Source organism: Aegilops tauschii, chromosome 7, assembly GCF_002575655.3.
Source record: "Aegilops tauschii subsp. strangulata cultivar AL8/78 chromosome 7, Aet v6.0, whole genome shotgun sequence".
Lineage (NCBI taxonomy): Eukaryota > Viridiplantae > Streptophyta > Magnoliopsida > Poales > Poaceae > Aegilops > Aegilops tauschii.
Window position 1 is genome coordinate 90249712 of NC_053041.3, and position 70603 is coordinate 90320314.

Below are 70603 nucleotides of genomic sequence, written 5' to 3' on the forward strand. Positions count from 1 at the left end.
GAAAGCTGTTGGTTGCGGCGGTTATGTTTGGGCGCCAAGCCGGAGTATTTGAAGGTGTGCCTGACGCCGTCCCCGTCCCTGTGCTCAGCTTTCGGCACTAGGTGGGCTTGTGGGCCGTGGCCTCGGAAACGTAATATTTCTCTGTTTCTCAGTTAAGCTAAATAAATCCGCTGGTGATTCCCCTCTAGTTAGGGTTTTCTCTCCTCCCGGCGGCGCCTGGCACCGACGTGGAGACCGTGATCCCCTGCGTCTCCCAGACCATTGATCGCCGGCGGCTTCGGACGTCGGGCTCGTGTGCGCGCTGGGCGATCTATCTAGGGGTTCTCCCGCCCGCGGAAACCGACTTCTCAGGCAAGAGATCCGATGGAAGGCTCAACGTCGGCGTCAGCCGCAGCGATGAGCGACATGGAAGCTACGATGAAGGAATTGGGCCTGAAAGAAGATGATCTGGAGGATGTTGTGGTTCAGGATGGCGACATACCAGAGGAAGCGGCGCGGTGGATGGCGATCGCGCGGGTGCACATTGATAAGCCGTACAGTCAGTATTGGTTTTTTCGTAACATGCGGGTTGCATGGGATCTAGCACAAGAAGTCAAGTTCCGCCCTCTAGAAGACAACCTCTATACTCTGCAATTCTCCTGCCTGGGTGATTGGGAGAGAGTCATGGAGGACGGCCCCTGGACATACAAAGGAAAAGCTGTCGTAATCAAGCCCTATGATGGTTTCACCAGACCATCGTCTATTGTTCCTAACAAGATTGAGATGTGGATCCAGATCCATGATCTCCCTGAACTGTTCTTCCACTTGATTAAATCGCTAGCAGCTACTGTTGGTGACTTCATATTTGCTGAGCCCAAATTGCAGGACTTTGAGGGGAACTTTTTTAGGGTTCGGGTGAAAGTGGATGTCACAAAGCCGCTCAAGAATGCAGTATCGCTGGTGATCAAGAAGAGGAGAGAGATATTCAGGGTGAAATATGAGAGGCTTCCAGATTGGTGTGATGTCTGTGGTATGCTAGGCCATCAGTTCAAAGAGTGTGGCGATGGGATCCATCCCCAATCTGCGCTTGTGTTCAAAAATCTGAAAGCTGTCTGGTTCAGGAGCCCAGGCCGTGGACCAGGTGCTGCAAGAGGCTTTGAAGGTGGTCGAGGGAGAGGTAATGGTCGTGCAGGTCGTGGAGGCCGGGGCTCGGGTCGAACACAACAAGATAACTTTGACCAGGCTGTTGATCTGGATACAGACATGGAAGAAGGAGATAGGAACCGCAAGAGAGGAGCTCATGCAAACACACTCTTGCTTACTTCTTCAGAGACCAACCCATCATCTTCGATGGAACCCCAAGCCCTCGCTACAGCCCCGATGCTAACAACTGCTAACGTTCTAGGCAATTCTTGGAAATACAACTCATGCTTAGATGCAAATGGTCTTGAGATGAAACTAAGCGATGCACCAGTGTCAAAAAGAACTTTTGCAGGAAAATCATTAACTGAGAGATTACCCATTATCACATCAGTAGATTCCTCCGCTTGAGCTGCGTTCATCATGTTGACCTTTGAAAACTTGGGATTATGCTTGACCACTGCATTGCTGGAAGATCTCACAGGAGGAGGAGGCGGAAGGCGCCTTTGATTGAAGCACTTGTTAGCATAGTGACCTTTCTGCTGACACTTGTTGCAAGTCACCTCTGAGAGTGGACGATGATAAGGAGCATTCGACTTTGGAGCTTGATTCTGAGACTTGTTCTGATAGCCAGGGTTAGGTGGGTGGGAAGATCCATGGCCACCTTTGTTCTTTTGCTGGAAAGGCTGACGAAACGGAGGAGGAGGAGGCAACCAGAACTTCTGTTGCTTAGCAGCCACTAGTGAGGAAGAAGAAGACTAAACTGCGTCCCTGACTCTCTTCTTAGAAGCCTCACACTTGAGCTGAGCAGCCTCTTGCTTCAGAGCCATATTGTAGAAATCATCATACTTGATCGGCTCAAAAAGCACGAGAGGTAATTGCAGATCTTCTCTGAGGCCACCTCTGAATTGATAGATCATGCTCTTTTCATCAGGAACGTCTTGCTTAGCGAAGCGAGCGAGTTTCTGAAACTGAGTATTGTATTGATACACGGACATGCTGCCTTGCTTGAGATTGTGGAACTCCTCACGCTTGCTCTCAACAACACTTTGTGGAATGTGGTGAGCTTTGAAGTCTCGACGGAAATCATCCCAGGTAATCACACGACCTCCTCTGGAATCTTTGTATTGTTGATACCACTCGGCAGCTTGATCCTTGAGTTGAAAAGAAACGAACTTGACAAAGTCCTCAGGCCTGACATTGCTACATTCAAAATGCTTGTTGATGTCCACGAGCCAATCATCGGCGTCTGTGGCCTTGGCACAGCAGCTGAAAGACTTCAGCTGATTTGCGAGGAACTAGTTGAGGGTAGCGAAGTGAGGCTGATTGTTGCCTTGGCCTTGATTTCCTTGATTGCCTTGCCCTTGGGTGCGCTCTTGCAAGAGTTGCAAAATCATCTGAGCATTGGCGTTGGTGGCTGCCATGATAGCTTGCCATGCCTCCGGAGGCGGAGGTGGTGGCGGAGGGTTCGCCTGACTCCCTTCATTGCGTTCCGGATTCTGACGCATTGGCGGAGCCATCCTGAAGAGGGTGACATCCGTTAGCATCTTGATAGACAAATAGACAAGTTGAATCAACGGATAGAAATTGCAACATATAGTCTTCACAATAAACATTCGAACGACGATGAACGAATGAATTTCATAGTAAATCATCACACTTCCATATGGTGAGAAGCCACTTGATAAGATATTGGTGAATAAAATAACAAGGTGCAACTGGAACAAATAAGTGGTAAGGATTACCCAATCACAAACCAAATATCTGCGGGAAGAAATGCTAAGAGCTACTTGAATCCCACCTATAAACTCCCGAAACTTTCTGGTTATGCAATCTGGTGTTGGGGATACATGGGACACAAAATATATCACCCAAACTAGCAATCCCTAGATCCAGCTGTATCCATCCGTCAACACATAACCAAGAAACCTTCGGAAATCGTGTACCTCAACCTTCGAAAAGCATCCGTTATACGAGTTATGGCAATACTCCCGAACTCCCGCCCCAGTACTGGGTGGCGTCGAGGTGATCTCACCAACAACTGCATAAAAGAGATTTTCGATGTCGGCGAAACTCAGGTATTCCAGAACTGCAACGATAAAATTGTGACGACAACACCTCGGAGCTCAACTCCCCGGGACACTGCCACAACCCCTAAATGTCAGGAGGCACCAAGAACAATGTTCTCGTCACAAAACCATCGGAACGATTTCAAGATACCCGCGTGATCCTAAAAAAAATTAGTGAAATTTGAGGAGAGAAGAGTCAAAACTTCTACGTCAGGAGGCCTCACCAGAGCGACGAAGGGACTGAGGAGTAAAAAGGAATCCTACTCTCCGATATATATAATCCTAAGACTCAAAACATTTTTGTTCTAGACTCAACAACGCAAGCGATTCGATCAAGCAGGGGGCTCCTAAGTCGGGGATGGCTCTGATTACCAACTTGTAACGCCCACGATGCGGCTATAACTCCCACGTGTCGAGGCACGACTTAGAGGCATAACCGCATTGTAGGTATTGTCGCAAGAAGGGTCATCTTCACACAATCCCATGTAATGAACAATAATGGGATAACGAGAGTTGGCTTACAGTCGCCACTTCACACAATACATAAATTAATTCATACATCATCCAAAATCCACACATAGACCGACTACGGTCAAATCCAAATGAAAATAAGATAACCCCAAATGCTAGATCCCCGGTCGTCCCAACTGGGCTCCACTACTGATCATCAGGAAAAGAAACATAGTAACGACCACGTTCCTCGTCGAACTCCCACTTGAGCTCGGTTGCGTCCTCTGCACTGGTATCATCGGCACCTGCAACTGTTTTGGTAGAATCTGTGAGTCACGAGGACTCAGCAATCTCACACCCGCGAGATCAAGACTATTTAAGCTTGTAGGGAGGCAAGGAGTAATATGGTGGAGCTGCGGCAAGCACTAAGCATATATGGTGGCTAACATACGCAAATGAAAGCGAGAAGAGAAGCAAAGCATCGGTCGTCAACTAGTAATGATCAAGAAGTGATCCTGAACTCCTACTTACGTTCATTCATAACCCAAGCCGTGTTGACTTCCCGGACTCCGCCGAAAAGAGACTATCACGGCTACACACACAGCTGATGTATTTTAATTAAGTCAAGTGTCAAGTTCTCTACAACCGGACATTAACAAATTCCCATCTGCCTCATAACCGCGAACACGGCTTTCGAAAGATAATACCCTGCAGGGGTGTCCCAACTTAGCCCATTATAAGCTCTCACGGTCAACGAAGGATAAACCTTCTCCCGGGAAGACCCGATCAGTCTCGGAATCCAGGTTTACAAGACATTTCGACAATGGTAAAACAAGACCAGCAAAGCCGCCCGAATGTGCCGACAAATCCCGATAGGAGCTGCACATATCTCGTTCTCAGGGCACACCGGATTGTCCAAGCTTCCGATAGGCGAGCCCAGAGTTGCCCCTGGTGGCCACCGACGACTGACAGGTTGGACCAATACTCAGAGCACTGGCCCGGGGGTTTAAATAAAGATGACCCTCGGGCTCGCGAAAACCCGAGGGAAAAAGGCTTAGGTGGCAAATGGTAAAACCAAAGTTGGGCCTTGCTGGAGGAGTTTTATTCAAGGCGAACTGTCAAGGGGGTCCCATAAATCACCCAACCGCGTAAGGAACGCAAACTCAAGGAACATAATACCGGTATGACGGAAACTAGGGCAGCAAGAGTGGAACAAAACACCAGGCATAAGGCCGAGCCTTCCACCCTTTACCAAATATATAGATGCATTAATTAAATAAGAGATATTGTGATATTCCAAAATATCCATGTTCCAACATGGAACCAACTTCAACTTCACCTGCAACTAGCAACGCTATAAGAAGGGCTGAGCAAAAGCGGTAACTTAGCCAAACAACGGTTTGCTAGGAAAGGATGGTTAGAGGCTTGACATGGCAATATGGGAGGCATGATGTAGCAAGTGGTAGGTAGCGCAGCATGGCAATAGAACGAACAACTAGGAAAGCAAAGATAGAAGTGATTTCGAGGGTATGGTCATCTTGCCTGCAAGGTTCTCAGAGTTGTCGAAAGCTTGATCCTCGTAAGCGTACTCAACAGGTTTCCTCGTTCACGAACTCGTCTCCCGGTTCTACCCACAGCAAGAACACAAGCAATGGAACCACAATCAATCACGGGAAATGCACAAGCAACATGATGCAATACATGCATGATATGCGAGATGTGATATGCGATGCATATGCGTGCTCCGAAAGAAAAAAGGATGAACAAGGCAGCAACTTGGCAAACCAAGTATGCCACTGAAAAGATGAGATGATTTCGGTCGAAATCGATATAAAGATCACCGGAAACGGATGCACGGTTTGCGAATGGCAAGCAAAACAAGAATGAAACGAACCTGCGATTAACAGCATGATAGCACTTAGAATGCATCAAATAACTATGCTACAACACCCCAACATAGCAACAAAGCATATGGCAGTAATCTACAGGAGATGCTTGACAAAAGATGAACACTGAGCTACGGCTAGATCACACAATCACAGGTTCAAACAAGCATGGCAAAAGTGCAAAAGATATCAGTTTAACAGACCTAGAGAAAATATTGGACATGGCTGAAACAGCATCAGGTAGCAATGTTCAGAGCAAGCAAAACACATGCTACAGGAACTTATCATAGCAAAACAAGGCATGGCATGAATCTACTAAATGCATAGAACAAACGTCCCTTACTGACCATGAGCCAAAAAGGTACAAAATATATGATGGCACCCATGTAAACATAGCAAGTTTCGTTAACAGGTTCCAGACTTAGCAGAAAACAGAACATGGCATTCACAGCATTATGAAGGCATCTTTTTTAGCTCTATGCACTCATCAAAAAGCAATGCATGACAAACCAAGCATACCTACAGCACTATAGCATATTTATGAACCTAACCATGGCAAGATCAAAGTCATAGCATGTATGATCAACTACAACAACCTTGGCAAAATTGAATATCATGTTAACAATCTGCCAGAAACATTTTATAGCAAAAGTAGAGCACGATTACGACATGCTACGGCACTCCATAATTGCAAACAGGGGCATGGATGGATAGAGCATAACCATATGTTCAAAACATCCTTACTGAAGTATCTCAAAATAAGCATGAATATCACTGTAGCATCAAGTTTACATGGCATAAAAAATATCAGCAGGTAAAGACTTAGCAAAATTCTAAGTCTCTGAAAACAGAAACATCACGAAGTCTAGTTTGCATGCTTGTGCTAGTCACCATATAGATCACAAAAATACATGGAATACACCTATGTACAGATAGCATGGCATAGATCAAAACACATGTAGAGTTCCTACTCATAAGATGCACATATTAAATGCAACAAAAATAACAAAACACCAAGTTCTGTTAAGTAACAGCAGTAAACATCACATAGCACTCTTGCATCAGAGATTTGGGCATCAAGATGAGCTCAAACGAGCATGGCCCAATGGAACAAAATGAAGAGCATCTCGTGATGAACATTTCGATATATTACACGCACGAAACGGATCCGTATGCAAGGAGTTATGGTGCGTCAAAGTATGCAACATAATGCAATAATTTCAGGACTTGGAGAAATCGAGGGGAGGAAGAAGTCAACCGTTCGGTCCCGATCTGGATCAGGCCGGCTCGAGGCTCGCCGGAGACGGAGGGGAAGAGGGAGACGGTGGCCGTGGTGGAGGAGCTCGGAGGAGGGAGGCGGCGACCGGACGGGCGGCGCCGGAGTCGGGGCCGGGCGGCGGCGCACAGGGCGACGGGGCGCGGTCGCCGGCGACGGGCGCGGGCGGCCGGCGGAGTTCGGCGGGCGGCGGAGCCGAGGCGGAGGACGGCGGGCGGGCGGCGAGGCGTAGGACGGCGGCGGCAGCGGCGTCCCGGGCCGGGAGGGCCCCGCGCGGGCCACGACGGGCCGGCGTGCGGGCGCGCAGGCGAAGTGGGTGCAGCGGCTCGGCGAATCAGGAGCCGCCATGTGGCGCGGTGAGGGCGGCGGACATGTCCGGCCGGCTGAGGAAGAAACGTCCGGCGGCGCGGAGGGGAATTGATCTAGGGTTAGGGGTGGTTTTGACCCGGAATTTTCGGGGGAGGGGTGTTTATATAGGTAGAGGGAGCTAGAAGACTCCAAATGGAGTGTGGTTTTCGCCGACACGGTCGTGATCGAACGGCGGAGAGCATGGAGGGGGGTTTGCTGGGTTAGTGGGCTGTTTTGGAGGGGTGTTGGGCTGCAACACACAATAGGCCTTTGCGGTTACCCAGTTAACCGTTGGAGTATCAAACGACCTCCAAATGGAACGAAACTTGACAGGTGGTCTACCGGTGGTATACCAAGGCCACTTGACAAACCTCGGTCCACTCCAAGAACGTTTAACACCCGCTCACGAAAAGAGACAAGAGGGGTGCGCCGGTGCATGTGGGAGTGTCGGATTGCAAAACGGACAACGGGGAAAATGCTCGGATGCATGAGACGAACACGTATGCAAATGAGATGCGCATGATGACATGATATGAGATGCATGACATGAACAAAATGCAAAACGAAAGACAAAACCCAACCACGGAGGGAATATCATAACACATAGCCGAAAATGGTAATAGTTGGAGTTAACAAATATGGAAAGTTACATCTGGGGTGTTACAGGTACGTACACCAGGGTGCGCTTGGACTGGAGCGTGGCTAATCCTGCATGGGCTTTGGCCTTCCCAGATGCATCCCTTGAGCATCTCACCGCAGCTACTTCTGATCACGTCCCGTTGTTGCTTCGGCTTCAAGCAATGCATGCATGCAGAAGGGGACCACGGCCGTTTAAATACGAGTTGTGTTGGGAGCGCGACCCAACACTGGAGACAGTGGTGCATGCGGGGTGGAATCAGCATCCTGGGGATTCGGTGGACCAGGTGAAGGCTAAACTCCAAATACTGTCGGGCGACCTGTCGACGTGGGATCGGCAACATTTTGGAAGCGTGTGCAGAGAGATAGCCGAATTAAAAAAGGAACTACAGGTATTGCGAGAATTCCCAGGAAGATCTGGTCCCTCTCGACAGGAGACAAAAATCTGCGATCGCCTGATCGAGTTGTTTCATCGCAAGGAGATCTTGTGGAGGCAGCGAGCTAGGATTGATTGGCTCATGCATGGCGACAAAAATACTTATTTCTTCCACATGAGAGCGAGTAGGCGTCGGCGGAAAAACCAAATTAAATCCTTGCAGCGAGCTGATGGGGAGGTAACGGAGAATGAACCGGAGATGGAAAACATGACGACCTCCTTTTACAAGGACTTGTACACGACGGAAGGGGTTGGTGATATGGCACAGGTGCTAGAAACAGTGCCATGCAAGGTTACGCATGCAATGAACGCCTCGTTGAATGCCCCATATAGCCCGGAAGAAGTTAAGACTGCCCTTTTTCAAATGTTTCCCACCAAGGCACCGGGACCAGATGGCTTTCCTGCTCACTTCTTTCAGAGGCATTGGGAGACGTGCGGAGACAAAATCACCAAAGTCGTTCTTAAAATTGTTGAGGGCACAGAATCTGCAGCATGTATCAATGAGACAGTCTTGGTGCTAATCCCTAAGGTAAAAAACCCAACCCTCTTGAGCCAGTTCCGCCCCATCAGCTTATGTAATGTTCTTTACAAAATAGCGTCCAAAGTGATCTCTAACAGGCTGAAGGTGATACTACCTGACATTATATCTGAGGAACAATCTGCCTTTGTCCCTGGTAGACTTATAACTGACAACATCATCACTGCCTACGAGTGCCTACACTTTATGAAAAGAAATAAAGTTAAAAAGCACCAGGCATTTGCTCTGAAGCTAGACATGATGAAGGCTTATGACAGGGTGGAGTGGCCATACCTGAAAGCAATCATGGTGAAACTAGGGTTCACTGAGAGGTGGGTGGACATAGTTATGGGACTGGTTACCACTGTTAAGTTTTCTGTCATGTTTAATGGGAAAAGATTGGAGGAATTCGAACCTTCGCGAGGAATCAGACAAGGGGACCCAATATCTCCGTACTTGTTCTTGCTAGCAGCAGAGGGCCTGTCGTGCCTGTTAAAATCAAAGAGTGAGTCATCCAATCTGGGTGGTGTGCAAGTGGCTCCTACGGCGCCGCCAGTTAGCCATCTATTATTCGCTGATGACAGCCTGCTGTTCTGTAAGGCAAATTGTGCGGGAGCTAATGAGGTGAACCTAGTATTGAATACATACTGCCAAGCATCCGGTCAGCGAGTGAACTTTGCAAAATCATCAATCTTCTTTAGCAAGGGAGTGCCGGAAGCTACGAGGACAGAAATAAAAGGTTTACTCAATATTCCCAATGAAACTTTAAATGAGAAGTATCTAGGGATGCCGTCAAATATTGGGAGTTCGAAGAATGGGGCCTTCAAATACCTCAAGGATCGTTTATGGAGTAAGGTACAGGGCTGGGTGGAAAACACCATGTCATCCGCAGGCAAGGAGGTTTTGGTGAAATCAGTTGCCCAGTCCATACCTGTATTCTCAATGTCATGCTTTAAACTTCCAAGGGGATTATGTGAACACCTTAATATGCTTATTAGGAAGTTCTGGTGGGGGGGCAAAGATGGCAAAAGGAAACCTCACTGGGTATCTTGGAAAAGTATGACACAGCCGAAGGGAATGGGAGGACTAGGGTTCAAAGATTTTGAACTCTTTAATATGGCGATGCTGGCAAGACAGGCTTGGAGATTACTCCAAACACCAGAGTCCCTCAGTGCACGCTTGTTGAAGAGCATATACTTCCCTGATTCTACCATCTTGGAGGCGACCTTGGGAAACCATCCCAGTCAGATATGGCGAGCCATCATCGAAGGCAGAGATACACTCAAACAAGGTCTCATCCGTAGAATTGGCAATGGTCAATCTACTCGTATTTGGGAGGATCCGTGGCTGCCAAGAGATGAGATGTTACGGCCATATGGGAGCATTCACCCCAATCCGCCAACCTTGGTTTCGGAACTGATCGATCACACTAGCGCTTCGTGGAACAGCCAGCTAATCAACCAAGTGTTTATGCCCATGGATGCTTGTACCATTATGGGGATCCCGGTGTGCACTCGCAATCTCCATGACTTCTGGAGCTGGAACTTTGAAACGAGTGGCAACTTCACAGTCAAATCTGCTTACCGCATGCTTGTAGCGACAAGACAGCGCCGGGAGGCATGGCTTGAGGGCACTGCTGGAACATCAAACAGCACGTCGGAGGAGGGGGCTTGGAAAATGTTGTGGAAGACCCAGGTTCCTGCAAAGGTCAGAATGTTTCTATGGCGTTTATCAAAGCACTCTCTCCCAACGGAGGACGTCAGGGCTCATCGACATATGGCAGATAACGCTTCTTGCGGTTTATGTGGCTCGGCTGATTCGTGGAGACACTCTCTGGTTAACTGCACTAGCTCAAGATGTGTGTGGGCTTTAGTTGATGAGGAGCTAGCACAAAACCTAGTCTCAACCACGGAACCCAACGCCAAGCAGTGGCTCTTCACCTTCATGCACTCGCTATCACATGATCAGTTTGTATTGCTTGCGGTCACTCTCTGGGCGATCTGGACAGCGCGGCGCAAGGCTATTCATGAAGGAATATTCCAATCGCCTCAGGCAACTAACAACTTTGTCAGACGCTTCATAGCTGAACTAAACATGATTAAAGTGGAAAGGCCTATGAGGGGAGGAGCTCAATCTATGGGCCTGTCACGAGCTGCACGCCCCAAAGCTCCCCTGATCGGCTACGCCAAGATTCATGTGGACGCGGGAGTAAGAGCAAGGAAAGGTGGATCAGCAGCTGCTGTATGCCGGGACAGGCAAGGCAATTTCCTAGGCAGCTCCGCGTTGGTGATCGCCGGTCTAGAGGACCCAGCCATACTAGAGACTATCGCTTGCAGAGAGGCTTTGGCGCTGGCGGAAGACCTTAATCTGCATAATTTTGTCGTTGCATCTAGTGGCTGACATCTTAAGTGGAGGCACAGGCAAGAGTGGTACTATTATCCAGGAGATAAACACTAGAGCAACTCTTTTTCATTGTAATTTTTCTTTTGAAGGCCGTGCTGTTAATGTCGAAGCACATAGACTAGCCAAATATTCGCTTAGTCTCGGTCCGGGGCACCACCTCTGGTTAGGTCAGCCCCATGATCCGAGTCCCACCCATTGTGGTCTTTGATGAATAAAATTTGGTTGTCCCCTAAAAAAAGCTAAATAAATCCGCTAAACAGAAGTTAAGATAAATAAAGCCCGTATCTCTCTAAAAAAAGCTAAATAAATCCCGTTTCTAACAAAAAAAACCTGCCGCCGTCGACCGTGTCTCCAATTTACCGCTTAAGCAGATAGTTGGGCCGGTCCAAGTAACGTGGATCACTTTTCCGGTTTTCGAAAAGTTCTAGAACCATCTCAGACCAGGTTTGTCTAAAAAAAAGAATCTCATACCAGGTTTTTCCTTTTTTTTCTTCTCTTGTTTTTCTTTTTTTTCGTATCCGTTTTTTATTTTATGTTTCTGTTTTCTTTTCCTTTTCATTTCGTGAATATTTTTTCAAAATCGTGAATATTTTTTAGAATCGTGATTTTTTCCCATTGGAAGTACAATAAATCTTGCGAGAGGACTATTGTTCAAAGTCATGACTGATAAATGATGCCGCTCACATTTAAAGATGGTAATTTATTCTTCATTTGAAGGATGTCCATGGTAAATGTAGTCTCCAACTCTCCCAACAAGGTATGATTCTCCACACACCTCTTTGTCTTTTTTAGAAGAAAGAAAGTTGGAACCTCTGGTGAAAGATATATATAATTTATGTTCCATAATTATTGTTGAAGTCTAAGTTTAGTCCTCAACTCTACATCTAGTATTACATGCTCCTCAAGAAAGCCCATCTAATTTTGTGTGATATCTAGAACATGAATGACTTATTGAGGACAACAGGGTAACCAGAAAACTAGAGAGCTATGAGAGTAAACCATTTTTAAGCTATGCTTTTGGAACAACTCATGTCTTATTTCAACTTTTCGTGATTTAAAAAAGGCTAAATGAACATCTCAAATTTTTAAGCTTCACTACGGCTTTTCATAGCTTCTAGCCGAGCCGTTGCTAAATGACATAGCCCGCTATTTGAAACTTCGATGTTAAGAGGAGGTCAAAAGGACACCCTACTAGTGCGAGAATGTTTCCGAGTCTTCAACTACTCAAGGTGTATATGACTGTCTGAAGATAAAGTTCATGACATTTCTTCCGGTCTACTCAAAATGTATTATAAATGCGACCAATGAGGCCAGACGTATGAGGCTGGTTTGAGGCGCCCGGCTGTAGATGATCTTAGCTGCTTGGGTGTATGCAATTGAACTAAATTGGGATTAAAAGGTTGCATGGGAACAGTGGATTCTTAAAAAGGAAATAAACTTGATGATCTACCTCTCTGTACACAATGTAATCAAATTGGAATGTAAAGGTTGCTTGGAACACTGGGGGTTCAAAGGAACAAAGGCATCTGGCAAAATTTCGCTCAAATATTCAATAATTTGAACTTTCCTTTTCGTCGGCACTAATATAAGAGGTTTAGATCACTAAAGTAGCACCCAATCGCAAGAACGCCACATCGCGCAAATATTCAATAATTTGAAGTTTCCTTTTCGTCGGTAACATGTTCGCGCAAATATTCAATAATTTGAACTTTCCTTTTCGTTTGCAACATGTTCATGCAAAGCAAGTTCGCGGAAGGAAGATGGTTAACTGGCTGACTTGGTCGTGTTAAGGAGGATTTACAGAATGAAGGGCTCGTTAAGGATTTGGTATTACTGCACCAGTATCTTAACTGTTTTGGTAATATGATGTGCCATGTCACACAATATGAACATATTGTCCACAATTTTTTGTGTGCGGTTCATCTGAGACTGGGAGCTACTGGTCTGACATGTCAGCATGCATTGTGAAGGAAAAACATCCTCTCGACACATATTCAACTCATTTACTCAGTGCCCTTTTTAGCAGCTGATTCCAAGTCATTTCTGTTACAGATTCATTATATTTTGTGGCTGCGATTCCAAGAACATCCATGCAAAAATATATAAAACCCTAATGTCTATGATAATAATACAATCGCTGGCGACATCTGTGCCTCGTATATTTACCCTACAAAATTTGAAGCGCCTATATTATCCCAATACTTCCAAGGGATTCAGGGTTTATTAGGCGATTGACGCTATCCGATTTCAAACACCTTCTAAAAGTACTACAAGGATGAAACTGAACTTGCCGAGTAGGAAAACACAGTTAAACTGCCGATCAAAACTTGTGGAAACGGTATATTGTACCAAGTTGAGTCGTATATCTCTCGCACACAGTTTACATTAGCCTCGATGGGCTTATATCGAGGGAGTACACAGAGGGAGAGAGAGAGAGTACAACGGCACCCCTGGCATGCAGGGCGTGCGGGTGCACGTAGGCGCATGAAGTGCGTGGACAGTTTGGCCTAGCTAGAGACCCGGCGAAGTGGGTTAGCCACCTGGGAGCTGCTGTAGACGTGCGGTCGAACAGTACCGCGTCTTATGGTCCTTTCAGGTTTGGTGGCTCAGTGCTCTGCTGACTTGATTGATCTTCCATTGCTTCCTCGCATTCCTTCAGAAATCTCTCAACACCAGGATCATAAGCAGTAGCCGCCCGCAGGTATTTCGCAGCCTCAGATTTCCGACCTTCATTTGACAGTATACTGCAAACAAATGTCAGTGACTTCAGCTACTACATAGCAATTAGGTTTCTCTTCCAAAACCAAGGGGTGGAAAAATATAATAAGTCAATTTCATATTTTACAGGGCGCAAATATTTCTGCTCCTTTTTGTTTCAGACGGTGCGCATACTAGTCCAACTGCAAGAGATAGCATTAAGTCACCCCCTCCCGTTCTAGCCCTGTGCAGCTTTTTCTCCACTCATCGTATACACATGCATAATATGGTATCCCAGCCGATGCATACCTCCCATGCAAGGTTCGTCTAGTCTTTTTTTCCTCAATACCTCTCTTTTGACCCACCTTAAGAGCATCTCCAATAGATGATGTAAAACAACCTTAGTACAACTTTGTACTAAAGTTAGTACAAAGTCGAGACACTTATTTTGAGACGGAGGGAGTACATCGCTTCAAGTAAAATTTACATCACCAAAAAGTGGGTTTTTACATCACCAAAAACCTCCCAACTCCAACAGATGATATAAAATTTACATCACCGTGGAGGCGGCCATGGTGAGGTTTGCCGGAGCAGCGTTGGCTGCCACGAGGTCTGAAGAGGCGTCCATGGGGTCTGACGGCGGCAGGCGGGCGGCGGGTGCTCGGCGGGAAGGTGTCTCCAGTAAAAAAAATTGCATCTACATCATCTGTTAGAGCAGCTTTTTGTGCAGCTTGGTGATGCTCTAATCTTTGTGTTGGCTAACTAGTAGTGGAGTTAAACTAAGTTTCATAAGTTCACTACAAGCAGATAACCTGAATAACAGTGAACTAACTGCGTTACTAAATTGGCTACATGCAGCTGACACTACAACAAAACCTAGGTATACCAAGTGTTCAAACCAAACGCAACAGTGAACTTATGTATGCCCACACGCTCCTGCTGCTTATAAGACACAAAAAAGATGCAATACAAAATGGGGGAACTGGCAAGTGTTCCTAGCTCATTTTGCCGTGATCAATACTCGGAAGAGTGGAGACTACTCAAGTTGTAAGCTTACATTGATAAAATGATCTGAAAACGGTTTAGTTACCTTCCTAGAGCAATAAAGCCTTGGAAATAGCATGCTTTGCTCATCACTTGTTCTGGTTCCTTGAGCTCTGTTAGTCTTTGCAGGAGCTTGATTGCCGTCTCCTTATCGCCCTACAATGGGAGATGATGGAGTGCTTATGTTATTCACTGCTATTTCTAATGGCTTAAAAACAGGTGAACAGATACTCTACCTGATTTTTGCGCGAAAGACCCGCACTAAAGTATGCAAGCACAAGAAGAGGATCTTGTTCTTCAATCTACACAACAGAAAGCAGTAAATCTTACTGTGTGTTATATTACATCAATCCATAACCAACAAAGTACCAAAGAACATATGAGATTACACCATACCTTTGGTATAGCATGTTCAAAACACACTGAGGCTTCAGGAAACAACTTATTTGAGAACAAGGTTTGTCCCATTCCAATCAAAGCTATATGTAGATCTGGGTTTTTCTCTATTGCTGTTCTGTAGTAAAAGATTGTTCATCAACTTGTACTGTTTGCAGATGAACCAAAAAGGCAACCAGATACAAATTATACCTGATAAGTGGAACAGCTTGATCTTGGCAGCCAGTTCCCAAATATTGTAACGCTTGCTATCAGAGAAAATACAGATATATGCTTCAGAATTAATGATAAAATAATATTCCATGGCAAAGATTCTATAGATTGCAGTCATCCATACTTGAAGAAGCTCCTCAGGTGAACTGGACTCAGCAGATACATTTTCATCCATCATTTTACTATCCTCAAACATAAACTTTGGAGCTGTAGACGATTCCAATTTCGATTGCATGCGAGAATCTCCAAGGGGCCACCGCTGCAAGTTATATTATAAGAGAATAAACCAAACTGCAGCAGCAAAACAGGTATATACTAAAAATAATTGCAATAATTTGTTCTAGCTGAGATGGAACAGGATGGAAAATTACCAAATCAATAGTTAGATTAGCATGACGGCAACTGCACATGATGCATACAAATATAATAAGAACAGTGAATGGCTACAACATTTAAACCTTCAGATGGTTTTACCTGCATTATCTTCTGACCCTCGTGAAGAGATTTTGGCGATGTATTACCAGCGAGAGCTCCAGTATCAGGCAATCCCAACATCTTGCGGACAATATCATTTCTGAGGGACAATTGCTGCATTTTAATCATTTAAAAAATTAGATTGCAATGCAAACAGCAAAATACATACTTTCAACTGCACAGTTAAGTTTGTTTAAGTAAAGCATACGAGAAGCTACCTGGCCATTTTATTGACTATTGGAACAGCAATATAAAAAATCTACATCATAACTATGTACACATGCCAAAATCACTGATAGTAGAACATATGCTGGACTAACGGCAAGCTGGCAAAAACGAAAGAGAGAACTGGTGGGCCTTAAAAGCATTCCTTGCATTACTCTACCAGATCTGTTATGACCCATGTTCTTCCTTTTCTACATAATATTTAAAATTAGTCCATGCCACATAATTATATTTCCAACTCTAGAAAAAAATAACGTAAAAGAACTGGTGGGCCTTAAAATGCATTCCTTGCATACATCAAATATATACATATATGTAAGCATGGAGTTCTTAGAAAAACTGGTGCAGCAATATCTTAACAAAGAAATGGCTTCCATTGCAAGAATGAAAAACTTCAGCTGACCTGAGCTACGTGAAATAAACCATTGGTAGTCCAGTAGACCAGGCTCCCCTGCCAATCAAAGAGAATAGGAGTAAATAAAATGCATCACTATCATCTGAACGTGACCTGAATGAAACAAAATTTGCGCTAAATAATGATTCTTCTTCCAGTCTGTTGGATGATGATGCATGATTACGTTTAAGATAATAAAAATCACCTTCTATTGAACTCTTAGTACAACATCATTCCTAACATTAGCTTAAAGCTCTGCCCCAAGAACTTTGATTACTTCAAACAACTCAGAGCCGTTAACATTTCAATATGATATGCTTCCCCCCTCCAATTGCAGTATCTTTAATTTATCCAATGCAACGCAGTTTGCTAGGATAGCGCAAACAGGGATAAGTGGAGGTACTTTTCAGTACTGTGCACTGAAAAGATCGTAATGTGGGGCAGAAATTGTCCTCGAAATAGAGCAGAAAGATATAACTATCTAATTTGCAGAATTAATATGTCTAAGCAAATTGGAAGGAACTGACCTGAGGGACCACATATGCAATAAGAAACAAAGGAATAGCCAGAATATCAAGGTAAATCTTGTAGTACTGCAAGCAAGATAGAAATATTTTCACAACATAAGAGTGAAGATACACATAAGATCATTCCGGAATAAAAGTCATGGGCATTCAAATGTTATTGAGCAAGTTTTCTTAAATAAAAAAATGAATGTCATATTGCAGATAAGTAAGGCCAACACTGGAGCTTTCACCAAACAAAGTCCATGCCTACGCAAGGTTTTATTCATCTTACCGCAGGACCATAACTTCTACTCCCTCCGATCCATATTAATCGTCGCTGCTTTAGTACAACTTTGTACTAAAGTTATACTAAAGCAGCGACGATTAATATGGATCAGAGAGAGTACTATATTAAACCAGAAAGTCAGCATAGCAGCTCAGCAACAGCAACATTAGCATGCCCATAACAGTACAACATTTTTTTAAGTGAATAACAGTATTCATCATACAGTTAAAAAATATATGCCATTTGAAAGAGGAGGATCAAATATTCAACCTTGTGCAATCTAGTTACACGCAGAAAACATGTGGATTGTACTTTTGGTAGTACTGACCAACTAAACCCCATAAGTGCACAAACCCATCCAGTGTTACTTACTGAAACAATTCTAGTGAAAATATGTACTTTGCCAAGTGAACTGCCAACCATTCATGCTCTTTACACACTCTTTACACAAGATGTTAGCAATATGCCAATTATGCGAGTAATTTACAAGTAACTTGCGACAGCTAGCAAACTGTATCAAATATGCCATTGGTTTGAGAAACATGCCTTTGCTAATAAACCTAAAACTCCAGGGTAGTGCTTTGCCTGGCTTTTCTGGAAGGAAATCTGAGGAAGGCAAGAAAACAAAGTCAAAGATAGTTTACTGCAAACTGGAGCAAGTCCTAGCTTCATTGAATATATAAAGTAGTGTTATCATCCAGTTAGCGATGAAAAGAACAGATAACTTTTCAACTCTCATCAGAAGAGATCTCGCATATAAACTCTTATCAGAAGATATTTTGTGATTAAATCAAGAGAAGTGATTTATCAGGAAACAGAAAAGAAAGATTGCTACTCTAGTGTTAGGTTAATTCACAGATGGACTGATAGCTCAAACTTTGATATCATGGACCCTCCACTAACAGACAGATGGTCATTAGCAACCAACAAAAAAAACACCAACTTCTAATCGGCTCGAAACTAGTTAAAGCCCTAATTGCAATATCTTAATTCACATTCACGTGATGAGTTCCAGCCTACAACTCCCAGTATAGCAGTTGGACTTGTAAACCTGAATGTCCAATATTCCAAGACATGCCAATCTCTTTTCAAGAGAAAATTACTATCAGATGTGTCCAGACATTGAAATTAATGATCACACGATGTAAGACAACACATGGTCCCTCCGTTTCAAATTGTTGGACACATTTCGACTCCCCAATTTAAAATTTTGACTCCAATTTTCCAGTATAATACTGTTCATATTTCATAAAACCGATATCATAAAGGTATTGTTGATTACTAATCCAATGATATCAATTTTGTGTAACATAACCCATATTTGGCATTTGCCTTTTACAACTGTGTGTTGTCCAGGCAATAACAGGTAACTAACTAAAAAACTAAAAAAGGAGGAAATGGCAAGCGAAATCTTACACACAAAAAAACTCGATACGAAACAGTAGAGTACCTGGACATTTAAATAATGGAGCCCAGCAACTAAGACAGGAAAAACAGGACCTAAAGCACCATGTGGAAACTCGGTCAAGTTATTAAACCAGAGAATACCGCCCTGTAATTGTCAAGAAATACCAACAGAATGTAAGAAATTGAACATTTTCCACAGACAAAAGAACCAGAAACCTTGAACATTTTCCACTACACAATGTATCTTATTAATGAAGATGCAAGAAATTTCTCTCTTTTGCCACAAGAAACAATGCCAATGTTAAGAAAATTTCTTACAATTTCCTATATGATACAAAAAATATCAAATTGCATCACTTATCAGTTATGTGCTTTTTGAGCTCAGCTCATCAACTTTCCTTCATTTAAATGTGAATTACAGATATTAGTAGTTAAGTTGGTGTGAATACCAGACTTTGTTCTCATATAATTTACATCCGTTGGATCATGATCGAAATTATAAAAAAAATGCTGCTGCATATGAATCATCATCTCTGTAATGGAAATTTAAGCTGCAAAACTACTCAAGTGATTTGTTTCCAATGAAATGAAACGCAAGCCTTTTCCATTCTCCCGATAATAAACTACTCAAGTGAGCATAGTTCATGAATGCCTATACAACATAAAATATGCATTGGAAAACATGTATGGTTACAACACCAAACCTTCACAGACGAATACTCTTTTAAAGAAGCTTAGGAATATTAGATTGAATGTAATAAAAGATAATTGGGTACAGAGATACCTTGAACATACATTATCTAATCCAGGGTGATTACTGAGGCACATACTCCGGATGCTTGCCATCCACAGTATAAAGCAAGGGAACTGCATAAACGACCAAACAGCTGAGTGAAGAGACGATAACAAGAAAGTGCAGAATTAGTTGGTGTTGATTGCTCTTTTAATTGCTTTTGAAACAACAAATAGGAGGGAAAGGAGATTAGGAACAAGAAACATACAAGGGTTTCTTTGGATAATCAACTGCAATGTTATCTATTCTCAAACAGTGTGAATCGTAGAAGATTTTATCACAAGATTCGCATCATTACCTGAACTGAAAAGTAGGCAAAATTCCAAAGAAAGGAGGGGCAACCAAGCTCTCGCCTTTTCTTCTGGAAAAGAGAGTATTGGTCACGATAACTCCTTCCTGATAGAGGAGGGGGCAATGGAGGGGGCACTTTAAAAGGAGATATATGAGAGTAAAATCAGAGACACATAAACAGAAACAGAAACAGAAAATATAAACAATCTGAATTCAATCAGACAGGAATAGAATAGACTATGGGAGGCTCACTAAAAGGAACATTTCGATTTCAAGAATACAATAGGTCTGGAAGGGGTATTCCCCACAAATTAAGTTTACCAGTTGGTAAATGCTATATGAATCCGGAGATTTAAGAATAATTTCATGAAAGATAAAACAACAGTGGTCTGCGGAATCGGGTACTCTGTCGGCACTAGCAAGCCAATGCACACCAAACATTTGAATACAAGAAAGTAAAGTGAGAAGCTGGCGGAACATACATTTTCGAAAAAGTTGGCCGATTTTAGCAGTCTTGTGAAATTGTACTATCAGGGCGGGGAGTATGATTAGCCGCATGGCCACAGTGGAGGCGGAGATTGTTATCCACCTGCAATGAAAATAAGCGGTTACATTCACAACCAAAGTTGTTCTTAGACATAAAGGATCTGGCATATTCTGAGCGACGAGGGCTACTAGCCACAGCACACGCAAGTACTACCACAGAGGAGCCATGTAATCGCATGAGCAATGCCTAATCAAACCTACTAAGTTCAAATTCACCGGCTATGGCAGCAGCAACAGTAACGGAAAATTGACAAAATTGACGAGCCTTCCACCGCACAATGCCTACCATGGCAGACCGGTGAGGTTATGGAAGCCGTCGAGGACGCCGACCAACGAGTCCATGGCGAACCCCGACAGGCCGCCCCCATTGCCACCGGCGGCCACCCCGACGGCAGCATCCGCCGCGCCATCTGCCGCGGCGGCGAGCTCTTCACCGTAATCGACCGTACTCGCGTCATCCAAGTAAACAAACCCTTCCTTCACGGCGGTCGCGCCCTCGTCGGCCGGAAACTCCGGGGCCGCGGGGGGAGCGGGGCTGGCGGGGGAGCGGGAGTACCAGGAGAAGCCCCGCGCGGGCACGGCGAAAGGGGGGACAGGAGAGGGGAAATGGAGCGGGGGAGCAGGAGAGGGCGGCTCGTGGGTGGGGCCTCGGTGGGGCGAGGCGGCGGAGAGGTGGGCGAGGGCGGCGAGCGGCGGCGGGAGGCGGCCGCGGCGGCCGCCGCCGCCGATGCGGCCGAGGAGTCGGAGCGGGAGCGCCATGAGGTCTGCCAGTCCGTGACGTGGCCGAGGGGCCAAAAGAGGATCCGAGGCTACAAGCACGTGCAAGCGCTCCTCCCAGCCGTCCGATCTCGATCGGGCGGCCCGTATCCGCGATCGCCTGCCCTTTTTGCCAAACGGCCCTCACGTTTCTCGATATAGCGTACACGGGCCTCCGCCTCTCCCCTTCTGCTTTGCTTCCGGTAACGAACCCTAGCCCACTTACCGCGGCGCGACTCCAGGGCAGCCGATCTCGCGCTCCGGTCGGCGGCGGCGAGATGGTGGTGGTGGGGGGCGGCGGCGGGAATGCGTGGGCGAAGGAGATGACCCTCCGCCGGAGGATGGCCAGCATGTATGTGCGCGCCCCCTCCCTCCCTCCGCCCTCGACTCCCCAGGTTCCTCTGAACAAAATTTCCGCTGTCGAGGCTGCTAGGACTGATTCCTTTTTCTGTGGATGCCGGCGCAGATTCAACAAGACGCGGGAGCACTTCCCGTCGCTGAAAGACTACAACGATTACCTGGAGGAGGTCGAGGATATGAGTGAGTTGCCCATCCATCCCTGTTCGTATGAGGTTCGTTCTTGGATGCAGCAGTTGGCAGGATTTTGATCAGTGCTTCGATTTTTGTGTCTTTTGATGAAGCATTCAACCTCATCGAAGGAATCGACGTCGAGGCGATCGAGGCGAGGATTGCCAGGTATCAGCAGGAAAATGCTGAGCAGATATACCTGTCGCGAGCTAAAAGGGTATGCTGTTCTTACATACATTCAGTAAAAAATTCAGTAAGATGATGTTTTTTTTGTGTACTGTACATTCTAACCCACTGATAAGGCTTGTCGACCCTGATTGAGAGTTTTCTGGCCGGTGTGCAGGCTGAAGATCTCGCCGCGGCGCTTAAAGCGAGCAGAATGGTTGCTGTAAAGGCTGGCCCCAGTGATATGGTTAGTTGATATTCGCAGTCTATGATACACTTCATATGTCCAGTTCCATCAGCTTTGTGTAATTACAAGCCTTCATGTATGGAGAATATTCAGTGTTTTTGTTCGACACTTACTTAATATTTGTCAAATATTAGAACCAATCATTTTGTTTATAAAATGGTATCAGTGTTTTTGGACAGGGGTGCGTGGAAGCTTGCTATCCATGTGCCAGAGCCATGAGTTGGTTGCGAGATCTTATGGGTTTCACCTCTAGCCTACCCCAACTTGTTTGGGACTAAAGGCTTTGTTGTTGTTGTTGTTGTTGAAATGCTAATTTTTGAAGTGCCGACTTTTTAGATCTGACAACGTAATGCCCATATCAGATATCTGTCAATCAAATACTATGAAAGTCTAAATCTGGATGAAATAAGCTAGCTGGTTTGTGATGGAATGGTCAACTTTAGCAAGCTCGATATTCCACTAGCATTTTTCAGCTTGCAGTGAATTTGCATTTCGTCACCAATTTATCGCATCCTATCTTCAAACCATTTTTGCGTAATAGAGGTATTGCAACTTTAGATATGGTTGTTTAGTTGTCTTATCATCAACAGGCTATTATCATGTTAACTTTGTGCCCTGATTTTCTAGTTGCTAATTATATTCAGTTATTTTATTTACACCACATTGACTACTTGCATATTTACCTGTAAACCATAAAGAGCTTGAGTCCTCTTCAGCTTTCTGATGATTCCTGTTCTGTACTACTGAAAGTTGAAGCATTGTGTTTCAATCTATCTGAAGTGATTCTTGTATTTTTGTTGTGCAAATGTCAATGTAACAGGCTGCTGGAACCTCCCAGGGTATTAGTGGTGGAGCAGGAGTTCAAGGCCAGTATGCACCTGCCGCCGTTCCTGGTGGGTTGAATCAGCCTCGTCCGACAGGTAACGCCCCGCAGCCAATCGGTGGTTCATCCGATCCTCTACATGGATATGACGAGGAGACCATGCGGCTACGCGCGGAGAGAGGAGCTCGGGCAGGTGGTTGGACTGCTGAGTTGGGTAGGCGAAGAGCACTGGAGGAGGCATTTAGCAGCATATTCGTATAAAGGTTAGGGCGCAGCAACTGTCCCAGAGGATGCATGGTTAACTTATTACGACCCTTATACCACAGCGCGTACTTGTCCAGCTATAACCTGTTGGTTGTGGCCTACATTTTGGACATCAAGCAGAAGGGATTGAAGTGTCTGATCAGTATCAAGCGGCCCAGTGGTCGTCCCTTTTTGCAAGTCGAGAAGTTGCATATTGATGTACCTATGATCATGCCAATGACTGAAACTTCTGTCATTGCTGCCCTGTAATGGCATGATTTTGTTGTTCATCAAACCTCGGCTCCTTTTGAATATAATATCAGTGTTATCAGATCGTGTTTACCAGTTTGTGTGATCTCTCATATCACCCTTCCACTCACTCTAGTGCGGTTATGAGTATACTTATATTTCTAGTATTGAACTATCAACTCTAGTGTGGTTACAAGTATACTTAAATTTGTACTCCCTCCGTTCCTAAATATTTGTCTTTCTAGAGATTTCAACAAGTGACTACACACGGAGCAAAATGAGTGAATCTATACTCTAAAATATGTCTATATACATCAGTATGTGGTAGTCCATTTGAAATCTCTAAAAAGACAAATATTTAGGAACGGAGGGTGTAGTTTTCTACATATTTCATCATCAGACTAAATTAATCCAGGCATTTCTCAGTTCTGAGCTTTTAGAGTTTTGTTAGAATGGCACCATATAAACAAATTGTAAGAAGGTTTTACTCCAGACAACATCAATGTAAATACCAAGAACATTGTTGCTTTTACATGTTACAGCTTTTGGTCTGTTGTTTCAATACATTTGCAGAATAGATCAATGCAAATATCAATACATTTTGTATGAAGGAAGCTTATCGCCGCTTAGAAACTAGGCTCACTTTGCAAACTTCCACATCAAACCCAAAATCCATCAGGACGAAAATCCAAGCCCGTTGCTGCTCAGAGAGCTGATCCTTTGGTCCTTTGACCTCCACAAGTTTAGCTTCAGCACCACCTCGTTCATCCAGGAAATGCCATAGCAGCAGATCGGGCATCCCGCTGGACCAGCTCCTGTAATCGAGGGCTAGATGCCGGAGAAGTAGTGCCAAGCGATGCCCACCAACGCCCGCAACGACAGCCCGTACATCGGCCATTGGATGCCGGTCCCAATTGACACCCTTGCAGGATGTCCCTTGATGTAGCTCCCAGGAGCTGATAAGCATCTCTTCGGCCATTCCATCTTGTATCCTTTTCAACTGTGCTTCTATAAGGTCCTTTCTTGACTTGTAGAAGTCGTCTGTTTCAAAATCAAGAGGGGCTGTCTGCAAGAGAACACACAAATCAAGCTGTGCAAAATCGTTGCAAGGAAAGGTGCAAGCAGTAGCAGTATCAAAAGCGTAGTCGTTGCAACATGCCGACACAATGCAGGTTATGCGACTCTAGCAAAAAAAAATGCTCCATAAGCCAAGTACCTGAAATTTAGAATGGAAAACATCGCATACTTCTGAGAATATTACATCCCACATTAGAAGGCCAAAGATTGTCATCCATATGCCACCTTCTGAATGGGTACCTTGCCAGCCACCTCCCTCATCAGCATAATACTGCAAAGCTAATTGCTCTACCCCACAACGGTCACCATCATAGCCATAAAACACATTCTTTGCTCCTATTTCACAATTTAATGGCCTTCCTTCGATGTTCACCTGGTGACAAAAAACGTGTGATGTATCCCAATGATAGATTATTTAGCATTTCCATGTTACCACCTCAATCCAGTAGACAGACACAAAAAAAACTTTCTCCTGACTGACCATCAGAGTGAGATACATATATACCTCTTTTATGTTTCTCTTAAGAGAATCAGCATAACTGGGAACTTTCCAGCGCCGTGGAGGTTTGCCTAAACGCAGAGCTCTCTTCTGCAGTGCAATCTTTGACCCAGCACGGATCCATGGGTCGGTCACTCCTCCTTCAGCTATTGAAAGGCTCTCATTAGGGCGACCCATATGCTCCAAATCAATAGATAATCTCAGTGTCCAATATCCTCGCCGTCTACCAGAAGCAACTTTACTAAGTAGTATCTTTAGAGTCCTTATTGCATCTGCATACCTGCAGAATAGAGTCAGTGTGATATCTAGTTCCCCAAAAATTAACAAGATAGGTACTGAGTGAAACAGCACACTCAGAAGCTCTTTAAAATTATAAATTTCAACAAAGAAAGGAAATAATCCCTCCTGTGAATGCATTCATATATTCCTGAGAAGATTAGGTTTCTTCATGAAAAAAACTGAGCTTCAGTTCAAAACTTTACATTAATCAACAATTTGCATACAAGATGAAACTTTACAGCCTGCCTAGTGTAAGTGTATGCAACTAAATCTCTTTTCTTTTAAATAGTGCAACTAAATATCTTTCAGCTGTAAGAGAACTAAAGCACCCAATTATGCGTACAGCAGACCAGAAGACATGTCCACACAACCAAGAAATAGTATAGTCAAGGGTTCCAGTTCAATCAAAATTGAATGAAACACATAAATTCATGCAAATATCAGTTGAGTTGATCCATAAGTTTATCACAACTTACCTGCGTTCGCGTTCGTAAACAGAGACACCTAATGTGAGTATTTTGGAATAGATCCAGGTAGATGAAAAGCATGAATAGAATGATGGAGGAGAATCAGCTAAACTGCTATCTTCTTCTTTTAACGAAGTGCATAGTCGATTCTCAGACAAATCAGTGCATCTTGACACTAATTCCATGTTATCGTTATCAAGAGATTCATCCATGAACTGTGCCACTCGAATTGCCTATTTGAAACATAAGATGTTAAATACATGCAGATTGGCAGGTTATGCTTCTGTTGTTTAGAAAGAAATGAAAAGCTCACCTCTTCATACTGAAGTAAATCATTTCTTTCTTGAAAAATACGATGAACAACGCTGCATGTGTAGTCTGGGAATTTCACCAGACCAAGATCCACTAATAGAAAGGATGAAAGATCTTGATCACCATTTAGAAAAAATAGCCTCTGCATGGTTGCTCTCCATCATCAGACTGTTGGATGGAATAATACTGTAAATAGGATAAACAGTTTAAGCAAGATCTATATTCACCTGAACAAGCCAGAGAAGTTCATCAGCCATATTGGAGACTCTTATACAGGTTCCTGTCCATTTAAAAATTCGCTTTGGTAGCACTGTGCTGCATCAGGAGGTGATTTTGCTTACAGGGCCATAATATCCAAGAATGACTGAATGAAACAAGGAAAGAGCCTTTACCAGGTTCCATTATTGTGCATAGAGAGAAGGGTGCTAAGAAGCTCATGTCGACGGGTGCAGTTTGTGTTATCCTGGGAAGCAAAATAAAGGAATGAATATTCGTTGAGAAAACCAGCTTGAGTATAGAAATCAACTGCAGGTTAGCGCAGAGAGAAAAACAACTTGCAGTAGCTGGTAGTTGATCAAAATATCAATCAGTTTTCTGATTTTTATTTTATTTTTCAATATATAGAAATGTGATGCTTGTATTCTTGCATATTAGAGAAACACTGTGTTAAGTGTTAACAATGCCTCAAGACTTGTGGTGATTGTGACAACTTCTGAAGGAAACCTAAAATTGAATAGAACACTTGAAATCAGGTATGGATGGTAGTTACAACGTAACTCTCCGATGCTAATACATATTCTCAGGCTTTTCCTCTACCAATTAGAGCAAGATTACATGTTTCTAAATATCTATCTTTCATTCGTGTACATTATGTGCTACCAAGTATCATACTCAGAAGTTGTTGGGCATTTTTAAAGGAAAAGGTGTAGTTGTATACCCACATCATTTTCTCTGAGGTTTGGTAGACAAACATTATGGATAAATGACTGATATTCTATTTATTGCCAGATCATATGCCTTAGTTGTTTTGCAGGCTATGCATTATCATGGCTGTGCCATCACTGACATGCTATTGTGTGAGTATATGTAAATCAGGATGTGTGGATGCAATGTAGATCAACAGCACTACAACCAAGTTCGCACTGATATGCTGCCATACTGGTATTAAATAAACTAGTAATCCTGTGCGTGCAATGCACGTTGGTATTAAGTAGGACATTAATTTCTCGCTTGATATTAGGTAGGATATTAAATGTGTGTTAATCAGGTGGTTAACAGTGACGTTTATATTAGGTATGACATTAATTGCATGCTAAACATGTCAGGCGCTCAACATTAGAGCCATGTAGGTCACTGGATTGACATGGTTTGATAGTTGGATCTGCCGTTTGGATCTTTTTATATTGGTATAGATATAGTGCAGGAGTAAGGTTTGCCTCATATAATCCTTCCCAGACCCCACCTGGTGTTGGAGCTTCTAGCATTGGGTCAGTCCTTTTTTATAGATATAGATGTGCTACTACCAATCCTAAAGTAGTGTATAACTTCCCTAAGTAGCAACATGATCAAATGGTGATTCTAAATGACAATAGGAAAATGATTGGGGTGGAAAAGGCAAACAACATACTTTTGCATAATAAGAAAAGAGTTGAAGATAAGATTGAAACCTTAGGGAGCTCCTTTAGGATTTCCTTCATTTCAGGAACACTTAGCACATTGAGAATCTCTTTCATATCATGTTCAAATGGAACATCGGTGCCAGAAAACATGTCTATGTAACCTGCCACTATAAAAAAGAACTTCCAGTTCAAATACCTAAAGAATGGCAACATGCTAGTAACAAAAAATGAGTAGGGCTAGGTTATTACACTTCAACTCCATGGCTGCATGCTCAACATCTGATATCTCACAATACGAAATGCTGCTCAACCTAAACCATGGCCCTGCAAGAAATTCAGTTATTCAATTGCAAAGTTATGTTTGCCTAATAAATTGCTCCGTTTTTCTTAACCTACTAAAAGTAATACATGCACTAAACTTAAGTCGTTAGCACTATACACATATGGAACATGAATGGAGCCAATTCAACATTTTACCTATCAATGGACATTATGGACATCAGGAGCTAACCTTTTCGAGTGTAAATCTTCACTAAAAGCCTTTGGCCATCATTCGATAACGACTTAAAAGATCCTATTGGATGTTACAACATATACTTCGTCATTAAGATTTCTTGATCATAAGATGGAATGGGAAGGAAATAAAATAAACAACCTAAAAATGATGTTTCCGTATCACTGAAAAGGTGTGTATGGTTGGTCATAACATCCAATAGCATCGTATTGAAATTTGCCTGGTATCTTGCACCGCTAGGTTGCTGGAAATTTCCATTTCTAACAACACCAAGAAAATTTTCCCACAAGGATTGTTGGTATCTCAGATCTTCATAATTCTGATTGTCATTTTCACATTTCTGACAAGTTAGCTGGATGGGCACATTGTCAAGCTGTTGTTCAGGCAAACCAGCCACAAATCCCTAACAAAATAGGAAAGTAAGCAATCAGGAGTTGGATGGTTATCCACTTGTTACAAAAAAAATATCTGCCAAAAAACGATGATCGAAGTTGCAGCAAAAACCTCACGACCTTCCTATAGCAAACATAATAAAATAATTACTATCAAAGCAAACTTTCAGGCTTAAAGAGAGTGTTACTTCTGATTAAGGATCTGTTTACACCAGAGTATATGTGTTATTCTACTTAACTACTTTCACAGCTAGTGTGGGCTTCCAGTGACTTGAAGGGCTGCTTGCCCTGAGTATAAATGGATATGAAGTCGGTTCAGTCCTTTCCAGGGATTTAGTTAGGCAATGTACCTCCCAATCCTACAAACCTTTATTCAAACTGAACTTTCTCTATGGGTAGAGTAGGTTTCCATACAAAAGAGTTTTAGGTGAGAGCTTGTATATGAAAAAAGAAAGGGCAGCCCGGTGCATGTAGCTCCCGCTTGCGCAGGGTCTGGGGAAGGGTCCGATCACTTTGGGTCTATAGTACGCAGCCTTTCCCTACATTTCCGTAAGAGGCTGTTTCCACGACTTGAACCCGTGACCTCATGTGTTGGAATCCTGATTAAAACAGTGGCGATGTGCCTACAGTTTGAGAGAAATACCCTAAACTGCCTGTCTGAGAAAACTCGTTGAGACCGACTACTGACAAACAGCTTAAATTACAGACACAAGACAACCACCTAAAGTCATTAACATGGTGACATAGCTCACGGCTGAATTAATGCAGAACAGGAGATGCGCTAGACCTTCCTTACAACTGCTGGGTATGAAAAGGACAGACCCAGTGCTAGAAGCTCCCACACCAGGTGGGGTCTGGGGAATATTATACGAGGCAAAGCCTTACCCCTGCCCAGTGCAATGCAGAGAGGGTGTTGACTGTCGAACCCAGGACCTCTTGGCACAAGTGGGGAGTACATCACCACTGCGCCAGGCCGTATGAAAATATTAAGGTTTATAGTCAATAAGCAGAAAATGAGGTAAAATGTTAGAGCAGAAATATACAAAGAGAGATCATATATGATGTTAAAGTTGTTCTATCCAAGTGCAGCATCCAAATTAAAACTTGTAGCCTGACTATGCGAAGTTAATTTACTGTGTCTTTTTAGCATCAGCGGGCATTCACTAAGATGACATGGAGTGAGATTTCTAAGAGAACTTACCACAGGTGTTCAAGGCTAGTTTATTCATCACTAATCACTCAGCGTAAAGTTGACGGCATATGTTTATTCAACAAGAGAGCAACCTATATAACTCTTGAGGACCTAAAAACTGTATGCCATATTACACTTCTTCTGCAATATAATAAGGAATCACCTCGCATTCCATGAAATGTGTGTCCAGTAGAGGAGCCAAGACTTTAGCCAGCTCTCGAGGCAGATATCCAAGCATCTGCCCACAGTCAGACCCTGCATAAAGCACCTGTCCATGGTATTAAGAAAAAATTCTACATGAATGGGATGTCAACAGAAATATAGTTTATTCATAAAGGATGGAAACCTTGACAGCATCAGGGTCCTTGGCATTCTGGGGGTCTCTTACAACAGTAATGCCCATGCCTTCTTGCAGTTCAAAGCTTTCACGGAACCTCCGGCCCACTATGACAGTATCAACAGCTACCGTGGTGCTAGAATCTGCGTCTGGACATGCATCGATACTGACAGAAGTTGTTCCTGCTGAAAGCAAACAGGAAGAGGCCTTCTCGACTGCATCATCATTTTCAGCATTCTTTATAATTGGCAAGCCAGCATTTGAAGGTATACATGTATTGAGCGTCTTAGAAATGCCAGGCGAACCATGCAGACAACCAGTTAATGAAGTGGTTCCGCTATCCTTGGGACTTCCAGTGACGCCATTCATGGAGGAAAATTCTCTGTCGGTAGATACGTCTCCATCCGTCAGTCCCTTGTTTTCTGCCTCGTCACTGTTGTTCAAAATGTCTGGAGTAGGCTCAGCTGTTGTTTTTTTGCTGAATCTGAAATCGAGAAGGCTGCTCTGTGTTAACTTCCGTTTCGCTCCTCTGGAGAGGCATATATCTGCACGGTTCATGTCAAAACAGAGAAGTCTTCAGAACATTATAGAACTGGTAAGTATGACATGCTTGGTATGCATTCCAGTGTAGTAAGTACTCCCTCTGTAAACTAATATAAGAGCGTTTAGATCACTAAAGTAAATTTTACGGAGGGAGTAAATTTTTACATGAACCGGTTATCCTAGATCAACCGAGACAACAGACATAGTCAAGTCGATATTTCTGAGAGCTAAATTCTTTTTACCGTGTTCATAGCTAAGCCAGTGACTGACTGTAAATGACAATGCAGCACGTGAGAGTGATAAAGTGCAACCGCACAAGCAGGGAAGCACGTCCACATGAACTTGCAATCAGGAAGTGGGCAGGTAGGTTGCTGCATCTAGCTCAGGCTGGATGTTCAGGCATTAGACGGTTTAGTCAAAGCGGAAAGCAATGAACATTTTGGACTAAACACGGCCCAGCAAAACGAGCACTCGATGAGCATTCGGCGGGTTCAGAGAAGTGTGTGGATGTGTGGAGGGGAGGGGAGGGGGGTGGCACGGACCGAGGTGGGTGTTGACGCAGTAGTCCGAGCCGGGGATGAACTCGCCGCAGACGGGGCAGGCCACCCGCTCCGCGCCGGCGCCCCCTCCCGACGAAGAAGGGCCCGCAGCGGCCGCCTCGCCCGCGCCCGCGTCGTCGGCCTGGAGAAAGAAACAGAGAGACGATAAGCGTCGGACAGATGGCATGGGCAGAAGAGAACCAAGCGGGGAGTGGTCTGGGGTTTGACCTGGTGGGGGGTGGAGTGGGAGGGGGAGAGGAGCGCGGCGGCGAGGGGGGCGGGGAGAGGGGAGCGGCGGCGGCGGCCGATGAGGCGGGCCAGGCTCTCCCTGCCGGTCAGCATAGCCCCCGCCAGCGCCGTCGGCGGCCGGGACGGGGCCATGGAGGAGGCGACGGGCCGGGAGCGGCAAGGCGGCGCGCGGCGGGGCGGGAAGGAATGGGAATGGGGCGCCGCGCGGGGGGCTCAGTGGCGGGCTCGCGGCTTCCAGTTCCACTCCGGTTGTTTTTCTTTTCGCGGCTAGTGACGTGGGCGTGGTCGGCTGGGTCAGGATGGGCCGGACGGCGGGTGTTGGGTTTGGGTTGGCGGCTGCGTGCGCCGCACCGTGCCTGCCTGGAGCCTGCCTATTATTTCTCAAAAAAGGAAAATGCCTGCAGGTTTCTTTCTTCGTTGCACGACGTACGCTTCTGACTTTTGGGGTTTGGGGAATGGGGCGCAAGCCACACGTGCTCACACTAGGGTGGACCATGTCACGGTCTTAACCTTGTTAAAAGAAACCTTGTTAGGCACAGAAGACGTCTGCGGGCATGTGTTTTTATAAGGAGAGTAGATCGATCCGTTGGTTGGTTCATCGTGTACAATGTATACGCGACGAATTGGAGCCGTGGAGCTTGACATTTGACGAAATCGATCGATTAATCATCTTGTCACCGATGGAGACATCATTTTCTCAAAGAAAAATCACGTCGGAGGGAGTATTCATTGACGAGACGCGCATATCCATCAAATCTAAGGTTTAAAAACATCTTTTTTCTCTTTTCATATAGCCTGTGAGCTTAATTTGAAGCATGAATACCTAAATTACTGGCATATATGCCTCAACATCGACTGTATACAGCATACTGTTTTATTTTTATTTTTTGAACATAGTGCAAACGCATATGCCCACATATACGCGCATACCCTCACCTCTATACAACATACTATGAAATAAATCATTCAGGTACCTATAAAGATAAGCTTGCATTACGTTAGACTTGAATATTTAAAGACATTATAACTGAGCAGTTTTCCTGCCATCTCAGGGCATTAGCAAGTTCAGCCGTTGGATCTACTGTTTTAAGCGTTCCTGGCCGTTAATTACCTCTGTCGATGCGGGATGGGCCGCGCTGCAGATCATCTAAGGCTAGGCTGACATTGATGGGCCGCTATTCCCGTAGCAAAATCGTGTACTATGAAATAAGAGACCACATCTGCCTGATTGCTGCCTTAGCTTCGAGTAGATTGATTCGTTGTATTGTTGTGAGCAGCCCTTTAATACATGTCCAATGTCCAACTTGATGTTATGATCTAATTCTGAGATATTTGTTAAAACACTAGTAGAAAAAGGGTCATTTGTCCCGGTTGGTAAGGGCCTTTTGTCCCGGTTTTTGAACCGGGACTAAAGGGTCGTTACTAATGCCCTAGCCCTTTAGTCCCGGTTCTTACACGAACCGGGACAGATGGGCCTCCACGTGGCCGGTGCGGTGAGCCCAGGCAGGAGGGCCTTTGGTCCCGGTTGGTGGCACTAACCGGGACCAATAGGCATCCACTTGTCAGCATTTCAGGGGCTGGGGTTTTTGTTTTTTAAAGGGGGGGGGGGGGGGGGTTGGGGGTTTTGGGGGGTTAATTTAGGTGTTTCATATATTGTGTTAGTTAGCTAATTAATAGAGAGAAGTGTCCTCTCTTATCTCCGTGCTTGGTCGACGCTACGTACTATATACGTATAGAGAGGACTAGACACGCTAGCTAGTAAGCAAATGAAGGAAACAGAAGATCGTCATGAACATATGCATACAGAGAGAAGTGATATCGATCACCTCTCCTTCTCTGAGAGATTGGTCGAACAACAAGTTCTCGTATATCTATCCGACACTACCGGCTACATATATACAATAATTATCTCTTACAATATAATCTCCTAATTAAATTGTAAGAACACAGGGTCCACATAGTATTCTCCGTTTTCAGCGATCACGTGGTCAAGAAAGAATGCCGCCAATTCCTCTTGAATTGCTCGCATACGATCTGGTGCTAGGAGTTCATCCCGCATCCGAAAGATCTAATTTGAAGAAGGGGGTCAATACATATATATATGAATAAATGAAACTCGACACAAATGATGGTAATAAAATAAAATTGTGAATATTATTGCTTACGCACTTCATATTGTTCGTCAGAGTAGCCCCGCTCACAGGTCGTGTGGCGGATGGACTCGCAAACGTAGTATCCACAGGAATCATTCTCTTGTTCCTGCCACAACCACTTTACAAGAAATAAAGGTCAATCAAACTGATAAGCAAGCATGCTAAATGGTATTGATGAAACTAGCGCTTGAATCACTAGGAGATGCGCAGAACATGCTACTATAGTACATACTTTCGGGTGTCTAAATTGCAGCTTCTTCGGCAGTCCCGGAGCTTTTTTGGTGAATTTTCTCCAAACCCTGCCAGACAAAGAAAACAATTATTTGATATCAGGAAATGAACAAAGTTGCTGATATGGTGGATAATGATCGATTTAACTTACTTCTCGAGCATTTGAGTCATGTCCGCATAGTCCTGGGGATCGTTTCGTCTCGAGTCTAAGACGGTTACTACTCCCTGCTCAAGCTTAATCTCTAGGAGAATATAGTGGAAGCTGCGCACGCATGCATAAGTCATCAATTACATTACTATAACCTGGACTAATAAGGGAAACCGAATATGCACAAGACAGTAACACTCACTTGAAGTTGTAAGGAAAGAGTATTATATCTTTGTTTTGATTTATTACCAACGACCGTAGCAAGTTTGCCTCGGTATTTTCGGCATGATATTTAACCTCAGTTGCATCTATGAGATTTGTGTTAATGAACCCAATATCACCGATTTGTCTTTTCTTCAATTCGGCAATCTTCAATCTGCATAATATAGTGAGGATAATTATAAATACATGCAATGAAAGAGCTGGCCTATATAGAGAGACTTAATGACAGAAGTAGTACTACTTACAGACAGTAGCAAGTGACCGTTGATTTATCGAGGGCCTTTTGATTAAAAAACTGGAAGAACTCCTCAAATGGAACATTCAACAGTTCAATTCCAACGAGGTCATGCTCCTCTTTAACTCTCAGCGTCAAAGTATTCCTCCCCCCAGACTCTTTGCAGGTTTTCATGTACCAATCGTGTAATCTTCGCATCATTGTTGTTAGAGATCTTTCATCTTTGACGAGAGGCTTCCCGTAATGGTATTTGTGTTCGTCCACCTCCAAGAAATCATAATGTACATCGTCGGGCAGGTAATCTCCAAGATTGCTATAACCGGGCACCATCCTCGGATCATTAGCGACGATGTCGGTAGACACCTTGAGCGGGGGGCACGATTGGTTCACTTGTTCACCGAGCTGGGCAATTTTTTTCCGAGCTCGTCGCTCTTTTAACCTTTGATCACTGACAGTACTTCCCGACCGCTTCGCTTCGACAAATGTCTTTGCAATAATGCGCTCATAGTTGCCTCTCGGCGGAGACTTTGGTGGTTTTGTCAGGGCAGCCAGAGTGCGCTTCGCTTTCACCGGATCTACCTTCTCCTCCGGAGGTGGATGTTTCTTTGCTTTCACACCTTCAAAGAAGTTCGTCACTTCGGCTCGCACGATCTTCGTGGTTTCCTCCTCGGTCCTCTCGTATGGTAACTTCTCTGGAGTCTTCAGAGAAGAACCGAATCTGTATTGCCTCCCGCCTCTGACTGTACTGCTAGACGCCGGCAGAGCAGACGGAGTGGCTGCGGCTGTCTTCTTTCCTTGCTTACGAGGCGGAGGAGAAGGACTACGACGCACCGGAGCAACCGGAGCGGCGGCGGGTCTCTTCCGCCCTTGCTGACGAGGCGGAGAAGGAGGAGGCTGGCTGCTCGGGCGCGCCGGTGCAGGCGGAGTGCCACCACGCGCCGGAGAAGGAGGCTGAGTGCCCTGATCACTCGCCGGAGGAGGAGGCAGAGTGCCACCACGCGCCGGAGAAGGAGGCTGAGTGCCCTGATCACTCGCCGGAGGAGGAGGCGGAGTGCCCTTACTCACCGGAGGCGTCCAGTTCGGAAGGTTGATGAGCTCCTTCCGCCATAGGCATGGAGTCTTCAGAGCAGAACCCAGCCGAGTCTCCCCTTCACCGGTAGGGTGGTCAAGCTGGAGGTCCTCAAATCCCTCCGTTATTTTGTCCACCGTCACCCTAGCACATCCTTCTGGAATCGGACGACAGTGAAAAGTTGCGCCGGGTTCAGGAGGTCGAACAGAGCCGACAGCCGCCTTGACTTTGAAGTTCTGCCATTGCGTCATAAGGTGGCAATGTTGAGACTCCGTGATAGCATCCACGGGGTAGCTAGCAGGAGCCGTCAAGACATGCTCCGGCTGAAGCAGCTCGGTGGAAGCCACGCTGCTTCTCCGCTGAGATGGCGGGGTAGTTTCGGCAGGTCAATTGTCTCGTTCCTCTAGCGCTTGAAACCTTTCGTGCAGCTTCTGAATTTGGGTCTGCTCCACTTTTTTCCTGGCTTTTGTAACCGCCTACGTCCGGAAAACCAGCCTTCCACGGAACGGAGCCTGGCGTGCCTCATGTCCGTCCAGGGTGCTCAGGATTCCCGAGGGCCATTGTGAGCTCGTCGTTCTCTCTGTGTGGAACGAATGGCCCTTGCTGTGCTGCATCGATATAGTGCTGAAGCCTCTTGACTGGTATTCTCAAAAGCTCGTCCGTCCAAACGCACCTCCCTGATACAGGGTCCAATTTTCCGCCAGCCCCGAAGAACCAAGTCCGGCAACGGTCTGGCCAGTTCATTGTCTCTGGTTCGATCCCTTTATCAAGCAGATCATTCTCAGCCTTGGCCCACTTAGGCCGGGCTTTGAGGTAGCCACCTGACCCCGTGCGATGGTGAAGCTTCTTCTTCGCAGCATTTTTCTTGTTTGTCGCTGACAACTTCTTACTCTTTTCCGATGTCTTGTGGGCCACAAATGCGGGCCAGTGATCTCTAATCTTCTCATATTTGCCGATGAATTCTGGTGTCTCTTCTTTGTCGACAAACGTTTTCAGCTCATTCTTCCACCTCCTGAATAGGTCTGCCATCTTCTTAAGAGAATGAGACTTGATTAATTGCTCTTTAACTGGCTTCTCCGGATCCTCCTCTGGCGGTAGGGTGAAATTTGCCTTCAGCTCAGTCCAAAGATCATCTTTCTGCATATCATTGACATAAGACACCTCAGGGTCTTCCTTCTTAGGCTTATACCATTGGTGGATGCTGATCAGGATCTTGTCCCTAACAAGAACCCCGCACTGAGCAGCAAATGCTTCCTTTGTCCGGATGGGTTCAATCGGTTGGCCATCGCGCGCGATTGCTGTGATCTCAAACCTTTCATCCGAGCGCAACTTTCTCTTCGGGCCTCGTCTCTTTACCGAAGTTGTGCTCGATCCGGAGGGCTAGAAAAAAGAAGAAAGACGAGAGTTAATTAATATGTGTACATACCAAAACAATGAATGCATCAATTAGCTAGTCAGCACAGGCTTAACTAATATATTTACCTGCCCGGACTCTGTTCGGTCACCGGAGCCGTCACCACGGGCTCCTTCTTGCACCAGCATTGGGTCACCGGAGCCATCATAATCATGTCTTTCCTCCTCCACTCTTCGATCACCGTAGCCTGCTTCTTCACCCTGTTCTTCCAGACCATCATTGTCATTAAGATACGACAAGACATCACCTCTGGCTAAGATTATGTCCCCCAACACCTCTTCTGCTTCCTCGTCTCGTCCGTGCTCCATTGTTTCTGCAAATATTACAACATGGCAATTATTACACAAACATGACAGCAGGTGGATATATTAGTGCAAACGTAGACCTAGCTTATTCCGGGTTTGGGGTGGCCTCGGCAACGCTTCAAGGGTAGGGGCGCGACGGGAGGGGGTAGGAGACCGACATCATTTTTTTCTAGGGTTTGGGTGTCCTCAAGAGTTTTGGTCGAGCGAGAGGGCCGGGGGGGTGCTCCCGTGGTATAAGTTATCACGGTCGAGAGGGGGTGCTCACTTTTCTAAAAATCTAACTTTTGCATATATGAACATATATACACAGAGAACATACATATATACACTTTTCTAAACATGAAGCAGGTGGATATATTAGTGGCAAACGTAGACCTAGCTTCTCTCGGGTTTGGGGTGGCCTCGGCAATGCTTCACGTTTGTCTAGCTAGTGTCAAAGGATTCAACAAAACCCCTCGGCGTTCCTCGACCCTCGACCCCTCGACGACCCTCGCACCTCGAACCCTCGACGACCCTCGACCCCTCGGTGACCCTCGACCCTCCGCCCTAGTTCCCGACCCTCGACCGCTCGGCGATCCTCGACACCCTCATTCCCGATAAAAAAGAAGAAGAAAAAAAAGAAGAGAAGAAGAAGGAATAGAGGAGTGGAAGATTTCTTTTTTCTTCTTCTTCTTCCTCTTCTTATTTTTTCCGACGTCCCCCCTCATGTCATGTCCGACGCCCCTCCCCCCCGCCTCATGTAATGTCCAACGTCCCCCCTCACTTTAACAAAGAACTACCTTAAAAAAAGACTTGCTTCGCCGCGGGTGCTCGATTGGTGCGACGTGGACTCGGTGGAAACACTTTATGAAAATACGGTGGTGGCCGGGCCGGGCGGTTTTCTTTTCCTTCTTCATTTTTCCTTTGTTTTTTCTTATATGTTTGTTTTCGTTTTCACTCTACATTTTCGTACATATGAAAAAAATAAAGTTTCTATACAAAAGTGCACAATTTTTATGAACAAATTACAACATCTAAATTAACTACACATCTAAATGAATATTACTACACATCTGAAATTTTCCTAATCTTAAAACTAAACTAAACATAAACTAAAATAATCTAAAAAACATCTAAAAACATCTAAGAATAACATCTAAAAACATCTAAAAAATCTAAAAACATCTACAAAACATCCGCCCCGTGCACCGCGCAGGGGCGGAGGGGCACGGCGGAGGGGCCGGCGCCGGCGCCGGCGGGGCACGGCGCAGGGGCGTGGGACAGGGGAGGGGCGCGGGAGCAGGCTGGTGCTCACAGGGGGTGGCGGGGCACGGTGGAGCAGGGGCGACGGCGACGGCAAAGGGCGGCGCGGCGACTCGGAGGAGCAGGGGCGTCGGGGCAGAGGGCGAAAGCGGCGGCGGCGGCGACGTGGAGCAGCCTGACGGCGGCGGCGACGGCGACGTCGAGCAGCCTGACGGCGTCGGTCGCGGCGGCGACAACAACGTGAAGCAGGGGCGTTGGGCGGCGACGGCGAGGAGGAGCATGGGCTTCGGGGGTGAAGAAGTGATGGATTTGGTCGAAACTGCTAAGAGTTTGCTTATATATCCAGGGCATTGGTACCTGTTCGTGGCACGAACCGGGACCAATGACCCCTTTAGTCCCGGTTTGTGCCACCAACCGGGACCAAAGGTCTCTTTTCAGCAGCCCAAAGGGCGGGAAGCAGCGGCCTTTGGTCCCGGTTGGTGGCACCAACCGGGACTAAAGGGGGGGCATTGGTACCGGTTAGTGCCACCAACCGGTACCAATGCACACCTTTAGTCCCGGTTGGTGCCACCAACCGGTACCAATGCACACCTTTAGTCCCGGTTGGTGCCACCAACCGGGACCAAAGGCCTTGTGCTGTTGCGCCCGCGTCGAAAGTTTAGTCCCACCTCGCTAGTTGAGAGGGGCGCGCAGTGGTTTATAAGCCCCACTGCCGCTCCCCTCTCGAGCTCCTCTCCATTGCAGGCTTACAGGCCTAATTGTCACTGCTATGCCTGATGGGCCTACTGGGCCTTCTGCGGGCCTGAATCCTGGCCCATCAATGGGTTTCTAGTCGTATTCAGGCCGTGGTGGCCCAGTAGGTGGCATATTTTTATTTTTTGCCTGTTCTTTTGTTTTCTTTTTTTGCTTTATTTATTTTGTTTTGTTTCTACTTACAACAAAAAACTTATTTATTTTATTTTATTTTGTTTCTAATTACTTATTTATTTTACTTTATGATAATTCTTTTTGCTATTAAAGTTTCTAACAAAAAAGTTCTTTATGAAAATTCTTTTTTGCTTTCAATGATTTTGAACAAAAAATACTTTGATAATTTTAGTTGCATCAATTTTATATAATTTTAGTTTCAATAATACTAGAGGTTGCTTATAATGTTTTGAACATAAAATACTTTGATAATTTTAGTTTCATAAATTTTATTTATGTTATTAAAGTTTATTTTATTTTGTTTATACTTATATATTTTATTAAAGTTTATATTATTTTATTTCTAATTACTTATTATTTTATTTGTTATTTTTCATGCATCATTTTTCATGCATTTACTGATTATTTTTCAACCTTTCTGACTTCATTTGTTATTTTTCATGCATTTATTGATTATTTTGAGCTATAAGACCCTGAAATTGAAAAGCATTTTAAATGAACTCTGAAAAGGTTGAAAGTTGGCATGGTATCATCATTTCATCCACATAGAATGTGCAAGAAAGTTGAGAGGGTTACAGCAAAAACTGGATGCACTTCGTGTACAAAACGGACAATGGTATCATACTCGTCTGTTACAAAGTTGGCACGGTATCATCATAATAGTTGCGGGAGAAAGTCTTCACTTTTTCTTCGCTTGTGTCATTTGCTTATTGCACCGTAACCATGGATAATCTTCATCGTTTATCAGGATGCTTGGGTCAGCCTTGACTTTGAAGGGAGGAATTTCATGAAACTTTTCATAATCTTCAGGCATGTCTGTCTTGCCCTCCACTCCCACAATATCCCTTTTTTCTGAAAAAACTATGTGGCGCTTTGGCTCATCGCATGATGTATTCACTTCCTTATCTTTTCTTTTTCTCGGTCTGGTAGACATGTCCTTCACATAGATAACCTGTGCCACATCATTGGCTAGGACGAACGGTTCGTCAGTGTACCCAAGATTGTTCAGATCCACTGTTGTCATTCCGTACTGTGGGTCTACCTGTACCCCGCCTCCTGACAAATTGACCCATTTGCACTTAAACAAAGGGACCTTAAAATCATGTCTGTAGTCAAGTTCCCATATGTCCATTATGTAACCATAATATGTGTCATTTCCCCTCTCGGTTTCTGCATCAAAGCGGACACCGCTGTTTTGGTTGGTGCTCTTTTGAACTTGGGCGATCGTGCAAAATGTATTCCCATTTATCTCGTATCCTTTGTAAGTCAATACAGTCGAAGATGGTCCCCTGGACAACGAGTACAACTCATCACAAACAGTGGTGTCACCTCTGAGATGTGTTTCCAACCAACTGCTGAAAGTCCTGATGTGTTCACATGTAATCCAGTCGTCGCACTGCTCCGGGTGTTTGGAGCGCAGACTGTTCTTGTGTTCATCGACATACGGGGTCACCAAGGTAGAGTTCTGTAGAACTGTGTAGTGTGCTTGAGACCAAGAATGCCCGTCCCTGCATATTATTGAGTCCGCTCCTAGCGTGCCTTTTCCAGTCAGTCTCCCCTCATATCGCGATTTAGGGAGACCTATCTTCTTAAGGCCAGGAATAAAGTCAACACAAAATCCAATGACATCCTTTGTTTGATGGCCCATGGAGATGCTTCCTTCTGGCCTAGCGCGGTTACGGACATATTTCTTTAGGACTCCCATGAACCTCTCAAAGGGAACATATTGTGTAGAAATACGGGCCCTAGAATGACAATCTTGTCGACTAGATCTCGAAACTGACAAGACATTGCGCCACATCACTCCTTAGCCTTGGTATGGTTTCTGGATCGATCACCTTCTGAGAGATTGCATTGAGGAATGCACATAGCTTCACAATGGCTAATCGGACGTTTTCCGGTAGAAGCCCCCTCAATGCAACCGGAAGCAGTTGCGTCATAATCACGTGGCAGTCATGAGACTTTAGGTTCTGGAAATTTTTCTCTGGCATATTTATTATTCCCTTTATACTCGACGAGAAGCCAGTCGGGACCTTCATACTGAGCAGGCATTCAAAGAAGATTTCTTTCTCTTCTTTCGTAAGAGCGTAGCTGACAGGACCTTCATACAGCTTCGGAGGCATGCCGTCTTTTTCGTGCAAACGTTGCAGGTCCTCCCGTGCCTCAGGTGTATCTTTTGTCTTCCCATACACGCCCAAGAAGCCTATCAGGTTCACGCAAAGGTTCTTCGTCACGTGCATCACGTCGATTGAAGAGCGGACCTCTAGGTCTTTCCAGTAGGGTAGGTCCCAAAATATAGATTTCTTCTTCCACATGGGTGCGTGTCCCTCAGCGTCATTCGGAACAGCTAGTCCGCCGGGACCCTTTTCAAAGATTACGTGTAAATCATTGACCATAGCAAGTACGTGATCACCGGTACGCATGGCGGGCTTCTTCCGGTGATCTGCCTCGCCTTTGAAATGCTTGCCTTTCTTTCGACATTGATGGTTGGTCGGAAGAAATCGACGATGGCCCAGGTACACATTCTTCCTGCATTTTTCCAGGTATACTTTCAGTGTCAACAGTGCGTGCATGCGTGGTATCCCTTGTTTGTCTGTCCTGAAAGGTTACTGAGAGCGGGCCAATCATTGATGGTTACAAACAGCAACGCGTGCAGGTTAAATTCCTCCTGTTTGTGCTCATCCCACGCACGTACACCGTTTTCCATTCCACAGCTGTAAAAGTTCTTCAACTAATGGCCTTAGGTACACATCAATGTCGTTGCCGGGTTGCTTAGGGCCTTGGATGAGAACTGGCATCATAATGAACTTCCGCTTCATACACATCCAAGGAGGAAGGTTATACATACATAGAGTCACGGGCCAGGTGCTGTGATTGCTGCTCTGCTCCCCGAAAGGATTAATGCCATCCGCGCTTAAACCAAACCATACGTTCCTTGGGTCAGCTGCAAACTCAGCCCAGTACTTTCTCTCGATTTTTCTCCACTGCGACCTGTCAGCGGGTGCTCTCAACTTCCCGTCTTTCTTACGGTCCTCACTGTGCCATCGCATCAACTTGGCATGCTCTTCATTTCTGAACAGACGTTTCAACCGTGGTATTATAGGAGCATACCACATCACCTTCGCAGGAACCCTCTTCCTGGGGGGCTCGCCGTCAACATCACCAGGGTCATCTCGTCTGATCTTATACCGCAATGCACCGCATAACGGGCATGCGTTTAGATCCTTGTATGCACCGCGGTAGAGGATGCAGTCATTAGGGCATGCATGTATCTTCTGCACCTCCAATCCTAGAGGGCATACGACCTTCTTTGCTGCGTATGTACTGTCGGGCAATTCGTTATCCTTTGGAAGCTTCTTCTTCAATATTTTCAATAGCTTCTCAAATCCTTTGTCAGGCACAGCATTCTCTGCCTTCCACTGCAGCAATTCCAGTACGGTACCGAGCTTTGTGTTGCCATCTTTGCAATTGGGGTACAACCCTTTTTTGTGATCCTCTAACATGCGATCGAACTTCAGCTTCTCCTTTTGACTTTCGCATTGCGTCCTTGCATCGACAATGACCCGGCGGAGATCATCATCATCGGGCACTGGTTCCTCTTGATCTTCAGTAGCTTCCCCCGTTGCAGCATCATTGGGCACACCGTCTGGTTCCTCTTGATCTTCAGTAGCTTCCCCCGTTGCAGCATCACCATATTCAGGGGGCACATAGTTGTCATCGTCCTCTTCTTCTTCGCCGTCTTCCATCATAACCCCTATTTCTCCGTGCCTCGTCCAAACATTATAGTGTGGCATGAAACCCTTGTAAAGCAGGTGGGTGTGAAAGATTTTTCGGTCAGAGTAAGACTTCGTATTCCCACATTTAGGGCATGGACAACACATAAAACCATTCTGCTTGTTTGCCTCAGCCACTTCAAGAAAATCATGCACGCCCTTAATGTACTCGGAGGTGTGTCTGTCACCGTACATCCATTGTCGGTTCATCTGCGTGCATTATATATAATTAAGTGTGTCAAAAACCATTACAGAACATCATGAATAGATAATTAAGTGACCAAATTAATAGAAGTTCATCATCACATTAAAACCAAAGTACATACATAGTTCTCATCTAACAACATATAGATCTCCAGAGCATCTAATTAATTAAACCATACATTGAAACTATGTAAAACATTTCAGTGCAAAAACAAATGCGATCATAATCGCAACCAAGGTAACAATTAATCCAACGGCATAATGATACCAAGCCTCGGTATGAATGGCATATTTTCTAATCTTTCTAATCTTCAAGCGCATTGCATCTATCTTGATCTTGTGATCATCGACGACATCCGCAACATGCAACTCCAATATCATCTTCTCCTCCTTAATTTTTTTTATTTTTTCCTTCAAGAAATTGTTTTTTCTTCAACTAAATTTAACCTCTCGACAATAGGGTCGATTGGAATTTCCGGTTCAACCACCTCCTAGATAAATAAAATCTATGTCACGTTGGTCGGCATAATTTTCATAAACAATAAATGAACCAATAGTTATAAAGATAATATATACCACATCCGAATCATAGACAGGACGAGGGCCGATAGGGGCGGATACCAAAACCATCGCACTATATAATAACAAGCAATACAATAGTAAGAAAATTAGACAAGTATCTATCTAAAGTAAGAATTTTTTTCTTTCAGAAAGATGATAAGAACAAGAGGCTCACCACGGTGGTGCCGGCGACGAGATCGGCACGGGCGATCGACGGCGGTGAAGACGGGAATGGGACGTGACGGGCCACTAAACCTAGACAAATCTCGAGGAAAATGGAGCTTTGAGGTCGAGCTTCGAGAGGAGAAAGCTTAACTAGTGTGGCTCGGGCATTTCATCGAACACCTCATGTGCATAGGAGGTGAGCTAGAGCACCACAAAGCCCTCCCCTCACCGGCCAGAGAAAAACAGAGCACTGGGGTGCTCTGCTCGCGGGCGAGGGGTATATATAGGCACCTCATTGGTCCCGGTTCGTGGCATGAACCGGGACTAAAGGGCAGCCTGTGGTCCCGGTTCAAGCCACCAACCGGGACCAATGGTGGTGGGCCAGGAGCGAGGCCCATTGGTCCCGGTTCGTCCCACCAACCGGGACCAAAGGGGCCAGACGAACCGGGACCAATGCCCCCACGAGGCCCAGCAGACCCCTGGCCTCACGAACCGGGACCAGTGCCCCCATTGGTCCCGGTTCTGGACTGAACCGGGACTAATGGGCTGACCCGGCCTGAACCAAAGCCCTCTTTTCTACTAGTGAAATCACCTTATTTGCAAAATGTATTTCCATTCTATTAGATCATTACAATTTTGTCTATGATCTGGTTACATATGGTGAACGGCTCCCTGTTTTTCGGTGGTTCACAACTGATAACCATCAGTGTGGCCATCCTTTAAACATGTTGTATGTTCATCAAACAAAAACAATTTTTTTGAGGGAATCAAACAAAAACATTTTCATTAAGCACATACCCGTCCATTGATTAGAGAGGGTAGAACACTTTGATATTACAATGATCAGTTGATAGAAGCAGTCCTAAGAAGGTTGGTACGGAAGTGATCTGAACCTATGGCTCTATTTTCCTCCAACTTAGCAGTCGGGGCCTCATTTCATGGTATGTATTCCCATTTCTTCTGCTCTATTAAGATTATTTCATAGAGCTTTTCACATGAAGACATTGTGGGCTTAAGAGAGAATTGGTCTACTTAAGTACAGTACAAATAAAAAGAATTAAGGCAATCGATGGAGCCGGTATATTAGTCTCACGGACTTTTGATGGCATGTTTATCCTTCTGTCTCTGCATGCTTACCTTATTTGCATTGTCTGCATTAACTAACAATTTTTATTAAAAGGATTGTACAAGTACATGACAACTCATGAATGCAAGCTCTGAAGAAGTATGATATGTGCGATATTTGAGAACACAATCAAAGAAATTGTTGCTGAATACAGATCATGTGAGCAACTCCAGCAAATGCCAAAATATCTCAACTGGCTTCTTCCCTGGCATGTATAAATTATATGATGCATTATCACTTTGAGGAAGCCATACAATATTGACATTTAAAGACATTATAATTGAGCAGTTTTCCTGCCATCTCAGGGCATTAGCAAGCTCAACCGTTGGATCGCAACGGCACAATCTGTTTCCCATCAACATGCTATTATGTGATATTATTCCCCTTTATGTTTTTTCTTCTGCTTAGATACTTCAACACTTACACCTTGATGATGTGCTCAGTTTTGACTAAGCGGAATAAAAGAGCTTGCTAACTTAGAGCATCTCCAGCTGCGCCCCCAGGAAGGCCTCCCCAGGCGATTTTTTCGCGCCGGCGCTGAAAAAACGGCCCAGTCGCGCCCTCAGGAGCCCGATTTTTGCCGGCCTGGGCCGAAATCAGCGCCGGCGGACCCAGGCCGAACCCGGCGCGCTGGGGGGCGCCGGGGCGAGTGGTTTTGGCGCGAAAAAGCCGCGGGCCAGCCGCGTCAGCGACACCGCGCCTCGCCTTCCCCCAACGCCTCGGTTCCCGCGGGGAATCAATGGCAAGGCTGCCGCCGCCGGTCAGCCTTGCCATTGATTCCTCACGGGCGGCGCACCGACGCCTCCCCTCCCTCGCACGCGTACACACGGGCGCGGCGCGCCTATATAAGCCGGTGGCCTCGCTCGCCTGTGGCCACACCAGCCCAGCCCTCGCCGCCGAGCTATACCTCTCCCGAGCGCCGCCGCCGAGCCTTCCCTCTCCCTCTCCCGAGTGCCGCTGCCCAGCCCCTCCCTCTCTCCCCTCCCCGATGGCCGAGCGTTTCCCCGGAGATGAGGCGGCGGCCAACGGCTTCGGCCGCCGCACGCTCCGCGAACAGGAGTCCTGGCTCCTATTCCAGGCGAACATCCCGGCGCCGCCGAACATGCGCGCCGGGCCGACGGGCTGGAGGCTCAGCAACGGGGGAGTGCCCATTCCCCCGTTGCCCGACGCCGTAGCCAAACCCTCCTACTTCGCCGACGAGGTCGACGTCGTGCGCGCCTCCCTCACCGACGCCCAACTCTCCCTCCCCCAGTACGCCGCCGACAACCACGCGGCTTGGGCGGCGTACTTCGAGCGCCATCAGCAGCAGCGAATGGCATCCACCAACGGCGCGCCGGTGGTCGGCGGCCTGAAGAACATCGAGGGGCGCCACCTATGGTGGGGCGTCCCCGGCCGCACACTCGAGGGCGTGCTGACGCACCTCGAGGGCGGCAACGACCTGCCGTTGGCGTACCCCCCCGGCGAGGGCGGCCGCCCCGGCGCACCACCGACGCGACATGCCATGGGCGCCAAGGAGGTTCGGCTCCTCCTCTTCTTCCTCCTCCTCGCGCTCTTCCTCGCACTCCTCCGGCACTCCGGCGCTGCTCGGCGTCAAGGCCGAGCCCGCGGCGGAGACGCCGCTCGGCCGGCGCACTCGCAGCGCCGGCATCGTCATCAATGAGGGTGGCCAGCGCGCCTCCTCGTCGGCTCCTCCTCCGCGCTTCGTCAAGCCAAAGACGGAGCCGGGGCTCGCGCCGGTGAAGGCAGAGCCGGGGCTCGCCGCCGTGAAGACGGAGCACGGCGAGGTCGAGCGCCACGACGACGCGGCCCTTGAATGGGCACGCCAGGACTCCCTCAAGATGGCGAGGGAGCGTCAGTGCGCCGCCCTGCAGCGCTTCGCGGAGCACCACCGGGGCCGCGACGAAGGAGGAGTCGTCATCGACGACGACGACGACGACGCGCCGCCGCCGCCACCAGTCCGCCATGGCGACGCCGGGTCCAGCAGGGGCGCCCGCGTCAAGGAGGAGAAGGCCGACGACGGCGACTACTCGTTGTTCAGCCAGTTTCTTTTAGATTAGTTTATTATATATTTGCTATGTAATGAAAATCGGCGAACTTTGTCGAAATATATGCCCAAGTTGGCCGAAATTTGTCGTGTTTAGCCGAACTTCGCCGAATTGTGCCGAAATTTGCTATACATTTTTAATTTTTAAACACGCCTGGGGGCGGCTCTGGGGCCGGCGGCTGGGGACCAACTCGCCCCCAGGCCCATTTTTTGCGCCGGCTCACCCCCAGGCGGCGATTTTAGGCACCCCCTGGGGGGCCAACGGCTGGAGATGCTCTTATATAGGAAAAAAACTAAATTGCATGATGTACTTTTTACTGAAGAGTTGTGTTTATACAACTAAAGTGAAGAGCAAAACAAACACCGCTCCTCAGTTAAATTCTAAATAGTTGCAGAGAAAATTTACATGTTGAACTATTACTAAAAATGCTGAAATTCATGTATATATCTGGGTTCACTAAAGAAGGAGAGAAGTTTATCGAAGTTCTTATTTTGAGGTGGTTCAGTAAAGCATCATCATTATGTGTTTTGGCGTGTTTGTTCACCCATTTCAATTGATGGGTAGTCTATATTGAAATATCCAAAACATCTTATAATAATGAATGGAGGGAGCAGTGAGTAAAGAATTTGACGGCATTTACTTGTATAAACTCATCATTATTGTGCTTAAACTAGCAAAAATGTTACTATATTTTACTCAAATAGAGTTTACATGCGATACAAAGGAGCAACATTTCATCAATAGTATTATCATAAGGTATAACCTATTATTGTCAATGCACACAGGAAGATATTGTTTGATTCGACCTTGCAACAAAGGTAGGGAGGCGCAAAAGTAATATTTGATCTTACGAGGGAAATTTTAAAAAAAATTCAAATGATGCTACAAAAGCATCCCATCAAGGCCCCTAGTTAGGGCTCTGAATATGTTTGTTTTGGAGGCCCGAATATAAAAAAACACACACCTTCCACTAGAGCCCTACTCAAGCCCTCACCATAGGAGGGCCCTTACCCTTCCCTTGAACCCTGGGGAACAGCGGATGTCCGTGCATGCTCATCTTGAACTGCCAATGGGGCGCCTCATGTCGTCGTCTCTCGACCATGACATCGTGCTTCAGAATGCCTCTATCGTCGCCTCTATGCTCACTAGATGAGAAAATTGATAGATGGGATAAAAAATGTAAGAATTGAGCCAGTAATAAACGGGTCCGATGCATCAAACAAAGGACTGATAAACTGGTGCTATGGAGGCAGTTTTTTTAGGGTCGGGAAATAGGGGCAACCCCATTCAGCCTCTAGGAGTTGTAGAACGAGGGCTAGTAATGGAGATACTCCAAGCCATTACGGAACGACTATGCAAAAGTAACAACCATTTTGAATTCTTGGTTCTCACAAGACACTAGCTAATTGCCCATGCGTTGCAAAAGGGGCATGATGTTCTAGTGATCCTCTCATCCAACGCTCGATGATGCTTTTTCATAATTAACGTGATCCTTCCATCCAAATAATGGCACCTTTCATAATTAACGCGATCCTCCCATCCAGCGCTCGATGACACTTTAAATAATTAACGTGATTCTCCCATCAAAAGAATGATACTCTGCATAATTAATGTGATCCTCTCATTCAAAGAATGTTATTGTCCATAATTACATAAATCGACAAACATATATACGAAATCAAACTAAAGCACGACGTATCATCACGACCGTAGACTCCCTTTAATAGTAGATATCCGACCAAACATGGTCCCGGCTCTACGTGAACCCCTCAATGACTAATAATACATCTCCTGCTCTAGAGATGGAGCTGATATGTTTTTTTTTGCGGGAGAAATACTTGTATTACTCAAAAATCAAGTCTTTACAATCATCTTTAACAATTTCTAAAACCTCAGGAGGACCGGACTGAATCTAGGTCAGAGTTCTACCCTCCCTTCTCCCGAAGGCAGCTAGACAATCACTAGCTTTATTTTGCACTCGCGACACATGAGTAATACAAGTAGATCGAAGACTTAAGAGATACCTAATCTCATTAATAAGGGAAGCATAAACGGAACGATCCTGTCCAGCACAAGTGATCATGGCCACCGCTTCCGAAGAATCCATCTCAATGGCAATGGGAAGATTTGACCTCTGAATGGATATAGATAACCCCTCCATACACGCGCACAACTCCGCTTCCAAAGCATCTCTGCAAGAATATAGAACTCTGCGGGCTGAAAAGATATGTTAGCTGAAGTAAAACTTTTTCCTCCACATGATTAGGTTTGTAGTGAAAGATAATCTGCAATTTTATGACAATGCGTGTCTTCACTGAGCAAAAATATGTTTCCATGGGAAGAAAATCAGGATCTCACATGGACATGCGTGCAGCGTGATCAGTCGGATAAACGCTAACGTGTTACACATTGACAGAGTAAACTTGTGCTAAAACCAAACACACCAGCAGTTAACAATCTAGTACTAACAAATTACAGCCCACAAAGGGGCCGCGCTTGCGTGCTCCTCCCCTCTCCTGCCCTAGAAAAAACAGCTTTTGTTTAGTGCGCCCCCTCGCAGAAAAACACATGACGGGAAGAATAAAAAAGCACGGTACCATCAACCATACTCCGACTCGTTGTATGGCTTCTAGAGGCTCCCTCCCGTCTGTGTGTATATGTATAGCGCGGGCGGCCTGATCCCTCCCCAACATCCATCCCCCGCCGCTGTCAAATCCTGGATCGAGCCCTTGCCTGCCGTCTAGAGCCTCGCTTCGCCGCACGGCACAAAAAGGGGAGCGCCAGCCCGCCCAGCCGCGCTGCCCTCCTCCCCTCCACACGTCTCTCTGCCCCTCCCACCCCCACCCCCACCCCCACCCCCATCCTCACCCCCGCCGCCGACGCAGCTCGTCCCTCCTCCCTCGTCCCCTCTTCTCCCGCCAATCCGCGCTTCCCCGGCCCGCCCCTGCCCTACGCGCTCGGCGCCGCCCCGACCTTCCCTGCTCTGCGCAGCGCAGGTACGGCTCTGGTTGCTTCGCCCGAGGCGCGGAGTGGGTTTGTCTGTGTCCGCGTGGGTTTGATCTGAGTGGTTTGGTTCGGTGCGCGCAGGTGGTTGATTGATTCATGGCCGCCAGCGTGCGGGAAGGTGCGGCGGCGGCGGCTGCGGGGCACGTGGTGGACGATTACGATGTCTCGGACGGCGAGATGGACGTGGACGTCGAGGCCGGCAGCGAGCTCCAGCACGCCGGCGGGGCCGGCGATGGCGACCGGAGGGACGGCGAGGGCGACGACGAGTACGCGCTGGTCGGTAACCACGTTCCTTTGGGTTTGGTGTCGCGGTGGCGTTGGTGGTTCCGCTGCTTGTTTTCTCCGAATCGCGAATCTGATCCCACAACCCCTGCAGTTCCGCTTTCAGTTATCTAATTGATTGATTGATAGGTTGTCGAGGTTTCTTTCTCTTTATAGTATGATTCGAAGTCGAGCGTGATATTGTTTAGGGCGTTCAGGAGTTTATTGTCAGTGGCTCCTCGTTAGTGCAGCAGCTGGTTCTTCAGAATAAAAAAAAATCATGGGCACAATTAGGAGGTTCACCCTGAAATCCGATTGCGGAGGCAAGTTCGCAGTGCCGAGGTTTCAGCTCAGTTTTCTAGCATGTTTACCACTTGTACCCGGTGGGTGAGAGTTATCCGTTTTATAAGTTAAAAGGTCGCAGTAGTTTGCTATGCTACCACAAAGTAGAGAAACATAACTTGCCATCAACAAAAGAACCAGTATATATTCTAAAAAAGAACCACTATATTATGCGAGGGGCGCAATCACTCGTTTTAAACATGCGTGTGTCGCGAGAGGAACCTTAGTCCAGTGATTATACTCAAAAGGGTGCGGAAAGGCTACTTTTAGACCGGGGCTAGTTTACAGTGCTGATATTTCCTCTCTTAGTCTTTTGTTGCTGAATTCAATATTTATGATAAAGAGGCGACTTGATGTCAATGGTGCTTGTGGAGCAGAAGATTGGTATTGCCCAATCATCCAGCTCAAGTTTGCTACTTGTGTTTATCTCCAGCCAATAATGATCTGGCTTACCATTCCCTGTAACGTCGTTTTCACAAATCACAAGTGGCGTACACTGCATAATTTTCAATGCCCCACTTTGCCAGGCGTTGTAGATGCGATGTTTCAGTGCCTTTTGAATTGGCTAAGACCAAAGAGCATAAAACATGGCTTTCTACTAGAAAAAAAAGGACCTGTGTCTTTGGCCTTGTTGATTATTCAACTGCTGAATAAAAATTAGCGCATGGGGCCGCCATGTTTTGGCGTATGCATGAGAACTATTTATGTGGCCGTACCTGAGTCTATCTAATCATCAGGATCACGACATGGTTGAATAAATTGTGAGTGATGTAGCTCATTAAGGATAAATAATTGCTTTAAAAGTACTTTGTGTGATTTTTTTTGCCCTTTTGATATTTTAAAAGCTTGGCGAAATTATAATACTGTTCAGGCCTATTAGTTTCCGGTGCTTATATAAAAATATCTTAGTATTAAGCTAAAGCGTATTGATATTTGACTATTTTCTACAGCTCACTAGGATAACTGACACATCAGCAGCTGAAGCAAGGGCAGGAAAGGATATACAAGGTATACCATGGGAGAGGTTACAAATCACCAGGCAGGATTACAGAAAAGCTAGGTTGGAACAGTACAAGAACTATGAGAACTTCCCTCAGTCCGGAGAGCTCATGGATAAGGTCTTAATTAATATCAATTGTATCTGTCAATGTTTACTCTATTTTCTAGATGATTAAATTTCCTAAAAGGATCCTCTGAAATGTTAATAGTTGTGCAAGCAAGTGGAGAGCAGCAGCAAGTACTATGAATTTCAATACAACACTCGGATAGTGAAACCCTCAATTCTCCATTTTCAGGTGAGTTGTGATCTGTCTTCTGTTTAATGCAGGATTTGTAGTATGGCATACTTATTACATCCGTTAGCATTATGTTATATGGACTTCCATTTTCCTTCTTTCGCATTAGCATTTATTGTGCTTTCTTTGCAAAGTTCTGTGTCTTATCTGTATCCATATCAGCAAGAAGTCTGAAAAGATAACTTAGTTTCCTTTTTTATGGGATCTCTGGTTTAAGGGTTCCACTAGAATGGTTTAACTTTATAAATTGTACTGCAGCTTTGAATTAAATGCTGCAGTGGTTACACAGAGTTTCACATGGAACTGTTAAAGGAGTATAACCCTGAAAATGGGCAATGGAGGTTATTGTGGATTTATAAAGCACTGATTGATTTGGAACATAGCTGGATATCTGTATCAATTATGTTAACTCAGCTCAAGGCCGGTGATGCAAATACAAAGTTATTCCACCTCCGTGCAATGGGCGGCAGCGCAAAAATCATATTCCTTTCCTCCATTCGGGCACCTCTGTGGTATCTGATCATAGAGATAAAGCTGATTTGCTCCTCAACCACTTCTGTTTGCTTCCTGGCACGAGTGAGGGCAGACCCTTCCAACTTGATGGTGATTTTATAGGTGGCCATTAAGGATATGCCTTCTGAAAAAATCCCTGGCTCTGTCGGTTTTATAGGTTTATTCTCCAAGAAGTGCTGGAGCATTAAGTTCGACCTCCTGAGTGCTCTTAACCAGTCGTTTGCAGTTAATGTCCAACACTGGATTTGCTGAACACTGCTCACGTTGCGCTTATGCTGAAGAAATTGCTGGCCTGCTGATTATAAACCGACCAGTTTATTGCAAAGCATCACGAAGATTCTCAGAAAATTGCTTGCCCTACACCTTGCCTCTGAGCTGAATGAACTCTTCTCTCCATGTCAGAGTGCTTTCCTTAAGAGATGCATCCAGGGCAATTTCCTACATGTACAGAACCTGATTCACACCTAAATCAGACCGAATCAAAGCCTGCCCTCTTCCTCAAGCTGGATATTGCAAAAGCCTTTGATTCGGTCTGATTTAGGTGTTTTTCTAGTGAGTCCTGTAATGCTCCTAGATGGCGTATTTTTTTAAAGCCTTTGATTCTGTCGGTTTCAAGGCGCAGTTTGGATTCGGGCAGAAGTGGAGAGATCTTATTGCCGTATCTTTGGCTTCCACCTCTTCCTGCGTCCTCAACGGTGTACCTGGCATTCCTTTCCTGCATTGACTACCTCCACCAGGGTGACCCTTTGTCGCCTCTCCTATTCTTGATATTGCCATCGAGCCGTTGAAGATCCTCAAAAGGGTGACGAACGATGGAATTCTGAGTCAGCTGTCCAGCCGCCATGCAAGGTTCCGTGTTAGTATCTGTGCTGATGATGTCGCCTTGTTCATCAACCCTGTGAGAAGCGATGTGGATGCCCTGCACTCTGTTCTTGCTGCTTTTGGTGACGTTTCTGGCCTGCGCACAAGTTTCTCAGAATCAACTTCATTCCATATCCACTGCTCCAACCTGGATATCAATGACACTTTGGCATCCTTCTTGCGTGATCTGGGCTCCCTGCCCTGTTCCTATCTCGGGCTGCCTAGTACTAGGAAACCCAGTAAAATTCAGATCCAACCTGTCCTCGACATTGGCTGCTAAGCTTGTGGGATGGAAAGGAAAGCTTATGACTAAGGCAGGTTGTCTGGCTTTGATAAACTCTGTTCTCACCTCCATCACCACCTACTTTATGACCATTTTCCAGCCAAGCAAGTGGGGTTTCAAGCGTTTTGACAAAATCGGACGCAGCTTCCTCTGGTCTGGTGATGAGGAGGCAAGGGAGCTCAATTTGCTCTTGCCTAAGCAATTCGGAGGGTATTAAAAATCTGGAAAGACCGCTAAGTTCTGGACTGATAGTTGGCTTAACGGTGTGTCTCCCAAACCTTGGCCCCTGGCCTGTTCATACTGGCCCGGAGGAAAAAAACTTACTGTTGCAGAGGGGCTTTATGAGGACGCTGGATGAAGGGACTTCAAAGATCAAACTCTGAACAAGACCTTCACTCCTTTGTCCAGTAATTGTACCAGCTGCAATCTACTCCATCTGTTCCTAAATATTAAGTCTTTTTAGAGATTTCTATATGGACTACATATAGACGTATTTTAGAGTGTAGATTCACTCATTTTGCTCTGTATGTAGTCCATATTAGAATCTCTAAAAAGACTTATATTTAGGAACAGATGGAGTATCAATCTTTGCCAACAATCGGATTCAATTCTCTGGAAATGGACTGAAGATAATACCAACACCGCCTCCTCAGCTTTCTTTATCAATTGCACGGCATGATTCCAAGGCCTGAGCTCTCCAGAATCTGGCAACTCAAGATGAAGCCCAAGGTGATTTTTTTTGGCTATCTGGTATCTGCACCGAATTGGCTACTAACGGTGGATCACCTGCAAGCCCGGGGTTGGCCACATGATGATTGGTGTGCCCGGCGCGACCAAATTCTTGAACCTGCGGTGCACCTATTCTGTCTGTGCCCTTTCGCTAGGAAAGTCTGGCACCTGACCTGTCACAAGCACCCGAACCTGAGGCCTAGGATTTCTAATCTTCAGCGCTTGATGTCATCTTGGTGAAGCGCTTTAGCTTCTGGTCCTAAGAAGGCTGCAGTGACGGCGTCTTACGCTGCTTGGCATATCTGAATGAGGGCAATAAAATTATGTTCTCCAACCAAACCCTTAATCCACACCAGGTTGGTTGCCTCATGGAGGAAAGCCTCCAGTCTGTGACTTGCCCATTGCACAAAGGCAGTGTCTATCCCTTGTACATGCAGCACACTTGTTTAGCAATTGGTCTCTCCGACTCTTGTGCTCTTGCACCTGTACATACACTCTTCGCTTAATCTATAATGCAGCAGCAGAACTCCTGCCAGTTACAGTAAAAAATGATGTAAACTCAATGTGTTTGTCTGCATTGCATTATATCTGCCTCATTCTCTACTGAAGATCAGGCCAATTAGATGTATCTATTCATATGATTCTTAATGCTGCTCAGACTGACCAACCTTTTTTTTCCTTGTAGCTTCGGAATTTGTTATGGGCAACTTCAAAGCATGATGTTTATTTCATGTCGAATTCCACAGTAGGCCACTGGTCGTCATTGTCTCACAAAATGACAGATGTTCTTGATTTCTCAGGGCATGTTGCTCCAGCAAAGGTTTTCCTCTTTTAAAGTTCCTGGTGCTTCCTTCTGATCAGTTATTCTTATTTTTTCTCCCAAGTTTGACGTTCTGTTTGTTGATTTATACCGATCATGCAAGTAACCTATATTAATTTGTTGGTTACACAGAAACACCCTGGCTGTGCACTAGAAGGGTTTACTGGCGTTCAAGTTAGCACACTTGCAGTAAATGAGGGTTTATTGGTCGCTGGTGGTTTTCAAGGAGAACTAGTTTGCAAGGTAAGGTGTTAGGCAGTGTTACTATTACTGTAACCTCCACTTGAATTCTGTATCTGCTGCATTTTGTTTGCTTCCAATTTTCTTCTATTTGTGCTAAGTATTTTATATCGGAAGTTACAAAATGGTCAGAAACCATCCTTATGGCCTGTTTGAAATAAAGGTTTTAGTTATATTTTATAGGAATATAATCCTCTAGAAAGTTTTCCTATGAAGTTCTTTTTGTGATTGTTGGATTAGCTTTGAAAAAAATCCTATATGAACTCTTCCTTCAGCTTTGGAGAGTTCGAAACATCTAGTCAACCTCATGTTTTCAGTAACAAGTTCAACCTCTTCTCTCTCTAGTCAAGAAGTATTTGCCTATAAAGTTCAGGTGGAGCTTCCAGACAGATATTTTAACTCCCGTAAAAAATCCAGGAGACATGATATCCAATTCCTGTGGTTTAACTATTTTTACGTCTTCCCACTCTGCATTCTAAACTGGTCATATCTCCCTTCTGCTGTTAGGCTGACATATACTCCCTTAGTATATAGGCAGCAGAGTAGGAATGAGAAACAAAAGAGACACTGCATAAGGGAGTACTCCCTCCGTCCCACAATATAAGACGTTTTTGCAAGCTGTTTTGACTTACAAAAACGTCTTATATTATGGGACGGAGGGAGTAGTATATAGGCAGCAGACTGCCCTTAGTTTCTCTTTAATCGAAATCATGAATAGCAGGCTGACATGCTCTGCATTTCTGTGTCTTTATGCAGAGTCTAGGAGAACGTGATGTTAAGTTCTGCACAAGGACTACTTTGAGCGACAATGCTATCACAAATGCTATGGATATACACAGATCTACAAGGTAAAAAGTTCACTTGCAGACCTCGCATCTGAAGTTGTAGATATTGTTATAGAAATCTGAAGGTTTGCAAAATACTCATGCAGTGGAAGCTTGCGCATTACGGTATCGAATAATGATTCTGGTGTTCGTGAATTCGACATGGAAAGATTTCAGCTCTTGAATCACTTCCGTTTTAACTGGCCAGTGAATGTAAGTTCTATCTCTTCAAGATCACATAAAGATTTCATATTGTACCTTTCTTAACTGTTCCCCTTACCTGTTGTTCCCCCAATGACAGCACACATCCGTGAGCCCGGACAAGAAACTTTTGGCAGTAGTTGGAGATGACCGGGACGCTCTTCTTGTTGATTCACGAAATGGCAAGGTATTTGGCTAGTATATGCTTGTTATCAGCCATTGTCTTTTGTAGGTACCTCAGATTTTATTATGTTGGTTTAATAATTATATTATTGGCTCCTTGCATTACTAGTAAAGTGAGATGTAAGCACCTTAATTATATTTATGACTGCATTGAAAGGGTTTCTTGGTGTATGTTTTTCTTCTTCTTGGACTTCCATTCCTACTGTGGAGAATGATGTAAATGCATCAGTGTTGCTTGTTTCCATGCATAGGGCACTAGTCATCAGATTCTCCATTACCTTTCCCCCTGCAAGATTTTGCCAGTCGTTTGTTTTTGTAAAAAATAAATATCATGGGACATACTATTGTGGTGCCAATGCCTATTTTGAAACGCCGGGGCTTTCAATCATAAATCAACTATGCTGGTGATCCTCTTTGGAAAGATCAAAGTGGGGTCAGGGGCTTGGAAATTTGCGACAGATAAGATTTGGTGCAAATGATGTCCTAGTTTTTCTTTTGCATTTCGCCATTCAATCACTTCTATTTTTCACTTTTTTACAGGCCTCTGCCCTCCATGTTTCATCTTTATCGATAGAATAGGCAAAGCTCATGCTCTTTTGTAAAGTAAAAAAACTATTTTGAAGGCATTATCCTGACTGTGTTGTGTTATCTGGACAGAGACATCAGTATTCAATTTAACTTTCCTGTGTGCAGGTAACTTCTACCTTAGTTGGCCATCTGGACTACTCATTTGCCTCAGCGTGGCACCCGGATGGTGTCACCTTCGCAACCGGGAACCAGGACAAGACCTGCCGGGTCTGGGACATCCGGAACCCATCGACCTCCCTCGCGGTCCTGAGGGGCAACATCGGCGCGATCCGGTGCATCCGCTACTCCTCGGACGGGCGGTTCCTTCTCTTCTCCGAGCCCGCCGACTTTGTGCACGTCTACAGCGCCGCCGAGTGCTACCGTAAGCGGCAGGAGATCGACTTCTTCGGCGAGATCTCGGGGATCTCGCTCAGCCCGGATGACGAGTCCCTGTTTGTGGGGGTGTGCGACCGCGTCTACGCCAGCCTGCTGAATTACAGGATGGTACACGCCAACGGGTACCTGGACTCGTACATGTAGAGGAATAAAACCTTTGTGTTTGATGTGAAAGAAAGAGCGCCAGAACTGCTGAAAATTTGAAGATCTCGCTCGGCCCGGGCGACGAGCCCCTGTCGTTCGAGGGGGCGAGATATGTCAGCGTGCTCCATTACAGGATAGTCCAGGTGTGCCTTCGGGCACCTGGACTCTGTACATGTAGAGAAAGAAAGCTTGGTGCTAAGTTTAGTGTGTTCGTGTAAAGGAAGAGCGGAATTGCTTAAAATCTGCCGAACAGTAACTTTTAAGGAGATCAGTATGGAATTTATACCAACTTCACTTTCCGAACGCAAACTGACTCGCGTTTGAGTGAGCTGAGCTGAGGTTGGGTTAGCTCGTACTCTACATAAAGTATGTATAGTTTGAAGCGTCTTCAGTTAGAGTAAGGATGCAACTGTGCATTCCAGGAATTATTCCGTCAGTGTACGTGAATCGTTTTCTCTCTGGAGACGGGCTACTAGAAGCCCTAGCCGCCACCAGGAGAGCCGAGCCTTCCGGTGCCGTCTTCTGGCGGCTCACCTCTGCTGACGACCTCTCGGTAGTCGGTGGTCGATCCCGCGCGTGCGGATCGTTTACGTTTTAGGGCCCTAGTAGCTTAGGTTTTCGGTTGTTTCTTAGCTTCGTAGAGTTGTGTCTTCGGCATCCGCCGTTGCGACTGCATGCTCTAGCGTTGGAGTTGAGCTTGGGAGGTAGTTTAGGAGCAGATGCAGATTGTGGTTTGTATTGAGAGCATCTGGAAGATTGTGTGTTGGATTCATGGTTGATGCCTCATGGGTATGATTTTCTCTTCTGGCCTTAGTCGTGTGAGGGTTGTCATATCTGGAGCTCGATGGCGTGTATAAATTTTTGTTAAAAAGGACCACCTGTCCAATGAAATTGCCAGAAAAAACTTCCTCTAAATAGCCAACACCTGCCGCCACGTGCGGAGGCGGCAGCCCCTGCCTGCCGCCACTGGACCAGGCGGCGTGCGCCGCGTAACAGATTTTCGGCCGAGCGCAGGAGCTGGAACAGAACGGGTGACAGGAGGTGGGTCCCGCCGCCTTTGGGAGTGGCGGCATCTTCTTTTTGGCCTGACAGACGATTAGACGGCGCACGGCATCTCCTCTGTATATATAAATATTTAAAAGAAAGAGCATGCATCTATGCGACGTGGTGTACACGAACTAGAAATCTGGCTAGCTTTTATACGTGCATATCTACTATCTAGCCCTCTTTTGGTGATTATTTCTCTTAGATCAAAGTATAAAACTTCAATCTCGCCGTTACCGGCCCCTCCTCCTTTGCCCCTTCCCTCGCCGCCGCCGGTGGTCCTTGCCGGACGAAGTGCCGGCATGGCTGGGCGGCGGCGGGGCCGCCCCACCTCTCCTTCCCCTCCCTCGCTCCCCACGCTACTCCTCCTGAACCCTAGCGCCTGAGATGCGCCGCCGCCGGTTGTCCTTACCCTCCGTCGTCCAGCTCGGGTGGCCGCCGGCCTGGAGTTCGCTGCCCGCGGCGAGGTAGGACCGCAGCTGGCCACGCCCGTCGTGCGGGGCTACTATCCCTCCAGGTCGTCCCTACGCACATCCGGCTGGAGGTCGGGTCGCTGATCCAAAGAGGCTACGACTACGGGGGCTGGCCGCTACTGCCGGTCCAAGGAGGATGGGGCTGGTTGCCGGCGGGATCTCATGTCTCCCAAATACAATCGGCCAGGCGGTGGCCCTCATGGTCTTCACGTGAATACTCTGTCTTACCTGTGATCAATCCTCTTTGATCTAGCCATTGGTGAGTTCCGGACATCTCCTTTGAAGGAAGACAAGAACTAGCGTATATGACGCTCTTTAGACACCTTAATTGGATAAGGGTCGGTCGTGTACACCCGTAATATCAGCACAACCAGCTTAACCGAGGTATCGCGAAGCTTTGTTTTTGTTGACACCTAGGAACATGTCTGCTTCAAGATTTTCAAGGAATCAACACATGCGGAGAATGCCATGGTGTGATTGGAGGATATGCAAGTAGCGAAAGTGGGGTATTGAATGCGATGAAGACTTTGCTTCACATGCAGTTGTTCAGAGTTGGCTTGCCACCACTGTATTCTCCACAATGAACTCTACAAATAGAGTCTAATATTGAATATACTCTTTCTTTCATAAATTTCTAGCAATACGTGGGACCCATACATCATAGAGTAGCTCATTGCTAAACCAATGCATGTGTCAACGCGGGTGACACGCAACTGCCGAAAGCCACCGAAATCACCAGCTGGTGGTGTCCCGTCGGGCGCGCAGCAACAGCAGCACCTGCCGCCAGCGGACCTGGCGGCAGCAACACGTGGCCCGAGCTGCCGCCTCAGGCAGTGGCGGCGGGGCCCACCTCGTGTCTCCCGTTCCGTTCCAGCTCTCGCTCAGCCAAAAAATAAGTTACGCGACACCTGCCGCCTGGCGCCAGGGCTGGCTGCCTTCGCACACGGCGGCAGGTGCCACGTGTCGGCTGGCGCGCCTGCCGCCACGGCCGAGGGGGTCTTTTTTGTTAGTTTTATCTAAAGGGGGTCTTTTCTGGCAATTCCGTCGTGCAGGTGGTTCTTTTTGACAAAAAACCGGCGTGTACAAGGTGCTTGCCCGGCTAGATTCTTTCAACGACGATGGCTTCACTTTCGAGAAGCTACTTTGAAGGTCCACATAGATGCATATCAGCAATAGAGCCGCATCGAGCTCGTGTGAAGGGGTGATTCAATCCATTTTCCTTTGGTGGCTGTGGCGGTGGTGCCGGAGGCAGGTGACAGGTGTGGGAGTTATGTTCAAGGGATTCGTCGATCTTTGGTTGTAGGTTTCTTGGCCGATGATTCTTTGTGCAGATGTTAACGTTCCGAGATGGCAAATATTCGGAGATGACTATGAAAACACCTCTCTGGATCCTCGAATTGAAAGAGAGATTGAGAGGGATCAAGAATCCTAATTCTCAACTATCTTTCTAATTTTGTTAAATCGGTGTATATCTTGACCTTTGTTCTATGAATAAAACATGTATTACTATAAAAAATACCGTGCATTCCACTAAGCCCTACACTACACTAGTTGATTCTCGATATACTTGTATGCGGGTTTTCGCCGGCTCTTGCTTGCATCCCTCTGGTTTGAGCTGCTCTCCCTTGCCTGATACCTAGCGTATCTGGGGCCATTTCCATGCCAAACATTTTATTTTGAGATTTCGGGGATCCGTTTATGCCGCTACCCCCTCTATACCAAAATACTTGTAGTTGGATAAACTTGTACTAGTTTCCATCAGATACAAGTATTTCGGTACAGAGGTAGTATCTTAAAATTAAGGCACAACTAATTAATCTAATCACCTTACTTTGGCAGGATCTTAAGGGTGAGCAAGACCAAACAAGTCGAATTGAGTAGCTAGCAACAGTTGATGTGAAATCCCTACTCAATATCCATCAATTTTCTTGGTCAAACATAGACATGTTTGACTTTTAGAAAACAAAATATGCATTGCATTCTGGAACAAAGAGAGTATATGAGACAATTTCCTATAACCTTTCCAATCAGTTCCACCAGACACCTGTACGACTAGAGCTTCTCACTGCCCTATGATGGCATTCTCTTTTCTGAGATGGTTATGTGGAGCAAGCAAGGCATGCTTGAGAACTATATAAGAGGTTTCTAATCCTTATTTGTGCTCTATGAGGGGCGGGGGGTTCCAAAATTCGGTCGTCGTCCCTGCCCTCTACCGTCGCAAGGTACGAGCCTTTGCATCACCAGATCAAGGGCTCAGATTTGCCTGATGCGAGTCCCTTAGGCTGACAGGCATGGTCTAGACTCCCTCTAGTGGGGTGGAAGAGCGAGGTGTTGCACCATATGGGCTGGCTTATCATGGGTTTGGACGTGTTTCACATGTGGCCGGATTATGAAGCTCACAAGTTAGCTAGGCATGCTTTATAGCTGGCTCGGGGACCTCACATTTGGTTAGGCCAACCCTATTGTATCCCCAAGGTGATTGATCAATAAAAGCTTGGATGATTATGCTAGAAAAACTGAGATCGGATGCGTCGGGGTTGTCGTTCTCTCCTTCCTACCCGAAATACCACATGGGAAACCCTATAGTTGCGTCTTTCCGGATCAGACGATAGCAGTGCTGTAAGCTATGCTTGGCCACGTGTTCCCTATTGGCAACATCGTCTTGGAGATGGTTCTCACCTAAGGGACCTTCGTGGCAGTTGTTGCCTGTTGGATGCAGTTTGTGTGACAATGATGATGGTAATGAGTGAGTTCGGGGTTGCAACAAGGTTGTGGTACTCTCTTCGACATTTGGCAGGATCGTGGTGGTATGTTTGTAGCCAAGGAGTCGGAACTGCAGTGGCGGGGTTCGGATGGTGACTGTTGACAAGTGAGGTGGTCTAGCTCGGCGACCCTTCAAGGCACCAAACTTGCATATTTATCTCTCATGGCTTGGTATTCAGACTTAGGGCTAGTTCTTTTGAGGCTTATAATTGGCTGTTGAAATAAGTTGCCTCCCCCCTAGCTTATTCTAGAAGCCATTAAGGGTTAACTAGTAGGCTTTTAAAATAAAACTTTAGTTTAGACTTCTATAGAATAAGTTGCGGAGGTGCCAGCTTATTTCCCATAGCCAGCTATAAGCCCCCCAACAAGACTGGCCCTTTGTTGTCGTTGACGCATGTGGTTGACTGTTTGGAATTGATCCATGTGTGACGTACACGGTGAGAGCTTTATCGATGATCATTAAAAGTGAAGTCAGAGTTACAGACGAGTGATGATGATGACACTTGTTGGCAACCTCGGCCGTGGTGTTTCTTCTCGACGGTGTGCGCGAGGTCTTTATTCATAGCCAGTTCATAATGGTGGTGCCCCTATTGGCTGTCACCGTGACGGCCGGTGTGTTCTTAACACTCCACCGTAATTAACCCGTATGCTAACTAACCTTCGTAAATTTTTATAAGATGTTTTAGATCATTATTTTAGTGATTAAAATGTCTTGTAGAAGTTTATAGAGGAGTACATCGACCGATGCTTTTGCCTCTGAGTTCGAAAAAGAACTCGTAGGGACCAGAGAGAAAGAAAGAAAAAGGTTGTGTTTTCAACTCGCCTAGGGGAAGCATATATAGTATAATCGAAACAAAGAAACCAACATTTTCTAGTAGACCACGCTAACAAAACTAGAAAAGGCCCTAGAGAGCAGTCGCGATGCGCCGGCGAACCATGGGCGGCAACAGCTACCGTGCCGATGCGGCGGCGCTCTGGTTGAGGATGGATTTGATGCGCTCCAGCTTGAGCTCCTCCCGGAACTGCCGGATGAACCGCTCGGCCCGCGCGTTCACCTCCGCCTTCTCTTCTACCTTCGCGTACGCGTGCCGCTCGACGATCTTCGCCTCCTTCGCCGGCTCCCGCTTCCTCGGCCTCTCCGTCGTAGCACCCTTGGCGGCGGCCGTGGCTGGCGTTGGCTCCAGCTCCGGCGCGTGTCGCTGCCGGGCCACTACTGCAGTGCATGCGTCTCCCAAGCATCTGGACATCTCCGTCCGTGTCTCCGCTTCCGCTGCTGCGGCATCAGGAGCAGCCAGTGTCGACGGGGCCATGGTCGCCGGCAGGGCTGGCTCCGGCTTCAGCACCTGCCCGACCTCCTCTCCTCCCTGTTCTTGTGACGACGTCGACGTGTAATATTCTTGCACGTGGTGGAGCTGCGACTGCGACGCCGGCGGCGTGAGGCCGCTGCTGTAGTCGTGCTCGGGCACGGAGTGGAAGGCGGCGAAGACGGACATGGAGCGGAGGCGCTCCATGACCATGGACGACGCGCTCCGGGTGAGCCTCCTCCGCCTAGACACCTGCGCGTCGCCGCCCTGCCGCCAGGACAAGACGGCCACGGCGCCGACGACGACGTTGAAGAAGAGGAACCACGCCGCACCGGAGCTGAGCCACGGCCAGCACCAGGAAGACTCGGCCGCCATTCTAATGAATCTTCTACTGTTCTACACTTCTACAGGTACGCGACGCCTCCTTCCCGGTCTGGTCCTGCCCACCTTGTTGAAGGCTTTCTTTCCAGCGAGATAGAGATGCTGGCTACTGAGTGAGGAGTGAGGAGTGACTCAGTAGATGGCGACGAGTGAGGAGTGAGGAGTCAGAAGCACACTAGCATGGCGTATATGTAGTACACTAGCTAGGCGTGTACAGCGACAGCTACACTTTAAGCTTTGTTTATGCTGTCCATAAACCATAAACTGTAGCGATCACAAAGAAAGAATACGCGTACAAAAGCTGGCTCTGTGGTTTTTAAAATGCTAAGCACGTGTACTTCATGAAGTTGGGGCGATTATTCAACTCCAATTGGTTCGGTTGCTTCATCAACCAGCAGCCTGCGAGAACATTCCCCGCGGATTTAACTACGGTAATTGTTCCTCGAAACAACAACAACAAAAACTACTGTTAATTGTTCCTTTCTACACATGGCCCGACATTGGTTGGTTCTAGTCTTAATAATTTACTACAGTATCTAGCATGGTTTGGCTCCACTAGATAGACTTTAGTAATTTGTTACTCCAACTGGTACGTACCGGTTTGACGCGTCAGATGATCCTATCGTTTCCTTCACATTGCTTTCTCCGTCTCCATATACGTACCTTGTTCGATTTCTCTCTTCCTGTCTGAAAAGAGCCAATTATGTATTTTCTAGTGTGCTCGTGCTGTTTTGACCGTTTCACTCGCCGGTTTAGAGCATCTCCAAAAGACGCGCTAGATTAGCCGCGCGTTGGGAGAAACGATTATATTGTGCGCACGCGATCGAAACTGGCCCTCCAGCAGACGTGCTAAAATCCCGCGCGCGACAAAGTAGGTTCAGCGCGCTGGAAAAAACGGCATCGCGCGCTGCTTATTTGGTGCGTCCGCTCGCGCGCGGTGCAAAATCTAAGCTGCTGCAGGTGGGGCCGCCGGATTGGGCGTTGTGTTTTCGCTAAAGCAAAACACCAGCTCAGCGCACTAAAACGCTATTTCGACGCTACAAAAAAATATAACGCGCCGCGCAACCTCGCGTCTGTTGGAGATTCTCTTACAACATGTAATTTTCGGTGAGAACGGGAGCCTAGCTCACTTGGGGAGATGCAATAGGAAATGGTATGCATTGTTACGTTGGAGATGGCCTGACACGTCTTCATATACTGTTCACGCATAGTACATGTAGCACGGGTTTTAATTTGCATATATACAACTTCCTCCGTTCCTAAATATAAGTTTTTTTAAAGATTTTAATAAGGGGCTACATAAAGAGCATAATAAGTGAATCTACACTTTAAAATATGTTTATATACATATGTATGTAGTTTGTATTAAAATCTCTAAATATACTTATATTTAGGAACGGAGTGATACAACAGCGAGATTACACAGAAGGTAAGAAAACCTTGATACCGTAATAACACTAATGTTGCTTCTTCATATGTTGCTGAAATCTCAAGTGTACAAAACAACACAAAATCAAGTTATGGAAACTGAAGCGTCAAGTCTACTACAGTGTTTCGATTAAAAACATAATAATATATGGTGAGTGAATCAAGTAAATGATTTTTTTATTAAAGATCATGTCTCTATGAGTCGGCAACTGCCAATGGATCTACAATGACTTTATTATGATAGCAGATAAGTGGATTCGGATTTATTTTCTATATATGTTTATGCCTTTTGAAAAAATATTTTTGCATTGATTGATGCTGTCTATATATTTGATTTCAAGCAAAGACACGTGTCAACCAAGCAAAGCAGTTCCATCGATCATGGGGTACATCCATACATATGACTTACATAGTACACTAGCAAAATTCCAATGACCGCCAACAAAGTGCACTAGGCAAATTCTAATATCTGCCACTTTGTCGTCACAGAACCAGATAAGCCCATGCCATTCAACTGAAAGCTCAATTTCTTCAAGTTTACGGTAGCATGGACAAAGTTTTGTTGTATACTATATAATTTTTTCAAAAATAAAAGAAAATAAATCTCAAGCTTAATTTCAGGCCGTCATCCATCATGTTGATCTAAATTTTCCACTCGGTAAAAAGGACGCAGTTAATAGTACTCCCTCCGTAAACTAATATAAGAGCATTTAGAACACTACTTTAGTAATCTAAATGCTTTTATATTAGTTTACAGAGGGAGTACAAACTAAAAGAGATTCTTCAGAACATATAAACTAACATAGCAACAACAACAAAACTGATGTAAATATGAGTGCGGATTTATGGCGGCCGGGCATCAGGGAGGCCGGTATCGTGCGTGTTCATAGTTGTTTCGGGATCTGGAATCAGTCAGGCGGTTGTTAGGCTAGGGAATCGAATATGCCTGGAATACAAGCTAGGGAGAGGTAGGCGTACATGTTTGGCCCATGTCCATGTCAGTGACCTTATCCCTAACCCATAGAACAGGCCATCGCCGGCCACATACCTGCTCTGCCCCTCCGTCTTTGTCTCTCTTCCCCAAACCCGACGGTGGCACTGGTTTCTCTCCGGTGAGAATCTCCCTAGCCCCTTGCCCTACCCACATACCCCGTGACCGTGGGAAAGTTGTCACCACACACCGGCTCTGCCGCTAGGTCTCTATCTCTCTCCCCAACCTCGATGGCGCCAAGTTTCCTCTCTGGCGACATGTGCTCCTTTGGTGTTGAGTGCCACGGTTGCGTCTTCTTATGGCTCGCCGGTCATGGCCGCGTTTAGATCCGCGTGATTGTGTCCCATTCTATGGATTTGAGTTCTCTTGACTCACCACGCACTTCTCTGCAGGATCCGTGTAGGGACGCCTGAGTTGATTCCCGATGTCTTCTCCGTGGACTCTTAGGATGAGCATCGCTGATAGCCAGCTGGCCGGCGGAGGTGAGGGCACACAGCTTTGCGGGGACGCCGACTTAGGTTTGCTCAGAAGCCACCAGTGACTGGATCATGAGGTAATTATACAAAACTAAAACTCTCTCATGTACCATAATAAGTAGTTTGGTTTCCCAGATAATGCTAGACGCTCCTGTTTCTGAGACGCAAACTTCTTGGCAAGAACCAATCATCTCATCTAGTTTCAGTGTGATAAATGCTACTGTTAATGTGCATAGATTTCAGTATGGAATTCTGCGGTGAGGGTTGGAGATTGTTGTTTTGGTTGGCATTTCAGTTGTGGAATTTGTCAACACCCGAGAACATTATTATTTGTCTGATTTTTTTGTCGCTGCTGGTAATTTTGAGATCTATATTTCACTACTAGGGAAAAGCTTATAGACAGGCGCTTACTAGTAGTGCGGGTTTATACCCCTCACTACTGCTACTTACTAGTAGCGCAGTTTTTTACCCCTCGCTGCTACTAAGTTGATAGTAGTAGCGCGGGTTTTTAACCCTCGCTACTACTAAGCAGTCTCTACCGTGCCCCCCCGGGACATGCCATAGTAGTAGCGAGGGATATGAAACCGCGCTACTACTAAGTTGATAGTAGTAGCGCGGGTTTATACCCCTCGCTACTACTAAGTACAAGGTAGGTGAATTCTCCATATCCTCGGTCGAGTCCCTCCTCTCTCCCTCACTCTCCCCCCTCTCTCCATAGGCTCTCCCATTCCGCTTCTCCCTCCCATCCGCGATTCCCTTCCTCATCCACCACCACCGCCGGCCTCGCACCTCATGCCTCCCCCAAATCAGGCGACCTCCACACCCACCGCAGCCCCCTCCCCCTCCTTCCTCCTCCTTCTCTGATGTTGGAAGGAGAGGCAGATCCAGCAGAGCGCCATCCATGGCGGAGGCCAGATCCGCCATGGACACAACCACACGTGAGTTGTTCTTCCTACTCCTCTCTCTCTCTCTCTCTCTCTCTCTCTCTCTCTCTCTCTCTCTCTCTCTCTCTCTCTCTCTCTCTCTCTTCATCTTCCAGATCGAGCAGAGCGCCATCCATGGCGTCATCTAGGGTTTCGGCTCCAACTCCGGTGACCACCGGTGAGTTGCTGCACCTACTCCTCTCTATCTCTCTCTTCCTCTTCTAATCCTTGTCTCTTTTTTTGTAGCAGCAACAAAGGAGAGGTGTATCACCATGGACGACTCTATCCCCCCTAGGATCAGCATCGACCATGGATGAAGAGGATGATGATGCCTAGCTAGCAGAAGCAGCCATGGCTGGAATTTATTTTTTTAATTCCTAATTAGTTAGCAGTAGCGAGGCTACAGACCCACGCTACTACTAGTTAGTAGTAGCGCGGGTGGTATCCACACTACTACTAACGGATGTAGTAGTAGCGCGGGTGCCACCCGCGCTACTACTACCAGTTAGCTGTAGCGCCGTATCAGTAGCGCGGGCACCCGTGCTACTAATGTACCTAAAACCTGCCCTACTGCTAGGCTTTTCCCTAGTAGTGTTTAGTCTGAAAAAAATCTAGTGTTGATGTGGATAGATTGAATTCACTAAGAAAATAATATGTTGATGGGCAAAGATTGTGTTTTTGGTTGGTATTTCAATTGTGGGATTTGTACATGGCAGTGGGATTTTTACCTTTGAGTAATTTTCACTCATTTAATTTTTTTGTTTCATATGTAGCTAGCTTCATAATTTTTTAGTCCCATGATATCTGAGCTGCAACCGAGGATAAATATCCATGTGACTATCTAGCTTTGAGTAATGAATTGAACATTTGCTTGGGTGTTCATCAATTGTGTTGTATAGTTAATATCTATGATTTGGAAATGCATATGTAATTTGAGTAATTAACTGAACATTTCTAGCCTTTGATTAATTAAACCAAAAGCATCTGGTTCTTGTTTTAAATTTCTTTTGTAAAACAAAGTTTCACCCACACTTGATGTTTAAAGCTTTGTTTGCAAGTGAACCTCTGAAAACCTAAATAATGCTATGTAAGAATGGATAAGAAAATCGTGCGTGGCGCCTAATTAGTCCCAATAACTAACAACCTGGCTTGTATTGTGCATTCGGTAGGCAGATGTTGTTAAAGATAGCTATATGTTGTGTAAACAAATGGTCAGTTACAAATTGAAAATGTACAAATATCAACATGATGCGAGTACCATGTATTTTTGTCAAATTCTTAGTTCATGATGCATGTGTAGTTCTTCGCGATTTACTACAACAATGGCTCCTATACTATTTAGAAGCTGGAAATTTTCATTGTTATCAAGAGCATGCTTCCTTTTATTTTTAGTAATTCATATGCCCGAATTTGTGTCCAACAAACTTCATGCTGCTCTTTTCAATTGCTTGAGCAACTTATTCAGTTCTTGGCATTTCCAATCTAGCGACTGGGCCAAGACTTCTCCAATCATAATGATGGAGAAAATCGAGAAGTTAACCTTCTGATTGCATCAGCTATACATACAAAGTTTCTTTGTTCTAACTACTTCTGCATTATCATTCTCAGGGATTGAAAGCACAAGTGCTCCCTGGGTGATTTTGGTAATTAATGTCAACATATCTCTTGTTGGACTAATACTTTTATCTAGCATATTTCTGATGAGTTCAACAGTGGAGTGGCATGGACAAGAGGATGTGGAACCCCTTCAAGATGCTAAGGACAGAAGATTGGCAAAAGCTCAAAGCTCAAGACTCTACATTTTCTATTTTAGTGATCCAAGATCACATTGAGTCCATAGGAAAAGACAATACTATTAAAAGGGGATGAGGTGTTGCTTAATGGCTTGCTTGCTCAAAGTGCTTAGTGATATGCTCCAAAGCTCTCAACCACTTTCTCAATTCCACATATGTCCTGAACCTAAAGTCAAACTCGGCCCCACCGATATGATCTATTCGGCGCCACCGAGTTCACTTGACATAGCCACTGCCAGAAACCCTAATCAGTTCGGTCTCACCGATGGGATCTCGGTCTCATCGAGATGGGCTTGCAAACTCTCTGTTGCCTGTTGCAACTATTTCGGTCTCACTGAGATATGCAATCGGTCCCACCGAGTTTTCTTGACCAACTCTCTGTTTTGCTTATTACCAAAATCGGTCTCACCGAGTTTGTGTAATCGGTCAAACTGAGTTGAGGTTTTACCCTAACCCTAGCCCATTGGTCCCACCGAAAACTTTAACGTTCACATTTTGAATCAAATCGGTCTGACCAAGTTTGACTATTCGGTCCCACCGAGTTTGGTAAATTGTGTGTAACGGCTAGATTTTGTGTGGAGGCTATATATACCCCTCCACCCATCCTCCATTCGTGGAGAAAGCCATCAGAACGTGCCTACACTTCCAACATTCATTTTCTGAGAGAGAACCACCTACTCATGTGTTGAGACCAAGATATTCCAATCCAACCACAAGAATCTTGATCTCTAGCCTTCCCCAAGTTGCTTTCCACTCAAATCATCTTTCCACCAAATCCAAATCTGTGAGAGAGAGTTGAGTGTTGGGGAGACTATCATTTGAAGCACAAGATCAAGGAGTTCATCATCAACACACCATCTATTACCTTTTGGAGAGTGGTGTCTCCTAGATTGGTTAGGTGTCACTTGGGAGCCTCCGTCAAGATTGTGGAGTCGAACCAAGGAGTTTGTACGGGCAAGGAGATCGCCTACTTCGTGAAGATCTACCCTAGTGAGGCAAGTCCTTCGTGGGCGATGGCCATGGTGGGATAGACAAGGTTGCTTCTTCGTGGACCCTTCGTGGGTGGAGCCCTCCATGGACTCGCGCAACCGTTGTCGGTG

At 45.8% G+C, this 70603-nt stretch overlaps 4 protein-coding genes across 5 annotated transcripts; 2 read left to right on the forward strand and 2 right to left on the reverse strand.

The window, feature by feature from the left end:
* Window positions 1-13435: 13435 nt before the first annotated feature.
* On the reverse strand, window positions 13436-21192 carry LOC109771022 (ALBINO3-like protein 2, chloroplastic). Its single transcript, XM_020329738.4, has 15 exons — window positions 20699-21192; window positions 20349-20455; window positions 19874-20001; window positions 19578-19649; window positions 18826-18927; window positions 17922-17981; window positions 17111-17176; window positions 16593-16640; window positions 15965-16078; window positions 15615-15749; window positions 15470-15525; window positions 15278-15395; window positions 15118-15183; window positions 14928-15037; window positions 13436-13884 (listed from the first exon to the last, which is right to left on the reverse strand). The coding sequence occupies exons 1-15, from the start codon at window positions 21169-21171 to the stop codon at window positions 13722-13724; spliced, it is 1818 nt and encodes a 605-aa protein (XP_020185327.1). The 5' UTR covers window positions 21172-21192; the 3' UTR covers window positions 13436-13721.
* A 152-nt stretch (window positions 21193-21344) lies between these two features.
* LOC109771023 (uncharacterized) lies at window positions 21345-23516 on the forward strand. Its single transcript, XM_020329739.3, has 5 exons — window positions 21345-21520; window positions 21635-21708; window positions 21810-21913; window positions 22040-22108; window positions 22929-23516. Exons 1-5 carry the CDS (start codon window positions 21447-21449, stop codon window positions 23190-23192), a joined length of 585 nt encoding a protein of 194 aa, XP_020185328.1. The 5' UTR covers window positions 21345-21446; the 3' UTR covers window positions 23193-23516.
* Window positions 23517-23905: 389 nt separating this feature from the next.
* Window positions 23906-31706, reverse strand: LOC109771024 (fanconi-associated nuclease 1 homolog). Of its 2 annotated transcripts, XM_020329741.4 has the most exons (15): window positions 31422-31706; window positions 31197-31335; window positions 30121-30656; window positions 29938-30042; window positions 28332-28593; window positions 28188-28250; window positions 27926-28000; window positions 27725-27843; window positions 26450-26520; window positions 26285-26372; window positions 26059-26199; window positions 25755-25978; window positions 25006-25279; window positions 24640-24873; window positions 23906-24489 (listed from the first exon to the last, which is right to left on the reverse strand). In XM_020329741.4, the coding sequence occupies exons 1-15, from the start codon at window positions 31572-31574 to the stop codon at window positions 24040-24042; spliced, it is 2934 nt and encodes a 977-aa protein (XP_020185330.1). In that variant the 5' UTR covers window positions 31575-31706; the 3' UTR covers window positions 23906-24039. The 2 variants fall into 2 exon arrangements, with proteins under 2 accessions (XP_020185330.1, XP_045087684.1); XM_045231749.1 differs by lacking the exons at window positions 31197-31335; window positions 31422-31706 and adding an exon at window positions 30897-30913.
* Window positions 31707-49868: 18162 nt separating this feature from the next.
* On the forward strand, window positions 49869-58236 carry LOC109771025 (uncharacterized WD repeat-containing protein C2A9.03). Its single transcript, XM_020329743.4, has 10 exons — window positions 49869-50258; window positions 50350-50544; window positions 51822-51989; window positions 52080-52166; window positions 55238-55372; window positions 55505-55615; window positions 56369-56460; window positions 56544-56649; window positions 56738-56824; window positions 57514-58236. Exons 2-10 carry the CDS (start codon window positions 50365-50367, stop codon window positions 57925-57927), a joined length of 1380 nt encoding a protein of 459 aa, XP_020185332.1. The 5' UTR covers window positions 49869-50258; window positions 50350-50364; the 3' UTR covers window positions 57928-58236.
* Window positions 58237-70603: the final 12367 nt, after the last annotated feature.

Excerpts from the sequence above, each read along its gene's own strand:
- LOC109771022 (XM_020329738.4), bottom strand. The coding sequence starts at position 21,171 with ATGGCGCTCCCGCTCCGACTCCTCGGCCGCATCGGCGGCGGCGGCCGC. Across the intron at positions 19,650-19,873 it reads TTGCCTACTTTTCAGTTCAG|TTCCCTTGCTTTATACTGTG; the intron begins GTAATGATGCGA and ends TCGTTTATGCAG. Across the intron at positions 15,396-15,469 it reads CAAGCTGTTCCACTTATCAG|AACAGCAATAGAGAAAAACC; the intron begins GTATAATTTGTA and ends CTTTTACTACAG.
- LOC109771023 (XM_020329739.3), top strand. The coding sequence starts at position 21,447 with ATGGTGGTGGTGGGGGGCGGCGGCGGGAATGCGTGGGCGAAGGAGATG. Across the intron at positions 21,521-21,634 it reads CGCCGGAGGATGGCCAGCAT|ATTCAACAAGACGCGGGAGC; the intron begins GTATGTGCGCGC and ends ATGCCGGCGCAG. Across the intron at positions 21,914-22,039 it reads ACCTGTCGCGAGCTAAAAGG|GCTGAAGATCTCGCCGCGGC; the intron begins GTATGCTGTTCT and ends GCCGGTGTGCAG.
- LOC109771024 (XM_020329741.4), bottom strand. The coding sequence starts at position 31,574 with ATGGCCCCGTCCCGGCCGCCGACGGCGCTGGCGGGGGCTATGCTGACC. Across the intron at positions 30,043-30,120 it reads AGGACCCTGATGCTGTCAAG|GTGCTTTATGCAGGGTCTGA; the intron begins GTTTCCATCCTT and ends TACCATGGACAG. Across the intron at positions 24,874-25,005 it reads TTAAGAGAAACATAAAAGAG|GTGAACATCGAAGGAAGGCC; the intron begins GTATATATGTAT and ends TTTTGTCACCAG.
- LOC109771025 (XM_020329743.4), top strand. The coding sequence starts at position 50,365 with ATGGCCGCCAGCGTGCGGGAAGGTGCGGCGGCGGCGGCTGCGGGGCAC. Across the intron at positions 50,545-51,821 it reads GCGACGACGAGTACGCGCTG|CTCACTAGGATAACTGACAC; the intron begins GTCGGTAACCAC and ends TATTTTCTACAG. Across the intron at positions 56,825-57,513 it reads TTGATTCACGAAATGGCAAG|GTAACTTCTACCTTAGTTGG; the intron begins GTATTTGGCTAG and ends TCCTGTGTGCAG.